Below are 51,510 nucleotides of genomic sequence, written 5' to 3'. Positions count from 1 at the left end.
GGGGACTTTGCAATGTCTAATTAAAGCTGGCAGTCTAGGAGCCTGGCACCCTAAAATTGGTGTCATGTTATAAAAAATGGAACGATCAAAATAATAAAATGACAAGTTGGATTTTTTCCTAAAATCTACTGCTACAAATGGCTTCATAATTTACACATTTATTAGCCAATACAATATACTTGACCCTGGCAAGTTACATAATTATTGCATAATTTTTATCCAATGATTGCCATTTTCAGCAGTTGAATTAAATTACTCCATTTTTGTTTTACTTTTTAATTTATCTCGTGAACCTAAACCGGCAAGAGGGATTTTTTAAGTACTGTCTATACTTATGGCTTCATATTAATTTCCACACTTACTTATTTAGAGAAAGTTCATGATATTGCCAAGTTATGTAACTCTGACATTCATTTTCCCAAGTTATATTCCTTTTTTTCACTTTGAAAAAGGACCTTGTATGGTTTACCTAATACCTTTAATGGCCGTGTATTTTTTTCGGAGTAAGGGGTCTCTAGTGTCAAGGTCACTGGTGTGAAAATTTTTATAACATTATCGCTCATTAAGCCTTTATTGTTAAGTTGTATCATAGTTTGGGGACCTAGAGTTAAATCGTATACATATACATGCACAGTGTGTTAACTGGAGTGCAGGTATTAGTAACCCGTACTCCAGAGCATGCCCATTGATTTGTTCATTTTGTCCGGGGTTTACATAATTTTTATTGTGACGACAGAGAAAGGGATAGCGATGGAAATATCATATTCAGATGCTCGTTCATGCTGTCTTCAGCCAAATAGCAAGGCCAATATGAGCTTAACCCATTATTTGTATTCTTATTATATGGTATTTACTGAGAATCTTTCATAGGATAAAGCGACTTGGCGAGTAAAATATCACTTGCCACAATGTCAAAGCGTAAATAGTGTTCGACAAATCGTAAAATGTACTAAATCTTGTGAACCCATTCTTACTTTGACATCTGCTTACTGTGTGTGTATTTGCGTTTTATTTATACTCGCCACCGGTTGCCCATATGGGCGAGTCCTCCAGAAGTGTATAAGTCATTTTAGATTTTGGAGATAGTGCAATTACAGGTTCAGAAAGATGCCCCAATTCGAGAAGCTTCCCCTGGTTCTTTAACGTGCCAAGTTGTTTAAGCACCCATACATGGGACCTCGACTAAAAGTTTTATCCGAAAGACTGATTAGTAATTTTAGTTGGCCAATCCGGGAATCGAACCCACAATGTCGAGATTACAAGTCTCGCGCTCTAACCGATTGAGCTATGCAACAAAAAATCCGGTGCATATTATGTGTTAATCGTAAAATTCGATCATCTGCGGATCGAATACTACATGATCAAGGAGTACTACATGATAATTTTTGTATTGACCGTGCATTTTATACTATGTTTTTCACGTATTTGCCGTTCCTGATAAAATAAATTTTTTTGCCTTCCCGTTTGAAGTGAATATTTTATATGTATTTTGGGGGGAAAATATAAAAAGGGAGATAATTTAGCAAAAATACCTGTCAGGATCATCTGTCCTTTAGAAATGCATTAGTACTTTTATATGAAGTATTTAAGTTTAAAGTGAATATGTTTGAAATTAGCCGTAACCAAAAGGTTAATCAGAGCGAAAACATCTTAGAGAAATAAGGGGAATAACTTTGCAAACTATATCTAGGATTATCTGCCCTTTGATATTGCATCATATGATCATAGTAAACAAATAAACCACATTTAAAGTAAATTCGGTAATGTCTGAGATAATAAATGAAATTACTTAAACCAAATTCTGAGAGCGACAATACCATTATACCTTTAATCTGTTGTCAATCAGGGTTACAAATGAAAATGGGAAACAAAAGAAAAATACTTATCTATTGAGAATTTAGTATCAATTATCCTTTCTAGCCTAAAGATTACATTATAGAGCAGCTCAAAACCTCGATATTTAGGTTCATAAAAGTGAAAAAGTAAAACAAAGATGGCAAATACAATAAAAATAACTATGAGAATGTTAAAAAGTAATATAATACTACTTTAATCATGATTTTAACATGAATTTACATCTTGCGACATTTAACGGTAGTAGCGGTAGCGACATTTAGCGGCAATGGTGCGACATTAAGCAGCAAGTGCGGCATTTAGCGGCGTTGCTACATTTAACCACAGGCTCGAGTATCGGACCTGGGATGAAAATATATGACCAGATTGATAATAAAACCTGTGTTCATCTTAAAAGTGTCAAAAACCAAAAAAAAAAAATTGTAAAAAATGACCCCCTTTAAAATATACTAGAAGTTAAGAGAATGCCGGAAACTCCAGATTCGAGCCTACGAGCAAGGGATTCATTTCCCGAGCCGTTGTGAAAACAATTGGCCAGACAATTAAAAAAGACTTTTATCACTATTTCACGTTTGTATTAAGCTTCCAAATGAGACCGACCCCAAGTCTCTAGCCCTTCCCGTTCATGAAATATCTATCGGGAAACGAGCGAATTCGTGCTAAAAATCCTTGGTAGACAGAATTGCGGCACAACGATTCGGTACGTAAACATAGACTAATACATGTTTGTCAGCTGCGTACGGGTCAAAATCACTTGAATTTACTAAATAATATTACTAAATACATTAAGTTGGACCACTCACAAGCGTCAGTAGCACCTGATACACACGAGATTCGAGTTTCAAACATTTACAAGGTCTTTCAATCGCTTTCTACGCCATTATGCATCCTTGTGTGAAACGTTGCGGTTTCGTTGCTATTGGCCAATCAGAAGACTCGTTACAAAATATCGAACAGCTGATTGACAATGGCGTTGAAAGGAATCTAAATACTGTGGAAAGGTTTGAAATTCGAATTTTACGTGTATCAGATGCTACTGACGGGTGTGAGTGGTCCAACTTAATGTATTTAGTAATATTATTTAGTAAATTCAAGTGATTTTGACCCGTACTCAGCTGACAAACATGTATTAGTCTATGTTTACGTACCGAATCGTTGTGCCGCAATTCTGTCTACCAAGGATTTTTAGCACGAATTCGCTCGTTTCCCGATAGATATTTCATGAACGGGAAGGGCTAGAGACTTGGGGTCGGTCTCATTTGGAACACAGACACTTGGGGTTTGGAGCTCAAAACGCCTTTAAAATCCAAATAAAATGCATATTTGTCAATCCCAGCACATGTACTGATCATATATATCAAAAAAACTTAATATAAGCCGTTTTGAAAAAAAATCATATTTCAACATCTATAATAATTATTATAGTTGTTGAAATATGATTTTTTTTCAAAACGGCATATATTAAGATTTTTTGATATATATGATCAGTACATGTCCTGGGATTGACAAATATGCATTTTATTTGGATTTTAAAGGCGTTTTGAGCTCCAAACCCCAAGCGTCTGTGATTTGGAAGCTTAATACAAACGTAAAATAGTGATAAAAGTCTTTTTTAATTGTCTGGCCAATTGTTTTCACAACGGCTCGGGAAATGAATCCCTTGCTCGTAGGCTCGAATCTGGAGTTTCCGGCCTTCTCTTAACTTATAGTATATTTTAAGGGGGGTCATTTTTTGCATTTTTTTTTTTTTTTTTTTGGTTTTTGACACTTTTAAGATGAACACAGGTTTTATTATCAATCTGATCATATATTTTCATCCCAGGTCCGATACTCGTGCCTGTGCATTTAACGGCGCCACATTAGTCAACAGAACTTTTTATAGAAGGTGAAGTATCATATAATAGATTGAGACTCATATTCAATGACCATATATCGTAAACTGTTAATTACGTATGCTTATTAAAAAATATTTGTTGCGTTTTGTTCTTTATGGTATATTTCTCGACTTTACTTTTATAGTTAAAAGTTACACCACAATGAGGAGTATAAACTTGAATTACTTTTGTATGTGCAACGTTCGCGTAGTTGTTGCACGCCTGACACTAGTCCAGCGCGACGAGATATTGTGCTATTTTCGTGTCTAGGAACTATATCGTGTAAAAGCGAGATTCTGCCCCAGCACGAAAATATCTCACACTCTAGCTTTGGCATGTCAATATATTTTGACTAATTATATATATTTTTGACATTTGACAGGAATTTTATTTTGGCGTTATTGACATAATATTTCTTATTTGGCGTTATTGGCATAAGTACTTAATTTTAATAAGTACTAGTTTGCGTAAGTAAAAAGGAACTTTGTTCTATTTCACATCATACAGAAACTTTTTTTTTAATTATATTTTGCAAACATGTTTTAAATTTAATGATTTACGATTATTATTAATAATTTTAGAATTACATAACTTTATAAGGAGTGTACTGGATATGACGGTCATTCGATACATATTAAAGAAGTCCTGATATTACCAAAATATTTATCTAGATTGTGCACTATTTTTTTTTTATTTGTCAGTTTTTATGAATAATAAATATTAAATTTCTGCAACAAGTGCGAAATTATTAAATATATAAATCTTATGGCAATATGAATTCCTAGATTGAATAAGTCAAAAACATAGCTTTTTAAAACAAGTTGCATGTATCTGAAATATACCAGGATGAAAAATTTCATTGACAAGAAAAAATAAATGTCTTGTTCCATTCCGTAGAATATCATTATTTGATGTTGTGCCCCGAGTAGTACCCCAAAGTTTGTTCCGTTCCGCAAAGTATAAATAGTCCATCTGCTACAAGTCCGAAATAGAGGGCAGGGCTTGTTGTATCGACATTGTGGGTTTGATTCCCGGGCTGGCCAACTAAAATTACTTATCACTCTTTTGGATGAGATTTTAAATTGAGGTCCCGTGTATGAGTGCTTTAACACTTTGCACGCTAAAGAACCAGAAGAAGCCACTGGCTCGGTGCGTCTTTCTGTATCTGTATCTTTGCACTATCCTCCAAAGTCTGAAATGACTAACACTCTCCAGAAGGACTCGACTATATTAATAAACTCATATACACATACAGTCCGTAATAATCAGAATATCTCGGAATGATTATAAAATGCATCAGACTTGAGACGTCTTAATCAAAATTAGAATAGGATAATGATAAATTTGTGGAGGGGATTAGGCCTAAACCAAGCTATTTGTAGGTGGGATACCTTGCACGTGATATTTGCACAGCATAGGGTGGATTATGAGGCACAAAGAGCTTTACTTTTCTCCGATGAAAACATTATTGTCTGTGAAATATTCTTTTCTAGATTTAGCATGTTATTTAAATTGATAGATTATTTCTAAATTCTGCTATTTGAAGACAGCTTCAGAATTCAAGTTCGGATTCTTTGTCGATAAAGATCAAAAGAGACTATTGTTGCTATCATAAAGGTTCGACTGTGTGTTTTCTCTTTTTATTATCTCATTATTATACTTGAAAATTGTCATTTACCGGAATATTACGAAATTGCCGACAAGTCGCAATTGACGAATGTGTAAACTAAACGATCAGGAAAATTATTATTTGATTTAAATTATCCACTGACTTTGGCGATAGAAAATTACATTAATCAACATTCACAGCAGTTGTTTATAATAATTATATGCATTGTGAGAAAGGTTTTAATCAATACCAGGGTTAATAAAGTTTCGCAGGTAGCAATACGTTATTCTCTCTGGATGTTAGTTTTTACAAACATATTGCAAATGACAACAAAACATATATGAAAGTACAACAAAATAAACAGTTTAAAAGTTTCTCGATAAAAAAAAATCATTCTAATTTTGGCTTCAAAGTACAAAGCACAGGAACTTTATTTAATTAATCAATAAATTACAAAATATACGTAAATTATTAAAGATGTAGTCTTTATCTCAATAAAATAAACATTAAGTTCATGTACGCAAGGACTACACCTCACAACGTTTCCTGCACAAGAGTAAAAGGCCAAAGATTGTCAAAATACTGAACGCACCAACAACAATTATGAAACTGTTTATGATACAGAATGGTGATATCGAATCTATGGCTGTCACAGAATAGGGAATTTACATGTGTGACGTCCGTGACTATGACAGTACAAGATTTTTTTTTAATTCGTGACGTCCTCGAGTTCGATATATTCAATGCCAGCCAAGACAAGGGAGAAAACTGTTGCAGTGTTGTATACTTTATTAATATCACAGTTTTGCCAGAGTTATCTCACACAAAAATGAGAAATCTGTTATTTGACCTTACTTTTTTTTCTACACTGAACAAAAAAAGAAACTTTCGCAAAGTATGTGCCAGTTGTTCAAGAGTACCACTTAGATGTACACACTTATATACATGTAGTAGCTTGTAAAACTCGTTTTGTTTGCAAAATCGGTCAGCTAATCCCCGTATAAAAGCCCGATATGTTTATTCAACTTAAAAATCGAGTTTCAAAAGGATTGAAAAACTGTACTAACATATCTACATTCGAACTTGGAGAAAGTTTCCTTTTGGTTTCAGTATACATAAATTTGTATACTATCAATATTTATATACTATCAATATTTATACAGACAATACATATAATTGTCTGATATAATATAAAATCAGAAGATAGCAGTTCCAGGAAGTTTTTAGGGCCATATTGAAGAATGGGAAGTCAAACAAGTATAGTTTGAATAAATCATAACTAGCTTTAAAATAGCATTTTACTTCAGATACGCCCATTTTGAACATCTGAATGTGTAGAAGCAACTGTATCCAGACAAACAGGACTTGTGTTCCTCCGCAGGAATTCACAATATAAGGGAAAATACTTTATGTATATAATAGTCCTTTTCAATTTGGGATATACATTTTCAAATTTTTCCTTAAAGTCAGTTCTTTATACCATTCAAGGTTCCATTTCTTCAAGTTTTACAAGTACATTTTTGTAGTTTCTTCCAGCCACACTACATTATGTGTAATGACCCATACAGGAGTCAAAAGAGAATTCATTAAGCTTATTACACCAATAGAACAAATACACATTTTAGGTAGCCTTATTGCAATGCTTTCCCACCAAACATTGGCCAGTATGGTAGCAAATAATAATCGGTTATTTCCAGAACGTTATTTTTCTTTTCAAAATCTTGGGCATTAGATTATATGCAATCACTAATTCTTTATTGCTATGTACATGTACTAAATTCCGGTTATAAACGGTTACCAATTATTGAATATTTAAGATTGTGAAAAATAATGTTCCGAAAATGAGCAATTTATTACCATATTGGCCAATGTTAGAAATTTGTTGGCGGGAAAGCATTACAGTAAGAACTACCTTAAATACTATAAAGGAATGCCATATATAAATCGATTTCTGATGTACTCTCAATTCGGAAGAATTGGATATAGAAATTACTCATGTTAACAATAGGGCACCTCTAAATTTAAAACATAGCAGTTCAATTACATTAAATCACAAGGGAGTATAAAAATAAAGAAATCACTGACTTTTTACAATTTTACTAGAAAATACATCACATAAGCTGATACAAGTTCACTTCATTAAAATCAACTTACCACATGTACACAAAATAGAAACAAGATTATAAATAAAGACAGACCAAAAAAATAATAGTTATTAATATATTGTTCAATAATTTGACCTTAAGTGTGTAAATCATACATGTGAGAACATGAATATATAATCAAATATCTGTATTGATTTAAAATTATGCTTAATTTCTGATATTTTTCTCCTTTATTTTTCATATTTTGTAAGAACTTTTAAAATATATATCACAATTAGGACTGATAAAAATCATGCCAGTTTCAAAGGTAAATTGTATTTCCAACTTTTCATTTTGGGGTTTCAAGTTACTACCAAGCACATCTTCAGATCAAATAGAGCTTCTTTCCTTATCTAGTGCTTGATGATGATTTTTTATCCATGAATAATTTTAATTTTAACATTTCAGGGAGTTTCAAACACAAATCGGTAATTTCAGACAGAAACCAGTTATGTCAGAAATGTCTGGTAATTTCCAACATGTTGGGATATTTCAGACATGTACTGGTAATTTCAGACACAAACCGGTAATTTCAGAAATGTCTGGTATTTAAAGTCCAAGAAACCTCAGTTTGACCAGCATTGTTTCAAACATAAGCAAAACCGGTATTTAAATATCTATATATGTAGGACATGTTTATTTATTTCAAAACTAAATGGTAGTATACAGAGTATTTATTCATTACTTTAATGCACCTTACTTTGAGTTACATGCTTTACAAAGGAGTTTACACACTTTTTAAAGGCCAATTAATTACATTTATTTAGACAAGTGTGAGGCTTAAATAGATATGCAAACAGTTTGTAAAGAAATTCTGAAGAAATAAATAAATCATTTTTCCAGTGAAATATGAAATATATTCTTCACTCTGTAATTAATTTTCATCACTAAAAGATACGATGAAATAAAATCTCAGTTGTGAGCAGAGATTGCCTGAAACTTTTATAACACCTATATCACAAGTGCTATAAATCTTCAGTTACATTAAAAATGTTCAGTACTCCTTTACAAACTATTAGCCAAATACACAAAGGCAAAATGTATATATAAATGTTATCAAAAGTTGGTATATAAATCTTGGATTATTTTGTTACAAAGTGAAGCAGCTATATGAAAACATTTGGACTAAAAACAAGAATAAAAGTGACACAATATATTATCATTTATTTTGGCAAATGAATATTCAATTATCTTACAAATTACAAAAATGATCCTGTAGAATAAAAACAACAAAGCTTTTGTGATTGATTTAAAGCCTTATTCAAGAAAAAATGCATCATCCCCTGACAACCACCTTTCGTAAAAATTCTTTTCAGTTTTATGTACCTTTAACCTATTGCTTCACAAATATTTATAAGTAAACTTCAGTTGCGTGGACCCGTAAAAATTTATTTAAAAAAAAAAGAAAAAAAAGGGAGAAAATTTCAAGGAAATGAAAAAAACCTTTTAAAACCTATCGTAAACACATTCACTAGGCAGAAATGAATATGTGATTAAATGAACACCAAAAAGGACATGATCTTTAGGCAACATGTTCGGTAAATCTTACACCAAGCCTGAAAATAGCACGGTTTATTCATGAATAAATACTGAGTTGTACCGGGGATCGCAATACAATATACTGATAACAACAACAACAATTGAATGATGATTACGATGATGGAATAATAAGAACTTTATCTACAACATGATCCAGTTTTTTTTTACCATTCATCTGCTGTATCTAAAGATTAAAATTTAAAACTCATAACCGTTTAGTTGTCTCAGGTAAATGTCAGTAAAGCAGGGTAAATTAAATGTAATGAAAATAATTTGTTTGTGTGTATATGGCCAAACGAGGAAAGGAAAACAGAAAAATGATCTATAAAATAATCATATACACTGCACATTTAACTGATGCTTTTATTACATGATTCATGTTACATTTAATCCATTCTCTTGTGAAATGATTCATATAGTCGATAAGAAATAGTCTATTCGTTACCTTGGAAACATGATTTCAACATGATTTATAGTCAACATTTAATGACATTGATGATAAAAAACTACCAAAATCACACACTAACACACACATGCATTCAAAACTTCCACTCAACTCTATACATCTCTGAGGTTTAATATGATAAAGTCAACACAGTTTAATTGGCACTTATATAAAATTCACCTTTTTAGTCGATATATCTACCTAAAAATTCATATTTAGTTTAATACTCATCAAGAGTTCAATGAAGACCTCTTAAACAACTAAATATGCTGATCTAAACTTGTTTATTAGTCGAGAATATTAAAATCATTGTATTAGTCAGGCATTAAATTTGCATAAATATATTAGTTTGGTAAATTTTAGATTCTTGCTGGGAAAATAACCTAACCTAAAATCATTTATATTCATCAACAGTGCTTACTACTGGATGGATGCATTCAAATAGCAAACCATTTTTCTCTAGCCCTACATGTAAGAGTTGAACCCATATTAAGGAATATTAGTGTTGAACCCATATTAAGGAATGTTTAATCATTACAGCAAGAGATAAATAGAAATTGGTTTCTATAGAAACTCTGTGGAAAAAATGTTTCATTTAAATGAACTGACAACTAGCCAATAAAAATTTCAAACAGTACACGTTTAAAAATACAGTGTGAACTAAACATGCTACTGGTGGTTAAAATTCTACCTAAATGACGTCTCATCATAACTACCCGATATAAAAACAAAACAAAACACTTCACAAGCAAATCTATTTTCAACTTATTTTATGATTTACACATTTCGTTCAAAGGGGAATTTCAAGAAGGGCACCTGATTTCTAAAGAGAACCTATTTTTAACATAAGTAACAAAAATAAATGCACTGCAACAGAAAAACTGGGTTTTAAGATAATTTAAATAAATTTTGAGACTAGTCTGTGTATGTTTTACTGTGATTGACTGATTTCAAATTAGAATTAAACAACAGCCAATCAAAACATATTATTCCTAGACTGGTTTAAAATTTTATTTTTTATAATTTCTTGAACCAGACTACATTTCCAGACACATCAAACAAAGCTACCTTCAAAAAATTATTATGCATTAATAACAAAAAAATATAATAAAATAATTATTGTTCATTTTAAAATCATCTTTTCTCTTTTACTTATTTATATATACATGTATGTAATTCTGATTTCATTTTGATAGTACAAATTTTTGATAGTAAATATTTTTGATAATTGTCTATGTACACATCTATATCATTCACAAATACATAACATCTACTGCAGCTGAGATATTAAGATAGAAAGAATGACAGTGACAGACAGACAAACATACTTGGAATGACAGAAGGAAAAAGAATGTATCATCAATATCAAACTGTCCCTTTGATCAAATATCAGAAAAAAAAATCAGTTCTGAAAATTTCATTGCACTTTTTTTTCTGATATTTTTAAACCCCTAATAAATACTGATTCCTTTTGTATCATGGAATTCTAGAGAGAGAAAAAAGCCAGCAAATAACACTAAATATGTTGCTCTTCATTTGATATTAAATATAATTAAAATTGATAATTATTTCTAATAAAGCAATATTCTTTCTGAAAACATAATTGTGTGAATGTTAACATAAGAGGTATACTAATAATCAATATACTCAAACTAGGTCTTACATTAATTTAAAACAAAACATAAATTGGCAATAAATAAAAGTTCAAAATGTCTTCCATTGCCACAAAACCAGAAGACAAATATTTTAACACTAAATTACAAACAAAAAAAACACCATTAATTTACCATGAAAGAATTAAATGTCTAAGGATTTTCTATAACATCATAAGGGACCATACTCGCCTTGACCATATATGAACTTTCAAATCAATAGTACAAGATTTCTAAATGAAATTTTATTTTGGAAGCAAATAAATCAAAAATATAAAAAGACTGAGAATTTCTTAATATCATTGGATGAAATATTGCCAGAATATACATCAATCTATTTATAGACAGAACACTACTAGGTCTATTTATAGAAACACAGACTATAAATAGATTCAACTCCTAACCAAACCAAACAACCAGGCCACATATTCTGTATGTATAAAATTTTACTAATATTGAAGTCACTTAGCATGATTTGTACATATACAAAAGATAAAACAGATTAAAAACTATAGTAAGCTGTTCCATAAAAAAAACTTATTGGTACAAATAAATTTTCCAAGGGGAATTACAGTAAATGAGAAAGATGTCTATTACTAATGCCGATAATAATCTTGTTGATTCACAGTTCACAAGCAAAGCTGGGAAACATCCAAGTTGGTCCCATTTTGGTCAGGTGACAGGAATGCACCACTCACAAGACAGCTGGCCAGTCACATGATGTGTTGGTCAAGAGAAGATAACTCTGTACAAGTATATACAACTAATGCACAGTCCCATTCTGGAGATATATCTGAAAATATTGTATACAGAAATATATATTTTATTCGCAACCATTTCATTGATAATATAAAATATCACATATATTCATTGGTAATAAACAATAAAAGAAATATTTCATGTCATATCATCTGAAGTAGGCATATAGCCTTGTTCAACTGTCTACAATATTTGAAGGGGCGTCCATGGCCAAGTGGTAAAGGTCGTTGCAACAAACCCCTTGCCCCTTCGAATCCTGACAGGGACTTTGGATTCTTTCAAGTGAGAAAGCTATCCAGCTAGCTTACGGAACATCGGGTGGTTCTACTCAGGTGCCTGCTCCTGAAATAATGTGTAGAAGGGCACCTGAGGTTTTCCTCCACCAGTAAAGCTGGAAAGTCGCCATATGACCAATACTGTGTTGGTGCGACATAAACCCAATCAATCAAACAAACAAACAAACAATATTTGAAACAGAATGTTGCAGATCTTATCATAATCGATTCAGCTATCTAAAAACTTTGCAGCTAGTTCAGAAAATTATTTTTACATAATTATGTGTTTGAGTTTTCCTCATCCTCCTTATATATTAACAATGAGAAACTATTCACCTGCCTGATATTGGTTGGCTATATTCAGGTCATATTGAAATAAACATAAAGCTAAACCCACTTTCTTTCAACAAAATTTTGTAGTATCTATTTTTAGAAACATTTTTGTCATGTGACTTTTGAGAAGATGTTTTCTTTTGTGACATTAATATTTCAGTTAATATCATTCTGGACACTAGCTTAGATGCTCATTAGGGTCCAATACACTTATTTAGAAAATCAATACATGTATGAGAAGTAATTGAACCTTTACTTTTCTTCAATACACATATATGGATAAATAGATCTTCAAAATAATTAAATTTCAAAAAATATCAAATTTCTTACAAACTGTATTAAGTCTAGAACAGCCCACAGTCTTTAAGATTGTTTTTAATAATGACATCGGTGACTGCATCAAACACAAACTGCACGTTATTTGTATCTGTAGCACACGTGAAATGTGTGTATACTTCCTTCGAGTCCTTCTTTTTGTTCAGATTCTCAAACTGTAGCTGTATATAGGCAGCTGCCTCCTCGTACGTGTTCATTCCTGAAAAGTGTTCAAATTATATTGCAACATTTGACAACTTATTTGAAACCCAGCCAAGTTGCTCGATAAGGCACATGTGTAAGTGTGACTATTTCACTGTAAAGAAATTCTCATATGTAACATTTGGTTTGAAGATACAATTACTTAGTTAGTTATGTTGACACTATCTAAGTTTATTTATTCATAGAGGCCTTGATTGCATGCTTATCAAATACATGGCTTTCATATAACATATTCTATGACCATTTGTGTTTCAATCCCTTAATACATGATGACTAAATGGTTCCAATACACATTTTCATATTTTTATCTGAACTTTGACCCCTATGTGTGACCTTGACCTTGGCTGCAGGGACCTAAATTTTGCATGCGACACTCTGCCTTACAATAGTGAACATTTGTGCCAAGTTATATTGAAATCCCTCTATGCATGTAGAAGTTTTGCTCCGGACAAGCGTTTTTCAATGACCTCTAAGTGTGACCTTGACCTTTGACCTAGAGGCCTGGTTCATGCGCGCAACACGGCTTCTCATAGTGGTGAACATTTCTATGAAGTTTCATTAAAATTCCTCCATGGGTGAAGGAGATATACTCCGGACAAATATTGGATGCCGCCTGCCCGGCTGCCCGCCAGGGGGGAAACTATAATACCATTTGTTTTACAAACGGGCGTATAAAAAGGAAATCTAATGTCAAAGCTATGATATTAAGCAAACGATATGATCCAGAAAGCAACATTACTTTGCACTTATTTTCATTCAAATGATGCACTTTATTTTTTCTTATAATAAACAAGCATTTACCTGTGTATTCTGGGAAACAGACATTGAGTGCAGACTTTTTGATCTTCTCTTCAAATAAATCCTTCTTGTTCAAGAACAGGATAATGGATGTCTCTGTAAACCATTTGTTGTTACAGATGGAGTCAAACAACTTCATACTCTCCATCATACGATTCTATAAATATATAATACCTTACATATTAATATCTTGTCTTTTTATTATTGAGTCTGGTCATTTCCTATGGTATGCTATATCTATGAATCTTCAAATTTTTGTGTACTGAGTGCACTCTGTTTTTTACTACAATGACTTGGTCATACTAAATACAGTCTTGCATTTATTGCCCATTCATTATTGAATAATTACAATGTATATAAAGACACTGAATCCAGGAACTCTTTATAAGTTGCTAGGTAACAGACTTGCAAATTAGCTACTTGTTACTTGTGTATATTGAAATTTCAACCAGTTTATATAAGAAACTGTTATCTACATGTATATATATATATCATATCAAATTCAAGTATTTAGAAAATGAAAAAGAAACATACATATTGGACATGATGTCAATAAAACAAATAAATCTAGAGCAAAACCTCAGAAAAACCATATTAGCACTACAGATCAAAGAAAATGAAACTTTAATATTCTGCCAACATAATACAATAATTTTCAAGATTTGCGCAGCTGAATGCACTCCAGGAGCAATTACTAACCAAAAACAACATTCATTATACCACAAGTTTTATTGTGAAGAAGAAACCACTTAGCCATGATTGATTTTAAAACAACTTTCAAAGTCTTCATTGAATTAAAGACTTTGAAAAAGCAAGTATTAACATAGATCTTGTCTATGTGCTGACGCAGAAAGCAACATTTAACTTGAACTGAAAGCCACAATAATCTACGTCTTAGTATCAGTTAGCAACAGTTTTTAAATGCTTCCAGATTTTTCATCAGTATTTAGTATCATTGCTATTAAACTCTTTCTGAATTTGTGAAATGAACATGCTTTGTTTTTGGAACTAGCAACTGCTAATTGGGGGGGATTTCCATATGAAACTGCAGAATTTATGCAGCAAACAATATATAGACTAGTATCAAAGAATCTGGACAGCCTGCATGCATATATAGCATTAAAGAAATAAATACATCACAATGCTAAAATAACTAGTCAAAGAAACTTCGACCCTCAAACCCAAGGGGATAACACTGACTTTGAGATTTTCAAACAACTGGTGAAGGCGGAGACAGTAAGAAATATTAAGAAGGGGTTGCGACCATTTAGCTTTGATTTGATTCTCGATTATTGCTTCACGGTCTGGCATAATCGCGTACAATCATACCACTCCTCGTTATAAGTCTATATATAGTAAACAACCAAGTATACTTTCTTTCTATAAATTTGATTTTAATATGTTTGACTTTTACAAAGAGTCTAGAACAATAAATAGTACTGTCTACTTATACAACACAATATAATTATTTGATTTTCTTTCAAAGAGAATTTCTCAGAATAAATTATTGTGTTTGACTATTAACAACAATATATTTCTTTTAAAGAGAATTTCACAAAATAAATTATTGTGTTTTACTGACTATAAACAAAAAACTGAATACTTTGAAATAAAATCTACATTCAATTTCAAAGAGAAACTCAACTCTCCCATTTGTTCATATAATAGATTTTAAGCAAAGTCACCAAGATCTCATTTCAATTAGATACTGTATCTTTCTCTTTATTGAAACGAAGAATAGGACAGTTAAACAGCATATCTCCCAGCATTCAACAGCTTGCCATACCATCTATGTCCATCGATAGTTTCCTTTTATAGATTTAATGAACAGCTGATCTGTAATGTCTTGACATGGTACCATGTTTTTTGTTTGACGCAAGTGTGATTCCCTTCAATACAATTGTCAACTTCCTTTAAACAACTTGTATTGCAGCCAGTTTGTGCAATTTGAATTCAGGTTATTAATGCTACATAAAATACTATACAAGTCATAGACAATAAGGTAAAAACCTTTTACTGTATACACCTATCAATATCTATGAAATATATTCTATTTCACTCAAATAATACAGTATTACAAAGTTGTCTTTTTTTTTCCAAACGGACACCTGCAAGTCTGATTAGTCATTTAAATTTAAAGGTGATATTGTTTATCACAAACTTGTATATATCTATATACATAGATATATTAAACAGCCTGAAAGCATGAAAAAAAACTCACCATTTCTTGGTCTTCTGCCAATGTCAGATCATATTCACTCATTGCTACAATAAATATAATGGCTGTAACACCTTCAAAACAGTGAATCCACTTCTTTCTCTCTGACCTTTGACCGCCAACATCAAACATTCTAAAATAAAATAAACAAAAAACAATCATTAAAATATTGAATATGTATCATCTTGTTTTCCTTTACTTCACTTGGGGAAAAGCAATTTGATATTTAATATTAATATTTAAAATTTCATTTAATCTTTTTCCCCTTTTAATTTCCCTAATGGCCGACTAAAATTACAATATTCATTAATGGACAATACAGTGTATAATCTGTTTGTACTGATGATTAAAATAACATTAACAGATGAATGCGGGAGTTTAACCTGAGGCTAAGATTCAAACTTCATCTACTTTCAATTTCACTCAGTATTTAAAGTTCCAATTTACATTTAAAGTTCCAATTTATTTTACACAGCTCATTTTCAAGCTATGTATGATTAAATTACTATATTATCTTATACTCTTACATGCAAGGCACAAATCAACATGTAAATGTATATATTCCTACTAGTTAGGGATTACTTAGGTTACTGTATAGCAAGGCGTTACTTTGGTAAAGGTTATAGTTAGGCATTATTTAGGTTATAAACAATCAGCAATAATATGCCAAATGATGACTGTTTAACTTAAGCTTCCATAAAATAACAATGGTAGGACAGGAGCAACAGACCGTTCCAGAATTTAAAGTTTATTGCAAAGTGCTCCAATTTTTTTAATGTGGGACAATACATAATTAACTGGTTTACACAAAAGAGATTACATGTTGCTCTGTGATACTTTTTGTGAGCAGTTGACCTAGCATAAATAATAAGCAGGACTAAATTATTCACTGCTAAAAAATGAAAAAATCCATAAGACATTGAGCAGTGTCAACATTATAGACACATCATCAAGTTAACAGAAAATTATACTCATTTTAATTTTTTTAACCACATCGCATTTGCAATTTTCTTTCAATTTAGTTAACCCACTTTTATTACACATCTTCAGCTGAATTTCGTTCTTACAATGTAAAATTTATAGGAAAAATTGAAAGAAAAGAAAGGAAATTATTATTTCGTCATTTAAAACCTCAACAATGGGAGCGAAATACTCGCTATTATATTTATATAGCACAATCAAGACAATCTTAGTCCTTGTATATTTGTAAAGTTTATATATTCATTAGTCATTCACATTATTGTGTAGCTTCCTTTTGAGGAAAAGATGATAAACAAATATAAAATGACACATTTGTTTATTTCATATATCAAAAAGATAAAAGACCATGACAAAACAGTGTAAATCTATAGGATGTTTTTTGTTGGAAAATAAAAGAAAATTTTATAAAAGCAAAAAAAAAAAAAAAAAAAAAAAAAAAAAAAAAAAAAAAAAAAAATAATGAATATTAATACACTTGTTACTATATATAGTAACAAAATTGCCCATGATTTCAACTGATTATGAATGTCACGTGACCTATTATGAGATTGCGGCCCGAGAACTAGTTATCAGCCCCCAGAACATGTGCACGTGCACAAACTGAAACAATGACGTCATATTTTACGTCATCAAACAGTTTACTGTAAAAGTGAAAGTAGGTTGTCAGCACGAATCGCTTTATTTCTATTATGAGAGCTTAAGTGTATTTAGTACAAACACATTTTTGTTACTATTGAAATTTGAAGAAATAATACGACAAATTCATTCCGAAAAAAAAATGAAAATAAAACTTGCTTCTAGATTATACTGCTTTGAACACACAAACAGTAAACGTCTCTGTACAGAACAGTAGAAGAGTAGACAAGAATTTCAACGAAAGAACTGCAAAGTATTTGTTGTTGTTTTTTTTGTTTTGTTTTTTAAAAATGCTACTATTAGGTCTACCAAGTGTATTAAAGACATTAATACACGACAGGAGAGGGCCGGAAGGTGATAATCGGCCCGCAAAATGAATAATGGACCCGAGGGCTTTAAAAATTATGTATACAGGAAGAAAAATTTATCCCAACATTAGTAAGAGACATCTTGTTCTATTCAACAACTTGAGCATTGTTATATGTCCGTGTTTTTCTCCTTTTCCAAGTATTTTTAAACTTCAAATTAGACTGACCTTTGTAATTTTTACACATGTAAAGCTGACATTTATACTTCTGTTCGTCTCACATTGTTACATGTACAATTTTGTACTTTCTACACTTGAATGTTGTCCAAAAATCTTATATAATTACTTATCCCTTACCACACTAAATATCTTAAATAGACTTGTCCAACTTGCAATCTGGACAAAACTATTCATCATTTTTAGGGGAAATTTCTAGATATATTTATCAGCGGAATAGCAAACAGTGCAGACCAAAGGGGAAAAGAATAGTAGTTTTGATAATTGTTAATTATGAAATACTACAATTATTTTGAATCTTTGAGGGCGCAATTTTGGAAAAAATCTGACATTTTTGCTGAAGAAAAGAAACACAAACAACAGACTGCACCAAAGACCTTTATATATAGTTGAACTATGTTGCTTTTTGATATTTATAAAAGTCCTTCACAGAAAATATACCAGTCTGTCTATATTCTTCAAACATGTAAGAAATTCATAGCAAAATAAACTGTATGTGACCTTTAAATACCAACTGTGAAATGCTATGCAGGTAATTTACTATCTTGAAATTAAATTCTTAAGTTTTGTCGATACTGTAAAAACAAGACTTAAACTATTAAAGTCAATAGGTTACCATGACATTTTCTCAGTTATCTTTTCTTTGAAAACCTGTTTATCTCACAATGTCATACCTTTTTATTTCAACCTTGACCTGCTGTATGATTGAATTTCACCCAAATACTTTGGGGAAACAGGTCTAAGGTCTACCCAATTTCGGGAAAATTTGTGAAATTTGATTAAATTAAACAGAATTATGGAATATTCACTGTAATTGGGAAGTTTTGGAGTATTTGGGAAAACAGGCATTCTCTGCTATTGGGCAGTCTTCTGTGTTACCAAACAACAAGTGTTACCTTGATCTTTGAGCTAATTCTTGCCACACATGTATTTATCATGTCTAACACATTTATCATTTATTTTAAATCCATCCAGGAATGACAGAATTGTTTACAAAACATGACCATCTATACTTTTGTTACATAAAAAATTACATTTCAATTCTAAGAGTGACCTTGACATTTGACCAACAAACATGGGTCTTGCATGCAACACATCACCTTAATAAGCAACACATTTATACATTTTGCTTTCAAAATCTATCAAATTATGAAATTATGGGCCCAACTAAATGCAGACAAACACCTTGGCAATTCAAAACCTTTCAAGAGCATTTAAAACAGAGTGACTTACTTGAAATGTAAATCTTTAAACGTGAAGTGTGTTTCCACTATACCAGTGGTCTTCACTCTAGTTCTCAACACATCTTGTTCTGTGGGGATGTAATTTGGTAATGATATTCTATCCAACGCACTCAGGTAACTGTAATAAACAACAACAAACATGTCATTCAATGTTCACACACCAAAGTCTATATAATTTCTTTGTTTGTTTGTTTTGGGTTTTACGTCACATCGACACAGTATAGGTCGTATCTCGACGTTCCAGCTTTACTGGTGGAGGAAAACCTCAGGTGCCCTTCCATGCATTATTTCAGGCACGAACGGGCACCTAAGTAGAACCACCGACGTTCTGTAAGCTAGCTGGATAGCTAGCTAGCTTCCTCATTTCTTTTAAAGTTAGGGTAATTCTGTATCTATACACTAGATAATGACATTAGCAAGATCCATAACTCTAACAACCTTATTCTTCATTAGGTGGCTTTTCATTCAATGTGTCAAACTATCTCCACAGACCATTATAAAATTAAAAAGGCGATTTTTTTTTAATTTGCACTTTTGGTTTGTCTTATGAAACAAAAAGTTAGAATATGAAACTATGATCAATATTGAAAAAAACAGTATTTATTTCAAGACTTCTTAACTGTTGCTATAACAATTTTATGTTCTATTATGGAAAAAAAATCATATTAATGTGTGCACTCCGTAAATAAATCATATAATGGACCTGTCCTTTTTTTAAAATTTTGATGTCAACTTAAAACTGGAGTTTTTTTTATTATCAAGATATGCAAAAGAAATTCTAAATCTATTCACATTCAATTTGTTTTAAACTCATAAAAGACTAGTGCTTTTAGTCACTAAAAGTTAAATAAGTTCAGCAATCTGACCTTATGATTAGAAAAGGGGATCTCTTGACCTTCAAAGACCACTTTACAATTTCTATTTATTAATATAGCCAACAGGTAATATACTCTGTATGTATAGGTAGTAAAAGTGATCAAATGTCCACTTATTTCGACATCGTGTGTGGGATTATTACCAATTAATGGACTGTAGTAGGCAGGGAACCATACTTGTTACCATATATTGTTTCTTTCATCCATCATACATGTATTGACATCATTACAAAAAGGTCACCAACAAAACTTCATGTTACCTTTGAACATTATTTTATCATATAATATAAAGCAAAAAGCTTTCTTCATAAAACAGTAGCTACATGTACAGTAAGAGAAAGTCCAAAAGCTCTACAACTCTACCATTTAAACCTCAAATCATAAATAATCATACAGATTTCTATGTATAATTACGTGTGAAACTGACACACAATATCATATAACAGGCCTGATTTTGGTTTTTCAATTTCCGTTAGCAATTTTAACTCAATTCTTGCCTAGCTACCACTTAACCATACGGAAGGAAAAGCCATCACACTTACGGTACAAATCTCAAGAGGGCCGCATTCTCAACATATGGTCTTATTTACAAACAAAGACATAAATCTAGCAAAGTCCCCCTGATATGACATTTTTATACAAACTAATCAATAGCCCAGTATGGTATTTTAATACTTAATAGCACATTAATATTCTGCAGTAAACAAAGCTTAAAATAACTGGGACAGTAATCTGATCAACAGAAATCTTATCTGCAAATAAATATAATACCTATATATACATTACCATGCCTGTAACATTATATACTAATTGTTGAATACTACTATGCCCAAAGTGGTCAGCTTAGGAATCCCATTGATTGATTCAGAGTAAAATTTGCCATGATTAATAAGCAGGCTATCAGGGAATGAAAATAGTGATTTTTAACACATTCTTTGACCAATCTTAATAATAAAGACCACATTTTGTTGTGTGACACTGTAAGGTTGTAACATATAATGATACTTGTGTTCAACATTTATAAAGCATACCATACTAGTGTTTAATATTTCTAAAGCAAACGTAGAGTGCCTACTTTTACCACTACACTTGCCTAATTGGCAACATTCTATTTGTAAGGCTACAAGCCTAAACTTTAATTTGACCTTTAAACACCTGGTCTAAATATCAATACAGAATTCCTCAAACAAATAAGTTAAATGTAAACTTCCAACGAATAATCCTAATAATTACATTGTAAATACACATTCACAGTAACTTATTCAAAATAACAAAATAACTAAATCCTTAAGCTTAAAAAGTAAATGCAAATTAATTAAGGACGTACTATTCTGCTGAATCGTTCAACTGGTATTCTCTGGATCGTCCCACACACTGGGCAACACCCGAATCATTCCATAATCTCTTCATAATAGCTGCCAACTCCCCTGACAAGTCACCTTCATCAGCATTTCCTGCCAAGGCAAAAAACTGTCTTGCATCATCCTGAAATGTTGAAAACACTGAATATTAGTTATGATACATGACTTTCCTAGGATACCCATACAGGGCAACTGATCAGCCTTCATATATTCACTAATCATGGCTGCACATCTTTAATTTGTTATTTTAGTTCTATTAAGTAGGAAGCTATAATTTATTGATAGACTTTCCAACAAACCAGTACTGAGCAATGAGCGTAAAGGTCCTTGCCCGAGTCTGATGAGGGTTGAACCCACAGGGCTAGCAATCCTTAGATTACTAGTCTGACCTGTCAACCACACAAGTCATACTGCCACATCTTTTTGAAATATCATCCATACTGAAATTCATTTATGAAATTTTGAAATTGAGAAACCCTTCAAACATGGACATAACATACCTAAATAACAGTAAACTTTTTTTTCATTCTTATTATATAGAAAAAAACTGCTGAACATATTGTCAAGATTTCAAGATCAGGATGGAAAAACTACAAAATATCAGGTAACAATTAAACATTTAACAGTCAAATCCCTCTTGCCTCATACAAAACTGTTCAAAGGATTGAATATAAAAATAATCTAGGGAACAATATTAACATGAAATAAAAACTAGGAATACAACACTATGAAAGTATACGCAAGGGTCAGGTCACACATAAAAACCTCTCCTTTTACTAATTAACATGACCATAAATAGTCTTATAAATATTGTACATGGAACATATAAAAAAATCACTATGTCACAAGTGCCTACATAAAAATAACTAGAGCTTTACGACATATCAATAATTGTGGTGTGTGTGGTGTCGAGAGGGGGAATATCACTTACATAGTAGAAATAAACCAAGACGTAAAAACACGACTAATGAGGTGTGGAAATGAAAATCTCTTGATCACAAACAGATCAACATATTATATATTGATAATCATAACAGTCTTTGTATTTATTGACCTGGTATTTTACCAAATGAATGGGAAGGTTAATCAACGATATAGGATCAAATTTAATCCATTCACAAGAAAGTGTGGGAGATGTGCCAGATATATGACAAATCAATGCTTTCTGTGGACCACTTATCTAAAGCTGTTTTTATGCAATCTTTTAGCGCAAAATCAATTGTAGTTATAATCATATTGACTTTGACTCTAAACCTGTCAAATTTATAAAATGATATCAAAAACTGCTAAAGCTCAGTTGAAATTTTAAGGGATTTCAATATCCAAATACAACAAGCCTAAGGGGACGCGGACAACAAAAGTAACCCCTATATGTAGCCTTTTTCAAGGCAACACAAAAATTAAAACTACCAACAGTATAGAGCCTGGTAAGATTGTCTTTTCTGTCACTTGTAAGAAATCAAGTGATTAATCCTTGACACGCTAGCAGTAATAAAGACTTGACGTGGCCACTGGTATAGAGCCAGGCCATGCCACATTCATCATGCAGTCTCACCCGACTCAAAATTCTCCGATGCTTTATTCATAATAATACAATTCTGTTACCTTTAGTGCAGTAACTGGTTATTTCTTTCTAAATTTAATAGGAGTAACCATTTTAAAAAAATGTTTTTTTGCAAGTTCATTTATGTTTCATTTTTGTTTGGTAACATTTAACGCCCGGAACAAAATATTTCTGTCATTTTGGAGGTTAAATTTCACCCCAAACATGGTTGCTCCTTGAGAATTAACAACCAGTACTAAAATCTTCCTCCACAGCAAACTATGCCAAAGCATACGAGGGATCAACCCATGCCAGAGAGGTAACTGGATTAGAAGTCATCGACTCTAACCCCTCGACCACGGAGGCGGTATGTTTGTTTGCAGTAACCCGACCCAGAATTTTCAAGGTGGGTAGGTAGGTCAATTTTTTTTTTTATTGAACTGTACTCCCAAATAAACATGGAATTTCAAAATGCTGGACAATATATGCCTTGATAATCTGGTAACAATTAATAAATTGATAACTGAATTCTAATTTAATAAGACCTACATTTTATTTCTTCTATTAACCTTTAAAAGAACAAAGCACAAGGCATAATTTCCTGATTCAAAAATTTTTTTTTTTTATCCAGACCATGAAAAAAAATTTTGAGTAGGGGCAAATTTTGTGAGTCGGTCGCGTTACTGCAAACAAACATTTTTTTAAGGATGGCCTAACCAGTTATTGCACTAAGGTGACCAATTGTATGACAGTTCTTAATTTAAACAAGAACAAGTTCATTATGTAAACTTAACAGTCATGAAAACTGATAAAAACTAGAAATGGAACACAAAGTAACAACATCATAACAAAAAAGACCAGGAACAAACTGTACTGCCCTGGATTTTTGATGGTTACAATTAGCTCTACCCTTTTCATATCATGGATGTTCAACGGTTGTTATAATTAAAACCAAACTTAAAATCTACATCAACATGACAATCTCCTGATGCACAAGCTATACAGAGATGTGCGTCATCAACAAAAAACAGAAATTACGCAAGTACTTCTCATTAAATAATAAAGTGGTGCAGACTTGTGTCTTTATCTCTATAGATCTCACCCAGTTACATGTAGTGTTTTGAACAATGTCTTTGCATATAATGGACAATGGCCAAACCGCTTGATACTACTTAAGATGAATGTTAATCATCACATTCTCTTTTGATGTGGGCAAAAACTTGTTTAAAATCTACTTGTCACATAGATCACTGTATGCAACAAACTAGATCTAAATCTTTATATTATACAATATCTTGACCCTAACCATGTTAAGTATCTTAAATGAACATGTCCATCTTTCAATCTAGACAAACAATTTAGTCTTTTTTTTTTTTAGGTAAAATTTCAAAATAACTACTGACTGAATTATACCGGACAGTGCAGACAATCATCAGACTGCACCCATTTTGGTATGCACTGATCCCATGGGAAGAAAAGTGCTGACCACATTCTGATGGCATTGATCTTGGTCTGTAATGTTTGCACTTATTGTTACAACCAGCCGAATATTTAGGGCCATTCAAACCACAAAACAGTATTATCAAAATTTCTTATTTTATATTGGTGCCTTTCATTTTTAGTCCTCAAAAATCTAACCTCTTTAAGGTGACAACGGAGTCAATTATCACTGAAAATACCTAAAATGAGATTTTTTGCTTAGTAGATTTATCAACCTTTTCTGAACACATTCGTGATTTAATTTTGGAAGTAGTTAGTCCAAAAAATGTGTTTTTAAACGTTTTAAAACGGTACCTGTCGCATTTTTATCTGCTATTCGCGTAACCTGTCAATTATCGATAACGCCCCGCCCCCTGTTGAGGCATCAATGAGGGAAATCGGTAGTTCCATATATGCGTGAATTACCGGTCCATTCTGGTCCATACTACCCGTAATTCATGTATCGTACAAATACCGTACATCTTTTATGAATATCGTCTACCTTTTATTTAGCCTTTTTTTATAAAATAAGAAATTGTCGGCCAATGTACGTTACATAATGTATGAAACATAAATATATAGCGGCAAATCGCAAGACCACGTGGTTGATGCTAAAATATCCATAATGTGTGAAAATAATTTGTCTGTCCCGTTAATCTGATAGATATTACATTGAGTTTATGGACTTTTGTACGTATTCAAGGGCTTGCTTTACATTCAACCTCGTTTTCTAACAATGTCAAGTAAAACAACAACAAAACAGACAACATTTTTTATGTGAACGCCTATATGACTTGTGGTAATTTAAGGTGTCCCTGACAAATTTCTAAACCATTTAAGGTTGTCTAAGGATGATTATTTCTCTATGAATCAATAAAAAAGATAATAAAATACGAGTATATTATCAGTGAATGCTTTGAATAAATTGTTCGCCAGAAAATCGAACACAGTACCAATAAACCTGGAACAAATTATGGAATTTATTGTATATCCCAGTAGAAACTGGATCCCTATGCCGTGCATAGATGATTTTCATGATCATAGAAGTCAAGAAGGTCAGATCATAATGATCGAGTGATTTATTTCTATTAAAATATGTTAAGCATTTATATCAATTTGGAGGAAAAAATATCCCGTTCTACCGTGGACTTTAAAAGACCGTCAGAAGCTCAGTTTTTTGTTATTTTAATTTATATTTTAACGGAATTTCATACACGAATACACAGACAGAGTGACACTGGTGTAATATAATAATTATGCCGATGATAATCATAATAATAATAAACTTCAAAAGTGAAACAATTAAATACCCCGCTACGTTCCATTTCCCCCCACCGAGTGCCTCAAATTTTACCGAAAGTCACGTGACTTGTGCGACAGATATCAGACGGAAGATAAATCACGTTAAGATTTGAAGATATTTCTGTTATAAATTGATATTAATCAGTAACTTTTTAATTGGTCAGATGTCACTGGGTCATAAAATGTTGTTAGAGTATGTTACCGCAACTTGTGACCCTCTCTGGTGCGATATTTGTGTATTATGCAATTATTTAGCGTGAAACGTAGGGGTCCGAGAGAGAACAGCCGATTTATGACACTTCGTTTGATGCGGGTCGGACTAACTTTGAATCGGCATAACTTTTTTAATAATCAAGCAATTAACATGCGGTTTAAAGCACATGAAAGGGAATTCATTTACGGAGGGAACCGTGTCAGGGATTTTTGTTTGCTCAATCAGCAACTTAATTATCTTTAATTACGTAATATGAATGGTGAAAAAAGTCGCATAAAATGTTTGACGTTACGTAATATTTTTTTGAGAAAAGATAGAAAAAATTTGAGACACGGTTCCCCAGATATTATAAGAATGTTTATTTTCCAAAAGTTTGATGATAAAAAAATAAAAAATAACTTTGATATGACGATTTAAAATTTTAGGATTTTTATTAAAATTCAATCATTTACAAAGGCATTATTTTCAAATATGTTATTTTTTATGATGATCAACGACATTTAATGCACAAAGATTAAATAAATAACAATTATTACTAAAATAAGTTGGTTTAAATGACATTTATGTGAGTACCACGGAAAGTGTCTGTTGTCACCTTAAGCAAGTAACTCAAATATCCAACAGAGCTACTTAAAAAAATTTGTGTTGTTCAACTTGTTGCATTATCATTTTTGGGTCGTCAAAAATCTAACCGTTTTGGGCAAGTAAATAAATATGATATTCAAATATTTCTCAGCCTTAAGTCTACTTTAAAAAGAAACCATGTGCATGAATCATAACATCCTCTTTATAATACAACATGTATGTAGATTGTATTTGCCAACATAAATCATTAAGTAAAGCCATTCCCTTGGTACTAGTGTTAATTTGCAAAGTGTATTTTCTGATTACAGTTTCCTCCAACATTTCATGTATTACATATAATTATTAAACATTGATTTTCTTATTAAGGCATGTACAGAAAGAAATTCCAAATTTTCCATAATTGAATATATGCTAAACATTTCCTGACTTAAAAAGGTTAATGTTATCAACTAGGAAGTTATTTTTCTGAGAACATTGTATGATGTCATGTACCATTATTTGATGTCATGTACCTGGAAGAAAAAAACAACAACAAAAAAAACCCACAGAAAATAGACCATTACCGGTACATACTCTATCAAGTATTTTCATACATTACTTAATATTTCTTTAATCTTTACCACGCTTACTATCTTGAAAGAACTTTTACCTAATTTCAAAGTCTGGACAAAACCATTTATCTTTTGTAGGTATGTACTGACAGAATAAGCAAAACAGTGCCAGCCCGAGTATGAAGACTGATCTTTGAGTCTGAGTTGCCCGAGTAGAATCAGTTAAAAAAAATAAAATTTAAGTAAGGGCTTTGTTTCCATCTATACTATAGCAGGGGCCATTTAAAGGCAGCTTCCCCAAAGAAAAAATTCTTTAAAATCATGCCGTTTTCCCGCAAAATTGAATTAACACCAAGTTTTTTCTCCCCCTTTTGCAAATATACTGTAATATTTCCCCCTAAAATTGATGCAGGGCTGCTTCCCTAACATGTGGGGAAAAAAAGCCCCGAGAAATTTCATAGGCAGAATGAATACATTTATGATAACAGTCTTCGAAATTAACGCCAGTCCGAGGCCCGAGGCCACTAAATTTAGCATCGGTCTGGTGATTATTGCAAGGTTGGTGGTCCGACGGACCAGTAGATTTTTTTGTCATGAAAAAATATTATAAGAAAAATTCATCAAAATAATGAAGCAGGGTTCTCTAAAAGATTGATCTTTTTGCCTTTTTTGCAAATGAAACCCATCAATTCTGTCCTAATTGTTCAAAACACAGCGAGAGATGTCTAAATTGTATTGAGTAATGGAGACCGCCATTTTTTTTCTTGGATATTTTCCGTACCGCACCGTACAGTTACGGAAATTAAACCATTGTTTACTATGGTCATTATTTAGCTATGATTTTGTGATTATTGAGTTAAGTAAATATTTTGTGTGAAAGTGATTTGTTTAAAGCAAATTGTGTTGTTCACGTTCAATTCTAGTCAATTTTGCCTAAACATTTGGTCCTTAAAGATTTTTCAAAGCTGTCAACATATGGCCCAGAATACAAGACATATTATGCTTCTTTCAAAATTATCAAGGGAAGCATGATAAAGTGTTTTCCTGTTTCCATCAATTTTTTAACTATCTATGTATTTGGTCCAGCTAAAAATCACCAGGTCCAGTAAGATTTGATATTTTACTCGCCAGAATGTCCTGTGCTTTTTAAAGTTTTTCGTGAAGACTGTGATAATAGTGCTGGCTTCAGGATCGCCTATCTGCTTCCACTGGCTTAATAATTGCTAAATAACAATACTGAGCACTCCACAATTTTTTATTTTACCCTTTACCTCATATATACGCGAAACAACGCACTTTCGACCCCACCCCCCTTTTTTTAGGCCTGAAATAGTGCAAAAATTTCCTATTTGGGCCCCCAAACACATGTTTTCGTTTGAGAAATGTTGCTAAAAAAAGTGAGCACTTTTTCGGCGCCGCCCCCCATCCAAAAGATACATCAGGGGGTTGCCAGAAGGGAGATGTGCCCCCTTCTGTTTGGGGGGTTTGAAGGGGGGCTGAGTGTTTGGGGGGGGTTGAAGGGGGGCGGAATCCCCCTCATCGCCAAGAAAATTTTGGACTTGTGAGAGGCTTAAAATGACCCCAGGTCGATCATAAGGTAACGTGTAACCAACGCTGAAAAGCCTTTGACTATCTCAATCCCTTGAGAAGTTGCAGCACTTTGAAATAAATTTTGATGGAAAAAATCGAGGCAAAATAGTGACTTTTGGCAATTTTGAGATGTCCCCTCGTTGCCATGGTAACAGGAAATTTAAGACGGAGCATGTCGTTACAAAGGCAATGGTCCAGTCAACATTTGTGCCAAGTTTGATTAGTATTGAAGCATTTTTCATAGTTTCATAGCAGTTTGAACTTGTAAGAGGAGGCTTTTCAGTGAAAATGGCCATTTTTCACAATATGCTCATGGGGGAAAGGGTTAAAGAAGTAGTCTGTGAAAATTTGAGAGTAGCTACTGTAGTCATATGTTAAAATCTTAGTGATTTATAATTAAAGGGTTTTATCAAATGAAACATAAAAATGTTGATGAACAAAAAAGGTCTCCAAAGAGTTAAAAAAAAACAATTAATCCATAATTTATTAAATTGTATTTGTATTTTGACTATCATCATGAATCATGACAATTTAGTATCAGCAGATTTCAAGGTAACTATGGCAACACAATCATATATCTTATTTTCATAATGAGAAATGGTAATATCAATCATATTACAGATATTGTTGTAATATCAATGTTATCAATGTCACTGTGGAATAAAAACATTGCAATAAAAAAGACATGGTCATTTCTCGTTAATATAACAACACTCCCATTTTTTTAGTGCATTCAGATACTACATTTAGCCACTTAACTTTACAGCTTTCATTTATTAGTAGATAAAAAAGTAAGCAACATTTGTCTTTCTGAAATCATTTTATCCAAATAATTTTTTTCCCTCCAAATAAGGAAAACCAAATAAGGAAAAAAATATAAATATTCAACTTTTGTATATTGAATAGGTTTAAAGCTACTGATTTTTATAAGCAGTCAAAACCTATTGTCCTAATCTTTATATCAACATGTTTGTATAGACTTAATGGTACACAAGACCTGCAAACATTCCTCCATCATGGTGTTGAAACATGCAGCTTTAAACAGATATTTTAAGGAAAACAAATGAATAAATAATAAGCCGTATTCTGTTTTAGGAAATAGCTTCACTCATTAATCAATAAGGAATTAGCCTGCTAGCATAATTAAACTAACTAAAGTACAAAATACCAAGCCCTTATATACATAATGTATAACATTACATTAATATATATTTGTAAATTGTATAATATTTTATAATGATTAACCCATAACCTGCTGCATTTACTAAATGGACTTGTACAGCTTTCATTTTCGGAACTGTCCATACTCAATTTTTGGAGTTGTTATGGTGAAAATTTGAAGTTGGTCAGATAAACAGTATAGTCTTCCCCCCCCCCAAGAAATTTCTCTCTAAAATTCAATTAACATTAAAATTTTGCTTCCCCTATTTGTAAAACTGCCATGTTACTTTTCCCCAAAGTTAAGGAAAAGAGCCACTTCCTCTACCTGTGAATTAAAAAGCACTGCTCACTGACTCATACAGACTACAGTTAAAAAACTGCTGAGAGTTAAATATGAAAAACTAGTTGTCACAACTATTTTTGTTCACTTAAACAAATACCAATCTGTGTCACGAAAGCCATGCTGTTTTTGTATCTATAAATACAGTGTAACTTCAGAATTCCGGAACTTCTGAAATCCGGAAACTTCTAAAAACCGAACAATTTTTTCGGTCCCGATTTTTTCCCTTCTATTTTCTATTAATATAATACTTCTGAAATCCGGAACTTCTAAATACTGAATTCCGGACGATGTTTTCGTAAAATTAGAGTCAAATCAATGCAATTTTACCTCCAAAAACCGGAAATATCCAAAGGTGTGAAATACATTGTAAATCGAGAATGTTTCCCCTGCAGGAAGATTTAATCTCCCTATCGATTGTTTACTAATTAGCGGTGATCGTGTAATTTGACACGCGTTAAAATCACAAACTGTGAAATGATATGTTTGAAGTGATGCAGTTAATCAAATTAATTTACGGCGGTCAGTTAATTTGAAGTGTTTATTAGCGGATTAAATGACAATTAATTGGACAATGTATGCATCAAACGTCTTTAGGTATTTTATTGCATTTGATGTAATAATTAATTAACAGACAGACAGACAGACAGATATCTTTATTCACTCAAGCACATTTGTACAATATGAGGATTTTCTAATATAACACATATAATACATTAGTTTTCCAGCAGTAAACATACATAATCTTGCACAATATATTTTTTTTCCTATAATGTAAACAATATGGTGAATTATTACAGTGTGTTTTCTGGGGGGGGGGGGGGGGGGGAGATTCGGACGATATGTAAGTTTATGCAATTAACAACATTTCTACAAACTGATTTGCAGTTTAGATAAAAACGTATTATTTTCATTCACATCTTTATCTTGATTAAAAGACTATTATATATGATATTACAGCAATCTTCCTTGAAATTTAGTGATATTAAGTGGCTTAGTCTTGTCCACATTATCATGAACCTCTGAATTCCGGAAACCTCTGAAATCCGAACTTTTTGACAAGTCCCATGGGTGTTCGGTTTTCGGAAGTTACACTGTATACACACAAATCAAGTTGCTAATTAAATGTAAGCACGCTTTGAACATGAAGTACTTTACTGAACGTTATACCAAAGTCACTAAGGAAAAGCAGGAAAATTGTATTGGGTATGTACATGATTACAGCTTTTTCATGATAAGTGATTTTCAACACTTGTCCTACAAGTTTGACATAAACTTGTTGCTATGTACAAAAAGATAATAGTAAATTTCCTGAATCACATCAAATTCGCTAATTATGTTACAGGGAGACAAGAAGATGCGGAAGTGGCTGCTAAGCCAGCAGGAAGTCACGTAGTGATTAACAACAGCTTCGGTTATCTTACATGTACACAATTGAGAACTATTATTATAAACCAGCTATATTCAAACACACATTAACCAAACCACACTACATATCTTAAATGGACTTATCATTTTTTCAATCTGGACAAAACCAATCCAATATTTTTTAGGAGAAAATTGAAAATATGTACTAACAAAATTTCAAACAGTGTAGACCATAAACAGACAACACAAATGTACCAGCTGATCTTATAGTAACGGCCAGTAGGCTAAGGGTAAAACCCCGAATATATCTTACACAACAAACAAATTTAAAGACAATTCTTACTCTCCATGTACTCAACATTAAAGGCTAATTTTTTATCAATGAAAACTAATCAGGAAAGATTTGTTATCTTGACCCTTACACTACATCATATAATTATATTCCTTATTTCCAATGTAAAATTCCTATTAAACACCCCTCCCCTAATAAAGCCAGGGTTTTTTACCTTCTATAGCAGGTGCTGTTATAGCAGAAAAAATCTTTAAAGTTTTCCCCAACAATTAAATTTACATGAAGTTTTTTCTACCCCTTTTGCAAATAAATATACAGTGTAATTTCCTGCAAAACTAAGGGCAGAGCTGCTTCCCCAACCTGTGAAAAAAGCCATATCTTTAATTATTCATTAATATCAGAATTGATAATGATAAGATTCAAACAATCCTTTCATAAACATTTCACTCAGACTTTCTTTAACACCTAAAAATCCATTTTATTTTATTCAACACAACTGCAGTGCTCTACCCCCCTGTGAAATTCAACATCTGTTGCTAATTACTAAAATTCCTCAAGTGTTTGAAAACCCATTATTCCTGAAGTATAATGTGCAGAACAATCCACCACTGTAATACAGTCTCGATAAATAATATTATCTCTTCTACTTAAAATAAGAATTTTTACAAAAAACTGTAAAAAATTTGATAAGATAAAGATGTTAGTGTAAAACACATTATTTATTGTATTAAAAAAGCTCGCTGAAGAATAAGCCTTATTTTTTATACCCAGCAAGGGTGAAAAGATGCAGTGTCAGATTTCTTATCCTGAAATTATTCATGGTATCACTTTCTAGCTAAAGAAGGGAACTAGTATTTAAGGGCTGAACCTACAAAATGTCTACTAAAATTTTAAACACAAAAATATTATGATATCCTGTATTGGACAATGTATAACAACTGGCCAGACACTGTTACTCAATTTCCATTAACAATTTCATTTAACTAAAAATAAAATAATGAATTTAAAGAGACAAAAAGTTTTATCGTAAAACAGCCGAAATATTATATTAAATAATTCTAGCTGGGAAATAAATAAACACCAAAGGATACATAGACTGTTTAGAATTATTATTCATTTATTGTGTGTAAAAAGTAATGATATTTAAATATATTCACCAACATGCATGTAAATGACATGTATACCCACGCTGAAACATTACAGTTATGTGTCCATACATACAATATAATACATAACATGTAAACCTACTCTCATATCATGACAATAAACATCATGTATAGATTCATTTGTGACATACATTTTTATGTTGAAGTATTTTTTTACTCATTATGCTCATTTGTTCAGCAATTAAAGACCTGTCTGTTTGGACTGTTCAGTTTAATATTTTTTTAATTTCCGTAAAAAAAAAGATTGGTCTAAAGTGTCTTATTACTATAATTATGTTGATTCAATGTTTATTTCCAATATGAAATACTAAGCAAAATTGAAAGCTGGCACAACCGATTTCTGGCCGGAATGTAATAAAGGTTTACAGTAATACACTCTAGAAGTCAAATACTGCATGGATGGTGGCATGGCATCAGACTAGTAATCTAGGGATAGCTTACTGTGTGGGGTCAAACCACATTAGGGGCAAGCAGTTGTTTCCTTGAGCAAGAAACTTTATGTTCATTGCTCAGTACAGGTGGGTTCAAGGGGCAGATTTAAGTTGTCTGAGCTTATCCTATACAATCAAAACTAATATAAATTCTCAGAATTTATTCTATATTAAACACTGTATGATATAAATAGGAACAGCTCTAATTTACACTTAATGACAGAACTTAAAAATTTTGCATTCTGAAAAGTAAAATCCTCTAATTTTCAATTAGGTCACACGGCATATTTCCCATTTTAAACATAAAGCAAGGAGACACTAAGAATATTCAATGACAGGCATTAAGACAAATGTTAGAGCTAAATAAATTGCTCAACTGAAAACAAATGGAGCACATCTCACATGTACTGATTATTTTTTCTGTCAAAGTTTAAATAAAATTACTTAATTTCGCTTCCGGTTGTCATATTACAAGTTGTTTATCTAAACTTTAAAGTTAACAAGCACTTAAAAGACATGTATGTAAAACACTTCACATCATCGGAAGACAATGAAGAATTTAACATCAACAAGTACAAACAGAAAAACATTCACAATTATCTTTAAATATCAGATAACAATGAATATAATAAAACTTTCAGTCCATATTTGTAGCAAATTGTTATATGTTTTTAAGTCAACCTTATTTCTCAAAGAACATAGGGCACTAAAGTAAAGTATAATAAAATCAGTGACTATATAAATAATATGTTTTCTTTTGTTAAAGATGGTACACCCCAAATCCAAAATTTGACAATGTATTGCTTAAATAGCATTTATTTTGTTATTGGTTAAAGGATTTTTTTTTCATTCAACTTTTAATTGTACAAAAATTGACATTCCAGAAATGTTTCAATGTAAAGTCCCTTAATTATATACTAAAATATGTTTGCAAACTGAAAGGATTGCACAAAAAACAATTGAACTTTTTTGGTTATTTGAAAGAGGTAAAAAAAAATTATTAAGTTCTACACTCATGTACTTTTGCCAAACCAATTTTTTACACAGGTAGCTCTCAAGACTTGCTGATGATCTATCTATATGGCAATTTAGCCCCAATGAACTGGAATTTCTGCAGATGCTGTGTGACTTACCGCTCTATCTGGATGTCCAAAGTCGATCTTCAATTGACCCATGGCCCGAATGATAGCTATCATTGACTGTATGGTGTTACTGTATACAACAGGTTTATACTGCAAACATTCTTCTTGTGAATAACCTTTCTCATGGATAATTCTGAAAAAATAATTGCAAAACATATTAGGGAAGTTTAAGGCAATTTTTTACCCCTGTAAGCTCAATCCTTTGACCGAGATTGTTCTTTTTGCACTAAGATCTTGACATGACTATGATCAAAATTAAAATACAGCTGCAAGGTGCCTATACACTAGGGGCTTAATAATGTCATGGAGGTCTTCTATGCCTGCGCAGTGAGCCTAAAACAATGTAACTGGGTGGTCTATTAGGACAAGTAAGGAATGCACCCCTGAGTCTAGAGTAAATTGACCCTAAAATGTGAAGCAGAGCAACAATAGATATCAATGTCCAACAGACTCAATATTTTGTCAATAAGTAATAAAAGTATATCTCATACTTTAAGCCCTTAATATGAACATAAGTCAAAACTAAATGACACACAAAAATAACCATTTGCTTCAGTGCATTTGCTAATTAATATGTAATATAAATCATGAAAATGAGTTTGAATATACATGTATGAAGCTATCCTAACATTAACTGTCTCTGTAACAGTAATGGAGGACATTAAGACGAGACAAGCCTTTTGGGGATTATTAAAGGACTTTACAATGTATGTCATACAAGTGTTACAAACCAGTAATTGAATTTGGTAAGGAACGAACCATATATTCTAGAAACATCTTAAGCAGGTCACAGTTTTCATTCATGCTTAAAGAAATATCCAAGCAGAGAAACACTGACACAAACATTTGTCAACACTTTCTACATGTAACTAAAATTGCATGAAGAGATATATAACTAATGTTTGATATAATTTGTCACCTAGGCTAAGTGCAGTAACATGTTAAATCCTTCTAAATTGAATAGGAGTTAAAAAGTCAGTGCACTAAGGTGACCATATATTAAACAAGACATTAACATGCATACGAACAAGTAAACTATAGAATTTCTGTAACACAATTTGACAAATAACGCTGAGTTGGAGAATACATAAGACATTATTTAAACCATTCATAACTAGAAGCAGAGATTATTGGATGTAAAACCCACATGTTTTATCTGGAGAAACACAAGAAGCTGCCTGCTTGCCTAATCAACGATAAGAATTATTGATCTACTGTCTTAATTTATCAGGGAAAAGCTACTAGTCTCCATAAACCACATGAAATACACAAAATTAATAGAACTATGTAACCTTACAAATGACAGACAAGCAAGTGATGCAGTTTTTTGGTGGGGTAATTTTTGCATACATAATTTATTTTGCTCTTTTTTCATATCACATATATCAAATCAAAGAAGTGTCTAACATAGAGATCTATTAACTGCAATAACATCTAAAATAACCACAGTTCTCCTGCACTATCAACAAACGACAGGCAAAAAAGAAAGTAATCATTTCTCTTTAATAAAGTGCATGTAAACATACATGTATTTTACTTATAAATACTAAATTAAAACTTTACAATTCTAAATTATAACCTTCAAGTATTCATGCAAAATTTTCACTTCAATTGTCTATATAAATTCACCCTATATATATTTGTCACCATTATCCGTGTCTGGACAGCCTCAAAACTATTTGCTGGCTTAATTTAAATTTCCATCTTTCATATCCCTAAGTTGATCATGGGCAGGTCCAGAAGAATAATACAGACAAGATTTAAGTCAATTTAACAAATTCACCAGGTTACGAGCAAAAGAGATATCAATACAAATAAATATACAGCCAAAGTGAAATTGTTGGATACATGTGTATAGGCAAGAAGCACACCCTTCATTGGAGGCACAGTCCTGTTGTTCTTTTTCCTATCAGCATTCAGAAAACAATGAAAAACAGCTGTTCCACCACGTTTATACCTATGTATGCGGTATTTTTTTATGACATTATAATTAACATGATGCATGTTCAGCAATTACATCTGACATATCAGTCAAATGTGTAGTTATTTATCGGTCTATACTTCCTGCTCTAAACCAGGCACAAGTTAAACAGTTATTTTCCCACATTATAATTTTTGTGTTTTTATTTATAGTAACATATATTATTTAAATTTAGCAATTATTGCAGACATTCTAGTTTTAATCAATAAAATCTTGAAATTCCCAAAAACTTTGAAGATCCCCCCACCCAGGTCAACTTGAAGCAAATGTATATACAGTATATAAAATGCCTTTTTATCAGATTATTTTTATTCCCATTATGATCAGAAAAAAAGGTTGAATGTTTGAATGGGTTTGTGAAATTTTCCTCAATTGCCTTGATGTTATCACACACTAATGTAAAAGGCATTCATGAGTTGTTTCAAAAGGTAACATCACGGAGTGTCCTAATAAATAATATCAACAGAAAGACTTGAGTGACACTGACATCTTATTAATAGAAAACTTTAAAAGTTGATATAATCATCTGTTTTCATATAAATTTACACATATAATAATTATTATATACTCACTTCATTTGTTTAACAATTGTACTCTTGCCTGACTCACCAGCACCTGGAAGTAACATATACATTACAATTAATTAGACAATAAAATGCAAGTGTTTTGAGGGATATAATTAACTCTGAAATTTAGTTAGCCAGTCGGGCTGGTAACTTTTGTAATCAACTTACATGTATCAAGTAGCCCAGCTTACAATCAACTTACAATCAATTAGCCAAGATTCAAATTACGACTAATAGTTTAAAAGTTTAATTATAAGAAAAACAAGGTGTTCTTCGGCTTATTCTTTGTTTAACTTCAAATCTATTCTTCCATCTTAACTCTTTCAATGAAACACCACATTTTCCTTACAATGTAAACAAGGCGACATCCTTGTCACAGTCACCAAAACACTTGTAAAAATTTAGTTGTATCTGACCTAAAATGGAAGTTCACTACATGTATGTACGACTTTTAAAATAGGGCTAATTTTGGGGAATTGAGACAAGTGCAAAATCAAAATTGAAAGGAAAACCCAATGAAACATTGTAGAAAATAAAAAAACTGGCAAACTTCCACTCGCCAGCTGGGCGTTCACCTGGTAAAATTTTAGTCGTCATTGGCGATGGGGTGATTGAAATTATAGCCCTGGTTTCCTTGACAATGATAACTGGACTCTTGGTATAGATGAAAAAGTCATAGTTTTTACATGAACAGGGAAATGTTTCTGACAACAAGTTTTGAGGTATGAACAACTTAATTCAAAACTGTTTAACATTAACAAGCGAAGTTTGCCCATTGACTGCCCAAAATCATGTTCTTATTTCAATAAAAGTTATCAAATTTCAAGAGCAAAAAAGTAAAGTAATTAAAAGTTAAAACCATTTATGATTATACTTAATGTTTAATTACATTAATTGTGATGTTTCATGGAATGACTAAACTGTACTTACAGGGCCAAAACACCATTTTTGGGGAAGGGGCCTCAGCCTTTTTCTTGGGGAAAATATGCGTGATTATGGCATACTTTAGGAAAAGGGGTCTCAAATTTAACACAAACTTTTGAAGTTCTTCAAAATAGAAAAGCAAAAAGCACTGGGAAATACTAATAAAGCAGTAAAAGACCTTAATTCAACACCATCATTTAATTTTGTTCTAAATTCTATGAGAAATTTCAAAAGACTGGAAAATGTTGAGGACCAAACTGGGGGGAAAAAAAGAGGCTAGTTTGAATGGGGAAGCAGCCTATGTTCGGCCTCTACAAAGAAAAGTTTTTTGGCCCTGACTTAGAATAATTAAGTAAATTGATAATAATAAATAATAGACCAGAGAAAAGAATAGTTGGGTTGGGCATAGGGAAAAGAATCATAATTATTTGGTATGATATGGTTACATTGAAGATCATAACTTCATTACATTTAAATGTGGAGTCATCAATTAAGAATCATGTGTATACAAATACATGACAAATAATAAATAGACTCTGTATTTAGTAAATAGACCTAACCCAATATTTAATAGGTACATCTTATAATTAATTAAGACCATCATTATGATGTGCATTAGTGACAGTTTTTTTTTGGGAGGTCTTTATTCACAGATGTTCTCTGACATAAGGTTGACTGTACAAATATCACAACTCTCCTTTATTCTACAATGTGCAATACATGTAAATATTATGAAGATATTATAACCTTATATACAGCTTAATATTAAAGATTGAGAGTTTGTGAAACAGTCCATGGATGGGATATATATACTGTAACAAATATCAAACTCAACAAATTTAAATACTGTTTAAAGACAATATCTTTTATCTTGTTCATCATATAACATTAGTTTAGTTACACTGACCTGTCAATTTGGTGGTTCAAAATAAATATAAGCTACTAGGGATGTGTGCGCAGTATCAATTCATAAACTCTAGTTGCAGTAAAACTGATCAGTGTTTTTAGGGCCAAATTTATTCTAGTGCCAATATAAGGTATTCCAAATGGAAAATAAAACCTTTTTTGTCAATTGAAGAACCAATGAAGTTGATGATGTAAGTACTGTTGACTGAAATGAGGATAAAACAGTAATATAAGCAAGTGTTAAATTTCTAGTCACAGTCAGTAGTGTAAAGTTTTTTCTCAGTGTGGTTTTTAAGATCCATTATCTGATACTATTTTTTCATATACCACTCAAATCATAATACTACATGTCATTATGTAGATAAAACAGAGTGAATAATGTTAAAATATTGAACAAATATCCTAGCAGTCATACATAATGTTATCATGATCACTCATCAGCATTACAAATTATCCCATCTCACTACAGGATTCAATTGGCTCTGATTTGCATAATTAATGCAACTATTCCAAGAATGTTGTGCGAATTTTTTCAGGGAAGTCAGTTGCTCTTGCAAGTTCATGTTCCAATATTTGACTTGCATTTACAGTTACAGTTATATAGCGTTTATTCAAATCACAAGCTTTTCTCATGGTCCATTATGTTCCAGGTACCTTAACATGATTCTTGGAAAGATATTGAGGTAATAGTTGTCAGTACTTTAGTTAAGCGTTAATAGAGTTGAGGCCATAATTAAGAGCACAAAGACTTTGCTTTGTACTTATAATTCAAATGTCCTTCTTGAATGATAGGGAGTTTTTCTGATACAATACCCATGAAACACATGCAGGGCTCTCAGTAGGGTCAGAATTTCACGAGTCAAAGACTCTTTGGCTAAAATTTTTATGAGTCAAATAATTTTTTTCTAGTGTCATTTGACTAAACTGTACATGTATCATTTTTATGTTACAAAAATAACTGTATTGGAGGTCATTTTTGGAGATTCCAAAGTCTAAATTGACAGAAAAAAATGCCTAATTATAAATGTTTATATATAGTACCCCCACCACCTAAAAAACAAAACAAAAAACAAATAAAACAAAAACATGAATTGCTGTGAAAGAATAAAATAAGCAGCATCTTTTCTGATTAAATGTATAAAATATAAAAAAATATCTTTACTGGTATGCTATATCATATTAATTTTAAATACCAAAATGTACCAGGAATATTTATAAGAAATGCACAGGTACTCCAAGTAAATGAAAGACGTATTATAAACCTTCAGAAGCAATCAATAATTGACACCTCAAGTATGTAATTCTTATCAGTTGTGTAGAGCTATTTTCAGCGCTGTCAAATTGCAGCCACTGAATTGTCGCGCTTCAGTGCACAGGGTATAAACAATTGCCGTGTGTAAAGCATTTTATACACATCTTATACTGCCTGTTGACATTTTTTATGAGTGTGATTTGAACACATGTAGGATTTGATAGATAATTAGGGGTGGATTTAAGGTAATTATTATTGCATAGCTGAAAATCCCATACATGTGGAAAATTGACTCTTGAGCAGATTTTATCACGTGTCAAATATGTGCATTTCCCGATTTTCACGAGTCAAAACCCGGATCCCCGTGTCAATCGAGAGCCCTGACATGGATTGAAACTTTTTCATGCTTGGACACTGTTATTTACTCATAATCATTGTTACATCAGAAAATGTGTCACAAATGAAAATTTGTCTGTTACTACTGAATATAATTATACTAAATTATTAATTTTTTTTTAAATATTTGTGTAATGTTTTTCATAAATTTGCTATATTATCAAGCATCGAAACACAAAAATTTCCAATTTGTCATTTACAGCAAAATCTACAGTGGTTGATGTAACCGTCTGAAGACAAAATTCACTTGTATTTAGATGACATGTCCAATTTAATGTTGGTCAATAATATGTAACATATTTCTTTTAAAATAAAATGTTAATTTTGCCGGCACTTATCTTGAGTATCGTTTTTATCAACCAATTAGCGAACCTATTACAAGTTGACATCTCTTTAAACATAGCCATTGATGAACATGGCATTTCAAATCAACCATTACATTCTTGCCTAATCTTGGTTTCAGATTTTATCACTTAAACTGGGGTTACCATAAGCGCTGCAGCCAAGGCACCAGACATTGTGTACTGTCAAAAAAGGTTGACCTAATTAATGCAGGTGTTAAATGTTTTTAGGATGTATGTTTACTATCACTTATATATTTCATTAAAGCGTCTCCAGCCGTCCAGGCAAAAATTTGGGGTTTACGGGAGCATAAAAATCTTTAAGCAATCACCTGCTTTCTAGAGGGTGCTCACATGTGATTGTCATGTGACAAATTAAAACCACTCTTTTGGCTAACTTAAGTTACATTTCAGAGATACTTGAGGAGGTTTGATTATGTCCTTTATTTTAAGAGGCCATTCATGACAATTTAACAAAAGAGGGAACTGTATGCTCTTCAACGACTGAAATGGAGCTTTTTTAATAAAAGTCTCTACTTATATTTACTTCATATTTTATGCAGTATCAATAAATATCCATAAGTATGAAGTGATTTGTGTTAGACCGAAAATATATCAAAAATAGCAGCCAGATAAGTCAAAAGGGTCTTCACAAGGGTGGGGCATTTACATCATTTCCAACTCCTTTTTGATTCACGATTGATACACACCTAGCAGAAGCAGTTTAACTTCTCTTGCCGCCTTTTCTCCATCGGCTCTGAGCTGTTTTTCAATTTGTTTAGATCTTTCTTGTGCCGCTTTGTCGTCCGAGCTCACCGCACACCCCATGTTTTCAAGCGTCTATCGCACGAAATCTGATCACAAAACCAGGAAAAGACTTTTTATACCCAATTTCTTTTTATTATTTCTTTACTTTTTAACAACACCACCAAAGAAAATTACTCCAAATTATATCACCGTGCTGACTCTCGTATTTACATGGTTTATATCCAAAACAATTTTTAAATTTTCTGTGAATTTTATCGTTGTTTGTGTTGATTTTCAGTCGATCGATGTTTGAAGTACAACTTGCCCGGATGTTGAAGCACTTACAGATCTCGTTTATTGCGAGATACTTCGAGATAAATAAAGCGTCTGTAATTCAAATTGACCAATCCCCTGTCAGTAATTCTAAACTTAGAGGCGCGAAATTTCAAAATTTGCCATTGATCAACGTGCATAATAAATGTAAGAGTTGCATTGCCAAATCACGTCTTTCTGGAAAAAAGGTTCTGGTCACAGTTTTGATTTTTTTCTATTGAAAAGACCCAGCAAAAAGGGTGTAGATCTAGAGCTATAAGTATATTAATCAAATGTTAATATAAGTAGATCTAGATCTAGAATCTACTTGGCAAAAACCAAGTGCTCTTGAAAACGAAATTTAGAATATCAGTTCATAGAACTAAATCTTTTTCTAGAGATAAGCCTCATTCATAGATCAATATGCAACAAGTTAATTAAAATGGTTTCACCACGGTAGGGATTCACGTGACTTTTACGGTAAGGCCGCTATTCCATTTATACGTGATCAGTGGTCCGCGTCCGTCATCCGCGTCCGCTACCGATTCGCTAATCAAAGAATACGTTGAATCTATTCCTTTTGTCCGTTTACCATCCGCTTCCGCGACGGCATGATCCGTAAAAAATCGCTCATCCTGCGAAACGTCGCGGATGGCATCCGCGACGTTTCGCAGGATGAGCGATTTTTTACGGACGCGGACAGTCACTGACATGTCTCATCCCTACAAAATGCCTCGAACGAAATTAAATACTTTATCAATTTCGAAAGAAAATACTAAAGAGCTCACCAAAATAGTGTAGAAGAGAACCTATAAGTTTATGATGCAGCAATGACAGATTAAAAATAACAACATCTGGTCTTCGGTTGCTCAAGAGATGTTATTTGAAAACCTAACTGATATTCAATGTTTGTTACATAATTCTTTGATGTTACAACTGTTTTTGGTATTAGAACGAAATTATATCATATTCTACAAATAATTATCCTCTGTTTGCTATACTTCAATTAAAAGTATATAGAAAATAACGTACCTATGGAATAATACCCACGGACATGCCCGGACACGGACCACTGACGCGGGTCACGGATCACGTACTAATGGAATAGCGGCCTAACGCGTACAGACAATATGGCTGCCTAAAAACCTCGCTTCACATAGATCTATGTTTCTCAGGTAATTCTTAATCATATCCCTTTTACTTACATACGAGACCTGTTGCAGCCTACGCGGAATAAAGAATTGTTGCCGCCTATACCTTATTTTTCACCCCTGTGCTCAAAGCTTTTACAAACACTCAAACATTCAACAGGAATTTTCAATGTGGACAATTATTTTGCGCGTAACATTCAAGCAGAATTTTGTATTTTTTATGAATTTGAAATTGTCTTATAGAATCTAAATAGATCTATGTGAAACTTTAATTTGTAATTTAGCCTCATCCTTCACTAAAAAGTTTATAATGATCAGCTTGAAATTGACTTAAGTTTACACAGAGTTAAAAAAAGGTTGATAGAATCTAGATCTACTGACAATCACTAAAAAAGCAAATTGAAATGATTCTAGATAATTTAACTTTTGTTCAGATCATTTTCTGTTACTGTAATTTTAAAGGGTAATAAAAAAAACCTTAAAAGCGGGGTTTTCAAAAGCTTAGATCTATTTAAATGCCCATCTAAAGGTATATAGTGAGTGAACAGGTGAGAGTCAAAATAAATTTTCATTTTGCCATAATTCCTTTTGATTTAATGATTTACTTCGCATAAACAATAAATAACCACCGGATTCAAACGAAATTTCAGTAAATATCATTTAGAATTTACCTGTAACGTTCAATTTATAAAAAGAGTGGGGCAGTCTTTTTATATTTTAGGCAGATTTTAAATTTTATCCTAAACATTTTCCAATATAATCTGTTGGTCAAACATCATTTAAACAGTCAATCTTTTGAAATATAAAGTCAATTCAGCTCAACTTGACAATGAAAATATGAGCATAATGTCACTTTAATACAGGTCAATTGTGATAAACAATTTGAAATATTGCTTTTTAAGACGGCAATACTTTATCATAGGGCCACTGACACTTCGTCGTTACCGAAACGCTTTTCCTACGTTATTATGTCACAGGACCTAGAGGGTTATCAATATGTAGATCAATCAATTTAGAAATCTATATTAGAGCTATCAATAATTTCATAAGAGCTTGGAACTGTAACATATTGATTTTCAAAGAGATATTAAAGGAACTCCACTGAGGTCCAAAAGTCCAAAGCATTTAGTAATAGAAAGAGCACCGAAACACGAGGCTATCTGATTTGTACGAGGGGGCGTAGCCCCCGAGTATTAATCAGATTGCCGAGTGTTTTGGTGTTCTTTCTCTTTTGTATCATAGTCAAACATAAAAGCACGTTCCCTGTTGACACAATATGAAACCCCGGCAAAAATGAACCAATGAACGAACATCTGAATATGACATTTCTGTCGCTTTCCCTTTCTCTGCCGTCACAATATGTAAACCCCAGCAAAAATGAGCCAATCAATGTGCATGCTCTGGAGTGCGGGTAACTAATACCCGCACTCCAGTTAACGCACTGTGCATGTATATGTATACGATTTAAACCTGACACATTTTCAACAGAAAGGTCTCCAAACTATGATACAATTATTATAAACCCGACCTACATCAAATGGTACACAAATCTCGAAAAAATAAATTCCGGTCTTGTCATGTAAAAACAAAACCGCAGTGAGCACTTTAAAACATTTCAGTATTTCTTCCGAGTCTTTTGGGATAGATCTATAGGAAAAGGGAACAAAAGCGCGAGTTAAATTATACCTGGTTATCAAAATGTTGGAAACATTTTAATTTTCTGCTGCAAACTTTTATTAGTAATTTGTTTCTTTACTGCCCTGACCGATGGGATAGTAACTTAATGTTCACTAAAATGCCAGGAATAATGTATACATGGAGACACCATGCTTGAGTATTGATTTCAAAGCGCATTTTATCACGTAAGTAAATGCTCTATATCATTCCTTTTTCCAGTCTACGAAATCTGCGTTAGCAAAAATACTACAAAATTGCACAAGAAACAGGGATAAATCAAAGCACAGAAGGCGCTGAATTTATTTGAGTCTCAGAATGTCAGAAAGGTGAAGGTTGTGAGATTATAAAACAATTTGTTTTTTGTATAGTGCCACCAATGCTTTCCAGCGTTTTACTTGTAGAAGATTTGCTATAAGACTAATTGCAACACTGATGTTCAATCCAATGTTTTTTTGACTTAAACAATTTGAAAAAAAATGAGATGCCTTAACTGGGATTTGAACTCCAGACATTTCGATACCTGAGCGAGCGCGCAAACCCCTCGGCCACGGAGAATTTATATGTTAATGGCCTGAAGAAAACCATATTATTTTAAATTAGAGTTTGTAACGACGCTAACTGTTGTTTACCACTTGTGTAAATAATCATGGCGCTTACTATAAGCATGTATATCCTTAAATAATAAAACAATATTAGAAATCTTCCGACCATTCGGGAACTATTTTGCTTGAAAATTAATGCGCCTGTCATGTGACCATATTTACGCAGTGATCTCCCCTGAATTTTTCGGCCTTACTGTTACATATAAAGGGAAGTAACCGCTTCAAAAAAGCGGACTACTTTCGGCATTTGCAATTAACAGCATTAGAGTCTGAAATTTCGCTACCATTATTTGTTTGGTCTGACGACCCAAACAAATAAAAATAATTTACATTTTACGAGGGTTGTTCAAAAAGAAATCGGACTGCAGCTCTACTGCTCACATTTTTCAATATACGGTCACAATTTTACACGAGACAAACATGTTGTCTATATACTGTGAAAAAATCAATACAAAATGTTTACAAATAACATTTCTGTAAAATTTTGAAATGACAAGGGGTACGAAACCCGATACAATGAATGACGTTCATGACGTCGTAAACTAAATACAAAATGTACAGCAAGTGTCATTCTTACTGAAAGTAGTGTGTTATCTGAATCATGTTCGTATGATCAGGCTTCAAATTTGAAGATGAAGCGAGAAACAAAGCGATTAAATCTTATTCCACTCTAAAAAAATAATAATGATAATAAAACATTCCCGATAGCCGGTCATTTTTCGCTTTTCTTATACATTTTGAGCAATCTAGAAAAACAATATTTATCTATTGAACAGTATCTTTTTTCTACTGAGCACTGTCTACCTTTTATTTAAATTAAATTGGGAAAACCGTTAATCATTATTATATTAGTTTATTGATACCACGTTTAGTGTTTCAAATTCAACCCTTAGGTCAGAGCTGAATAAGTTGATCTGAAGCCGGACAGTTCGCAAACCGTTACCGTCGATCCCTTCGTAGCGCATTTTGCAATTGACGTCATGTAACGTCCCGTCAATTTTCATCCTCTCCCTTTCCTGTAAGTGATCTTGTATTAGCCATTTTTGAATTGATTGCGCCAGCTAAAAACAAGTGTTCTGATGGCAGGATAATTGTTCTTTGTTAATTAAATCTTTTTGTATGTATCTGAATGAGTAAAATAGACAATCTGTCCACAAACTTTAACGATCGTTCTTAACGAATTTCATATTTCTACATTTAACGCTATGATCACCGTTGTTCAAATTTTAACAATTAAGCCATTTCATATCCGAATGACGTCATTTTTAAACATTATGTCACTTAAATATATTTAAACAGGTTGTTGGAATATTTGAACAAACAGATTATAAATTATGAATTAATTAGAAGTGATAGATAGATAGATTCTTTTATTCCTCCAAATTTGAAGAGTACAACATATATACATGCATAAAGACATTGACATAGATTTCTAATATACAAATATTTATGTACATAAATCACGTTCAAGTTTCCTAATAATGGTAAAATAAGTAATAATAATAGCACAATAAATTAATAGAATTATGCTAAAATTGTAGAAAACATGTTACGATCGCTGTACATAGATCTACATAGATTTCTATAAAATATTCTAAATTGAATGAAATAGGAATATGCAAGACTCTTAATCCTACTACATTTTGAACAAGCCTCGTATGTACTAATTTTTGTGCAAAGGATGAACATACTACGTTTCATAATGATTTACAACATTATTGAATATTCATTCTAACACGACCCGCATTTTTCCCTATTGAACATACATGAAAATGACCATTTTTGACGAGTGTTTCTGTAGTATATACAAAAGTTTACCGACGAACTCCGTGACAGTTATGACAAGTCATCAAGAACTCCATCCTTCGTGTAACAGTTCCTATACCCCGTGATCTAGAGGTCTGCGAAACAGAAAGCTCTTTGACAGAATGAACATTTACTTAAACCAGAGATTTATATTACGACCTACCTTCGTGGTTATTAAACAAACTATTTATATATTGAAATTATTTTTAATTAATTTGCCGAGAATGTAACATCTCAAATTTCCATTACACAACGCTATATCATATAACACGACTTAAGGTGAATAATACAACTCTGGACACATTAAAACATGCAAAAGAAAAAAAAGGAACAAATCTAGAATATGCATGCTTGCTTGCTTGTTTATTTCTTTGGTTGGTAGATTATATAGCGCACCAACACAGTATACGTCATATGGTACCGAAATCATCGGGCAAGGCAATACCAGGGATCAAATCAACCCCAAACTGATGGACCTAAGAAATGCATCTAGACCAATTTAGTCGCCTCTTACCAATACGCAGGGATTAACAGGGACTGCAATTATTATGGCTCAACCATTTAAGACATCTCCTCAACCACAAGGGGCGAATCTGCATGTATTCTAAGAGATATATTTGTTATTTTCCTTCTCCATACGCAGCTTATATGTAATATTAACTTCAAAGTTTGCCTGTGAATTTTAAGGTAACGGTAGAGCTGAAATGTTTTCTGCTTATTTGAAGAAAAGCAACAAACTGATCCTCATATCACCGGTCATGGGATTCAAATTATATCACTCAAAAAAGTCTGACGCTAGTGTCGTCTGCTCAGACATGTGTTGAATATATCTTCATATTGCATATTTGAAATTTCCCTACTAAACGAGTGCGATACCTCAGTTGGTTAGACCACCGACTGTCTCTCCTGATGTTCCGGGTTCGATCCTGGGTAACACCATTGGGATTTTTCCGAAACACTATCAGTGTTTCCCACCTAACGAGAGGTATACTGGTACGAAACCCAGGTAATTCTCGCATGTATCAGTGCTATACACTGGGCATGTAAAAGAACCAAAGGATCAATTCAATAAGAGCTACGGACTAGTTCCTGGATATCTATTCAATAAGAGCTAGGGATAAGTTCCGGATTCCCTTGTATCTCATAGCTGTCTTAAGTGTCTGCTGAGGTAAGGAGCACTTTCGTAGGCTATCATTGACCGCCCGGTCTAAAGAAAATCAAATCAAATCAAATCAAATCATACTTATATGCTGTATAAAGGCTTGGTTATGATTCAAAATCTGAGTTTTACAAGTGGCTAAACTGTTGGTTGCTTGTATTGTATTACATTATAATAGTCCTTTGCAAACATTGCCATATTTTGCCCGCATTTTTCGTCATATGGCATATATACACGTACATTCTATTTTGTGGATAAAACATGCACATATTTGTTTCTGAACATCGCTTGCTTGCCATGTCGGCATTGTTGTGCGAAACATAAAACACAAGTCAACTGTTTTCTCGGTTCCGTGCGGATGAGTCGTCCGTCATCGCGCTAATAATGTCTAATTCGCAGTGAGTAGATATTTAATGCGAGTTTTAAATATCATCTGGTTTTCCAACACAATACGAACATTTTACAGCGGATTGAAGTCCCTAAATCCAAAGTCGTCAGCTATTCTGCAGGCGCTTAAAGGCAGACCCTAATGATATATTGCTATACACGGAATCTTTGTCTGATGTCAATCTCTTGATTATAACATGTGCATGTCTCCCGTATATATATAGGTCGATTCCTGATTTGTCTCATTTATGTACAAAGGTATTCGTTTTTGGAAACTTGGAATGCTAACATCTCAAGGGAGGTACATGTATCTGCATTCTTTGATTTTATCCTTAATCAATTGAAAAGTTCATATAATTTTATATTTTAGACTGAATTCTTATTTTGTTTTAAATCTTATTTTTATTCGGGGATTTATTTCACACAAGCTCTGTAAAGGTCATATACGGTGGCTGTCCAGTTTTACTCGTGGAAGAAGAGCAATGTACCATTTCTTTTTGTGACAAACTAGAACCACATTCCGAGTTTGTAAACAGTTCAAATATCTAAATTAAGATGCTAGCCTTTAAAACTAATTACTATCAATAAATTTTTAATTCCAAAATTGAAAACGCATGCTTTTTATGTGTGGGTATGTGATATTTTATAGAAAATCAGACTTGACTGCAATTATTGATAACATTTTCAAGTCACTGTGGATGAACTAGCTACACGTGATCATTATGTCAAACTGAAAATTAATAGAGGTCTAATTAGTTAAATATTATATGTATCATAATAATATACTGACATCGACTAACATAATCACTGATAGGTATGGAAAGCCTTGACTGTCTTATGATTGTAAAAATGAACGTTGTTGTGTCACTCTTTCTTTATACGATGTGCACTCATGAATATATTATGTAGATGCATCCTTATATGAAGTCAACTCAACAATATATGATGTCAATGTGACTTTATATGATGTCGACCAGTCATTATACGATGTGCATTTATGAATATATGATATGGTAGAATCATTATATACAGTCAACTTATCAATATATTATGCCAATCTTTCATTATACGATGTGCATCTATTATTATACGATGTGCATTTATGAATATATTATGTGGTAGAATCATTATATACAGTCAACTTATCAATATATTATGTCAATCTTTCATTATATGATGTGCATCTGTTATTATACGATGTGCATTTATGAATATATTATGTGGTTGCATCATTATATACAGTCAACTTATCAATATATTATGTCAAACTTTCATTATACGATGTGCATTTATGAATATATTATGTGGTTGCATCATTATATACAGTCAACTTATCAATATATTATGTCAATCTTTCATTATACGATGTACATCTATTATTATATGATGTGCATCTGTTATTATACGATGTGCATCTATTATTATACGATGTGCATTTATGAATATATTATGTGGTTGCATCATTATATACAGTCAACTTATCAATATATTATGTCAATCTTTCATTATACGATGTACATCTATTATTATACGATGTGCATCTATTATTATACGATGTGCATCTGTTATTATACGATGTGCATTTATGAATATATTATGTGGTTGCATCATTATATTCAGTCAACTTATCAATATATTATGTCGATTTTTCATTATACGATGTACATCTATTATTATACGATGTGCATCTATTATTATACGATGTGCATCTGTTATTATACGATGTGCATTTATGAATATATTATGTGGTTGCATCATTATATTCAGTCAACTTATCAATATATTATGTCGATTTTTCATTATACGATGTGGATCTATAATTATATGACCGCTACTTTATATGAAGTGCAAACATCATTATATCGTGTGCTTCTGTCATTATGATGATGGGGTAAAATTTATATCTCACTATGCACCGTTAATGGCGTTATCTGCAACAGCGGGAAAACTCAAAGTAAGTTGTATCTTCTTTATTTCTTTTTTATCTACGTGTGTCATTAAATATTTGTATAATAAATGTACCAGCAGTATCATGTTTATTTATAACTGGTTTGTTAGTACTGTGGATTGATTTTTGTGCTGTTTTTGTGCTGTTAAATCTAAAATTGTTTTCGTCTCTCACTTTATTCGACCTAGTCAGCAGGGTAGCAAGACACCTCATCCCCAGACACTTCACCCCCCCCCCCAGACACTCACCCCCCAGACACTTCAGCCCTCAAATTTTGAAGACACTTCACCCCTTCAGACACTTCATCCCCCCCAAAATCAGTAAGACACTTCACCCCTCATCCAATTTTTTTCTATAAAGTAAATAAAACAAGTTGGTCAACAACAAAATGCTTATAGATTCTATATGTTTATATTTATTATTTTTAGTTATTTAATTTTGCTTATTACCTTTATTTTTACTAAGTTTAAAGCTGATTTAGGTTAATTGGTTGTATTGCCAAATGATATATCC

General features: G+C 32.3%; 1 protein-coding gene across 1 annotated transcript; it reads right to left on the bottom strand.

Moving 5' to 3' along the window:
* Positions 1–7,418: 7,418 nt before the first annotated feature.
* On the bottom strand, positions 7,419–42,302 carry LOC132731535 (guanine nucleotide-binding protein G(i) subunit alpha). Its single transcript, XM_060717727.1, has 9 exons — positions 41,919–42,302; positions 37,396–37,438; positions 34,834–34,975; positions 21,645–21,802; positions 19,432–19,560; positions 16,041–16,170; positions 13,823–13,976; positions 12,815–13,019; positions 7,419–11,910 (listed from the first exon to the last, which is right to left on the bottom strand). The coding sequence occupies exons 1-8, from the start codon at positions 42,034–42,036 to the stop codon at positions 12,829–12,831; spliced, it is 1,065 nt and encodes a 354-aa protein (XP_060573710.1). The 5' UTR covers positions 42,037–42,302; the 3' UTR covers positions 7,419–11,910; positions 12,815–12,828.
* Between the last annotated feature and the right edge of the window lie 9,208 nt (positions 42,303–51,510).

Source organism: Ruditapes philippinarum, unplaced genomic scaffold, assembly GCF_026571515.1.
Source record: "Ruditapes philippinarum isolate M1 unplaced genomic scaffold, ASM2657151v2 ctg6619_1_1_1_1, whole genome shotgun sequence".
Taxonomy (NCBI): Eukaryota; Metazoa; Mollusca; class Bivalvia; order Venerida; family Veneridae; genus Ruditapes; species Ruditapes philippinarum.
The sequence above is the reverse complement of the archived record's forward strand: the minus strand, read 5'-3'. Positions and strand labels throughout refer to the sequence as shown.

Excerpts from the sequence above, each read along its gene's own strand:
- LOC132731535 (XM_060717727.1), bottom strand. The coding sequence starts at position 42,036 with ATGGGGTGTGCGGTGAGCTCGGACGACAAAGCGGCACAAGAAAGATCT. Across the intron at positions 34,976-37,395 it reads ACAATTGTTAAACAAATGAA|AATTATCCATGAGAAAGGTT; the intron begins GTGAGTATATAA and ends TTATTTTTTCAG. Across the intron at positions 19,561-21,644 it reads TTGAACGATTCAGCAGAATA|TTACCTGAGTGCGTTGGATA; the intron begins GTACGTCCTTAA and ends TGTTTATTACAG.